The 72089-nt window shown below is 37.5% G+C and overlaps 3 protein-coding genes and 3 pseudogenes across 4 annotated transcripts; 1 reads left to right on the top strand and 5 right to left on the bottom strand.

Annotated features, from left to right (window-relative positions):
* Positions 1-15535: 15535 nt before the first annotated feature.
* Positions 15536-21242, bottom strand: LOC143629953 (zinc finger BED domain-containing protein RICESLEEPER 2-like; annotated as a pseudogene). Its single transcript, XR_013153055.1, has 8 exons — positions 19955-21242; positions 19151-19869; positions 19036-19070; positions 18023-18210; positions 16975-17096; positions 16645-16878; positions 15960-16197; positions 15536-15756 (listed from the first exon to the last, which is right to left on the bottom strand). The product of XR_013153055.1 is annotated as a zinc finger BED domain-containing protein RICESLEEPER 2-like (transcript).
* A 4880-nt stretch (positions 21243-26122) lies between these two features.
* On the top strand, positions 26123-29136 carry LOC143629952 (protein FAR1-RELATED SEQUENCE 5-like; annotated as a pseudogene).
* Positions 29137-37600: 8464 nt separating this feature from the next.
* LOC143629951 (uncharacterized) lies at positions 37601-39485 on the bottom strand. Its single transcript, XM_077099093.1, has 4 exons — positions 38621-39485; positions 38472-38526; positions 38164-38353; positions 37601-38044 (listed from the first exon to the last, which is right to left on the bottom strand). Exons 1-4 carry the CDS (start codon positions 39483-39485, stop codon positions 37601-37603), a joined length of 1554 nt encoding a protein of 517 aa, XP_076955208.1.
* A 2431-nt stretch (positions 39486-41916) lies between these two features.
* Positions 41917-43144, bottom strand: LOC143629950 (uncharacterized). Its single transcript, XM_077099092.1, has 2 exons — positions 42963-43144; positions 41917-42874 (listed from the first exon to the last, which is right to left on the bottom strand). The coding sequence occupies exons 1-2, from the start codon at positions 43142-43144 to the stop codon at positions 41917-41919; spliced, it is 1140 nt and encodes a 379-aa protein (XP_076955207.1).
* A 5655-nt stretch (positions 43145-48799) lies between these two features.
* LOC143629949 (uncharacterized) lies at positions 48800-50162 on the bottom strand. Its single transcript, XM_077099090.1, has 5 exons — positions 50044-50162; positions 49651-49742; positions 49364-49542; positions 49211-49279; positions 48800-49119 (listed from the first exon to the last, which is right to left on the bottom strand). Exons 1-5 carry the CDS (start codon positions 50160-50162, stop codon positions 49090-49092), a joined length of 489 nt encoding a protein of 162 aa, XP_076955205.1. The 3' UTR covers positions 48800-49089.
* A 723-nt stretch (positions 50163-50885) lies between these two features.
* Positions 50886-68468, bottom strand: LOC143629982 (GDSL esterase/lipase At1g29660-like; annotated as a pseudogene).
* Between the last annotated feature and the right edge of the window lie 3621 nt (positions 68469-72089).

Below are 72089 nucleotides of genomic sequence, written 5' to 3'. Positions count from 1 at the left end.
TTATACACCAGAGAGAACACGATTGTAGAAGTGTTGGTCGATTAGGGTTTGGTGCCGGCAGCCATAGCCGTCAAACCCAGCCATCGGTCTAGGCATCTTTTTGTTAAAGTCAGTTCATTTGTTTGTGTTTATCGAGTAGAAGTAGTTGAGAAGAAATTATTCTTTTTTGTCATATGTAAAAGAATATTGCATTGGTTTGTTTTAGAGAGAACTCTTGCAGTTATCCACAATTTTTTTGAGAATTGGTGGCCAAAAGTCAAACTCCACCTTTTTGAAATTGATCAAATATAAAACCATAGCCGTCAAAATCAAGGAGTGGATGATATTTTGTGTGCAATCTTGATTAGTTGAAGTTTGTTGTTTGGGCGAAACATTTTTTTATCAGTTTTGATAAAGCAAAGCACGAGCCCGGAAGAATTAAATCAGATCCTATTTTTTGGAAGAACTATTGTCAATTAGAAGAAGCGTTAAAGAAACAGGAGAACCAGTGTCAACCACGTTTGTCAGGTTTTATCGTTTCAGTTCCACTTTCTGATTATCAGTTCGTTATTCCGCTGCGTTTAAAATAGGTTGATTATTTAACAGAGTCAATAGAACAATTGTTATGTTCAGGCTTGTGCGATTGTTGTGTCTGTCTATGTTTTATCCAGTTTTTCGTTTTAGTCGTTGTCATGGTAGAAGACGAAAATGTTTTGATACAAAAGTTTGATGGACAGAAGTTTGGTTGGTGGAAGATGCAGATTGAAGCCCTACTTTGTCAGAAAGACTTGGATGTAGTGTTTGAGGATGAAAACCAGAAAAGTTGTCAGAAGCAGAGTGGAAGAAGTTAGACAAGAAAGCTAGGGCTTGTATTACATTGTCGTTGTCGGAAGATGTGGCGTTTAACATCATGAAAGAAACCACAGCCCGTGGTATGATAGAGGCACTATCCAACATGTATGAGAAGCCTTCGGCAGCGAATAAAGTCTATCTTATCTGAAAGCTAGTGACAACAAGAATGAAAGATGGTGGATCAGTTACAACGCATATTAATAATCTTAACTCGAATCTCTCCTGCTTAGTGTCAGTCGGCATTAAGTTTGATGATGAAGTTCAAGGTCTTTTATTTTTATCCTCTTTGCCCGACAGTTGGTCGTAAACAGTGACTGCAGTTTGTAGTTCGTCTACAAAAATTATTTTTGATGGGATTCGGGATTTGATTCGTGGAGAAGACTGTAGGTTCCCTGGATGGATCTGCACGGGATATCTCGATCTACACAGGTGCGGAATCCCTGCGTAGGTTGTTACGAGTGTAGAACACGAATCAAACAAACACACGATACGAATAAACGAACACACGTTATATTATAACCGAAACACGTGATATAATCACTGAATACAGACTCAATACTCTCTGGTTCTCACGTCTCTCGACTCACACACGCGTATATCATTTCCTTCAACTAACTAAACAAACCGTAACCTGGTGTATAAATACACGACAACTTCGCCTGATATGTTCAGGCGAAGTTGTTGCTAACTTCGCTTGACTAACAAGTTCGCCTGATAAGCGAACTTGTCAGTAACTTCGCTTAAACATAAACAAAACACAATTAACATTACAGACTGGATTACAGACACTAGACTATGAAATACTGACATTATGCACCAATAGACTCCCCCTTGGCAGTAGCTTCATATCTTTATCTTTAAGCACTTGTCTTGTAATCTTCATGCATGCACTCCCTCTCTTACACAGACCGTGACTACTCGTTGATATTTCCTCGCTTCGTCTTTCCAAGCAGGAATATAGAATATCTTCTTCTCGTTTAACACCTGCAGATCAGCTTTAGATAAATTAACAAGATGCATCGGATCATACACTCTTAGCACTTCTTGTTCGTCTTCGTCTTCCATCACGGCTTCAGCAGTCTAGCAATCCACATACCACCATTTCAGATCTTTCAGCACATCTTGAGGCATAGTCTTCATTGGAACCTCTTTCAAACACCGAATCGGCTTATATTTCATCACCATCCAAGGTTTGCCATCTGCTCTCATTCCTCTTTCAGTATCTTCAACTAATTTCCCTTTCTGTGGTTTTAACAACTCAAACTTTTTCTCTTTAATACTTTCTTTCCATACTATCTTCCCAATAACTCTGGCCATATTATCATCACTTCTATTAATCAACCCCAGTCTGGCCAAATCCTTTACCTCACACTCAGGTAAGGTATTTAGAGATCTCAACGTCCTCTTAAAGTATTGGATCCCATTATATCTTTTCACCACGAACACTTTTAGCTGTTCATCATATAACCAACAGATAATGCCTTTCTTTGACTCAGCGTACCCTTTAATATTATAACTTTTCTTGAACATTGTAGGTACCACTGGCTTCTTCGTTTTGATAAACCAATGAGCATAGCCTTCCTTCCATCTAGGCTGCTCCTCCCATTCTGTATCATCAACTACTGTATCTTCACATACATTCGACTTCTCAACGGTTGGAAGCTCGTGTTCAACATTCTCCTCTACAATTTCACCTTCTTCAACATCATCTTCTATCACTATCTGTGCACCAATCTTCTCAATTTCTTCTAATGGCAGCACATCATCATCACACACATCATCAACATCTAACATCTCATCATCCAACTCCTTCAAGGCATCGATCACATCATCTCCCATCTCCTCGTCATCTACCATCACCACCTCATCACCACCAGAACCGCCAGCTGCACCTGCAGACTCCCCCTGAGCTGTGGTTGTCCCAAGAGCTTGAGTAGTTCTGCAACTCACCACCTGCACCTTTCGATGCATTGGGATCATCGTCTCTGTCATTCTTCTTCTTTGTCCTGAGCTCGTCGCCTTTACAGCTCGTCTCCCCCTGAGATGCCAAGAACTCCTTCATAGCATCTATAATTTTTCCATGTTCAACCAGGAGGGACGACTGTAGTTGATTTTCTGCTACTAGGCGTTGAATAGCCTGGGTCTGGATAAGATTCACCATTGATTGTTCTGCCACGACCCGCTCTAGTGCAGCTATTCTTTCCGAGTCTGATAGGGTTGCATCGAAATCAAACCTCATGTGAGATATGGCTTGAGTATACTGAGGAGGGATTTCGAATGAAACCGGGACATCAGAAGTAGATGTGGACGTAACCGCAGGTGGTATCGTGACCGACAACCCTGCAGTGTGAACCACTGTCGACTCAATAACCTGTGCAACAACCTCCGACGGAGTAAGAGTTGGAGGCGGCAACGATACAATATCTGGAGTCGTCAGCTGGAGTGTGATGGATGGGAGGCCAACAGATGATGATGTAGCCACCACGGGAACGTCCGTGGCGCTTGGCCTTGTGACCTGTAATGGTGTAGGAACAATTGACATACCGGACAGTGCGGGCGGAGCGAAACATATGACTCTAGAGCTCTCACCAGCTCCCCTACCTGCACCTGTCCTGTCCCTTCTTGAACGTCTGATCAACTTATGAATGTCTTCTTCTTCTTCTGACTCACTGTTGTCATCTGTCCTCTTTCTCTTCCCATACGTCCTCTCTTGAGTCACCATCATACGTCTTGCCTCATCCATTACATCATCAAAATCTGAGTCAGCCACCGTTGTAGCTGCCCTAGTAACATACATAGTCGAGGCACGTTCAACAGGAACCTGAACGTTCTCCTCTGGATCCACCCGATCCATATCAAAGAAGCCTTGACCACCAAATTCTGCATCAAGGTCCACTTCCTCCTCCGGTGACACAACAGGAGCAGCAGGTATAGCTTGAGGTGCTCCTGCCTATTGTGGTGCCGGGTCCCTAAACTCATCCCCACGAGCAGGCACATACTCCGGGTTGATTAAGTACCCAAAGAGTGGAGTATGCCTAGGACGCAGTTCAGGCTTGCTTCTAGCACTCGAAGTTCTACATTGAGCAAAGATACGCTTGTTCACACTCTCCACGTATCTGATAGGGCGTCGTTGAGGCAACGTGGGAGCAACATGATTCAAGATCATTTGGAGAAATCTTGGATACATGATGAATCTCTCACGCCCCATTGCCCTTCGCTGTCGATCAATCTCATAGAAGACCATCTGACTCAAGCTGTAACGCTTGTTATAAGTCAGAGCAGTCATCGCCGACTGCAAGGTCGCGCCCATCCCGTCAGTGCCCGCCTTCCTCCCTGACATGCAGACAATCATTACGTGCATGAGGAAGCGCCACTGATCGAGCAAGAAACCTTTCCTTCTTTGTGTATCCCCCAAGGGACCAGAATATCCCATTCGTAGAAATGCTCCATCACGGAACGGAGCAACAAACTCTGCCGGGTCGTCCCTCGTCTCCTCTCCGAATTGCAAAGCCACCCGGATTTGTTCAGACGAGAACTGAACATCCTGACCATTTACCGTTGCACGCATCACCGGGGGGTCGACGCGGCAGTCATATTCCACCGTCTGCCAGAAATCCTCAATGTTGGGCAAGGAAATCGGCAGAGTTGTCGTAATGGCGTGGAATATCCTCGAGCGTAAAAGGAAGGTGATGATTTCGCGGAAATCATCAACTCCGCTCGCTTCCGGGTCTAAGGTGATATACATGTTGTGACCCGGGAAGAACTGTCTTTGTTGATCACCTCCGTCATCACCGCCTGCACCACCTGCTCCAGCAATAGCAGCCATATCTGCAACAAACGAACCAAGTTAGATAAACGTTAAAGCATAACACAAGTTCGCTTGTTACCATGAGCGAAGTTGTGATAAAATCTGTATAGGCGAACTTGAGAAGGTAGGCGAAGTTGGGAACCACTTCGCTTCATCTTTAAGTTCATCTAATAACTAATAAGTAAAAAGGTCCAGGCGAAGTTAATGATAACTTCGCCTCACCACAACATCGCCTCAGGCGAAGTTACGGATAACTTCGCCCAAACTGTAAGTTCGCCTGAATCTGAATCGGCGACAGTAAGGCGATTCGAACGACGTGCAGTTGATGATTTCGGAGATCAAGGACTCCGAAATTCATGATTTTATGAAGTTTTATACGTTCAAGTGGTTTACTATCACGTAAATACAAGTTTGAAATCGGGTGTTTAAGGTTTCGAAAGACGACGTCGATAATCGAGTCGAGACGACCGATGATCAACCTCAAAAACATTGATTATACGATACTAGAAACCTTACACACCTTTAATCACGGAATGGAATCGAAATAAGAACACAGATGATTTTGATTGATAAGTTCGCTAAGCTTTACGGAGAGAATAAGTTCGCTGAAACTAGAAAATTAATAAACTGTTTGACCTTAAAAATTCCTTTATATAGGAGCGGAGTTATACAGGCGAAGTTGTGGATAACTTCGCCTAGGGCGAAGTTATTCACAAGTTCGCCGATATATCAAATTTTACAAAATCAATCCCGATAATTTGAACAATTTACAATTAAGTTTTAAAACTTCCTTAAAGAGTTACATGACACGATCAAGACTAAGTAACCAAGTATAAAATCAACAACTACATAAATAGGAAAAACTTTTAAAAATTAAAGTACAAGGGATCAAATTTCAGTCTAGACAGGGACTACCATGTTTTAGAAAAGATCCGAACAGGAATCATACTAACTACGTGACTATCACATAGATCCGTGTTTAGCTGTTTTATGACATAAAGAAACAGGTTGTAGGCATGTAAATGACTTAAGATGGTTTTCATTGTTTCTGTGATACGAGTTAGGTTCAATTAAGCTCAAAACTTAAGTGGGCAACAACTCAGAGATTATGATGCCTCCTATATATTCTCAAAGCGTATTTGGCTTTCCCCAAGTCACCCCGAATTGACTTCGACCCATAGTGTCTGATTAAGTTTGTAAGTACTCTTCATCTGCTTCCCGTTCTCTTTCTTACTCCATGATTGAGAAGTCTTGACATTGTTAGTTTTAGAATGTTTCAATAACTCAAAAGGTTTTTTTTTTTTTTTTTTTTTTTTTTTACGTTAAACATTTACATAGACTTCAGAATAGTAAACAACTGCAAGTCCCGAATCTGGATCACTGCAGTTTCTTCACACACTATCTTTACGGGAATCAGAACACTTACGGGCTCGTGTATGACTGGGTAATCGCTTTTCTGCCTATCATTCGGAAAGATATATATGAAGACATGCAAAACTCTTAAGGAGTTTCCACGTAAAATCGAGTAGATTTAGTTTGTATCACATCTACTTTTACGCACCATAAAAAGCTACCATGACATACAATGACTGTTCTAAAGCCTTTTAAGCCTAATAACTTCACTAGTTAAGCACACAGAATCAGTAAATCTATCATTTTCCAAGGTTGGATCAATTTTCTGTTAAAACATAGTAACAGAACTTCTTACGAAGTAGTAGACTTGAAAAATAATTTCATTTCCCTAAAAAAAAATTTTTGACTTCAATCGCCCCGATCAGTTCAAAGTCTTCAGGTAAACGGTTATCCTGCGAATCCAATGGATTAGCTGGACCGACCACATACAAGTATGTGTCCTTCTAACTAAGTATGATCGACTAATTTTCAGCGAAAGAATAAAAAACTCATCATAAACCGCCCCGGTCACTTTCAGTCTTCTGGTTAATGGCAACCCTCATACTCTACAAGTAGAAAATGAGGACCAAACATATCCGAGGATATGTCCTTCAAACTGAGGTAACCGACATAATTTTAAGCGATAGTGACATTTTTTTTTATATGCACAAAAAGCATGGTTACTCGGGATTGATCATCCCATTCAACTCAACAAGGTTTTGAAATCTAGTTTTGTCAAACGCTTTCGTGAATAAGTCAGCGAAATTATCTAACGTATCAACCTTTTCGAGCTCAATCAGCTTCTTCTCAGCACAATCCCGTATAAAATGATGACGTATGTCAATATGTTTAGTTTTACTGTGCTTCACGGGATTGTTAGTTACTGAGATAGCAGCTGTGTTATCAATGCAAATAGGAGTAAGTGAGAAATTCAGACCATAGTCGTGCAACTGTTGTTGAATCCAAAGAACCTGGGAGCAGCAGTTGGATGCTGCCATGTATTCTGCTTCACAGGTTGAAATTGCGACTGAAGTCTGCTTCTTGCATTGCCACGACACCAATCTGCCACCAAGAAACTGACATCCACCAGTAGTTGACTTCCAACTCTGATTGCACCCTCCATAATCAGAATCTGTGTATGCTACCAACTCCAAGTCTCCTCCCTTCGCGTACCACAACCCCAGCTTAGGTTTGCCTTTGAGATATCGCAAGATCCTCTTCACACCCTTCATGTGAGATTCCTTTGGGTTTGCCTGAAAACGAGCACAAAGACAAACTGCAAACATAATATCAGGCCTAGAAGCAGTTAAGTACATTAAAGAACCTATAATAGCCCGATACTGAGTTGGGTCCACATCTGCGTCATTGTCTGTCTCAGCACCCAATTTATGGTTGACGCAGATTGGAGTATCGAATGGAGTGCTGTCCTCCATCTTGAAGCGTTTGAGCACATCATGGACATACTTGGTCTGATGAATGAACATCCCATCCTTCTTCTGATCAACCTGCAATCCTAAAAAGAAAGTTAGTTCACCCATAGCACTCATTTCAAACCTTTTCTTCATGACGGCCTCAAACTCCTGACACATGGAGACTTTTGATGCAGCAAAGATAATGTCATCCACGTAGACTTGCACCAGCAGGAAGTCGCTTCCTTCTCTCTTGAAGAACAACGTGCTATCTATCTTCCCTCTTTCAAACCCATTTTCAAGCAAGTAATCTGATAAGGTTGAGTACCAGGCACGAGGTGCCTGATGTAGTCCATACAACGCCTTGCTTAACTTGTACACGTGGTCTGGAAAGTCTGGGTCAGGAAAACCCAGAGGTTGCTCAACGTACACAACCTCATCAACTTTTCCATTTAGGAACGCACTTTTCATGTCTAACTGAAATACCTTCATCTTCTTATAAGCAGCAAATGCCAAAAACAATCTAATGGCTTCCAATCTTGCCACAGGAGCGAACACTTCATTATAATCAATCCACTCTTGTTGATTAAAACCTTTAACGACTAGCCTCGCCTTGTTTCTTATAATAATCCCTTTCTCATCTCTCTTGCACTTAAAAACCCATTTTGGGCCTATCGCATGCACATTCTTTGGTTTTTCAACCAAAGTCCAAACTTCCATTTTCTTGAATTGAGCCAGCTCTTCTTGCATGGCTTCGACCCACGAGCTGTCCTTTAGAGCCATTTGATAATTCTTTGGTTCAATCTGGCTGATAAAGCAGGTGTACAAGCATTCGTTGATTATGCCTGTCTCCTTAATGCTTGTGTAAACACAGGTGTGCTCATTCAAGCTACGTCTTGTTTGTACACCGGAGGACACATCACCAATCACATTCTCCAAAGGGTGATCTTTATGAATTCTCGTGGTCGGAACCGAACCGACATGCAAATTGTCTTCCAAGTTAGAAGAGAGCTCGTCAATGGTTGTTCCTTGCTGAGAGTGAAACGGATTGAAAAATTCTTCTTCAGGAGAGGCAGCAGGGGTATCGATAGCATTTGATGAGGAAGGTTGACATTTATCAAACAGCTGTCTTTGCACTAGATTTTCTTCCTCATCAAGGATCATCTTCGTAGCAACTCTTTCTTCTAGTTCTGCACTATCCAAATAAGGTATGTTAAAAGACTTAAAAATTCTATCATAGTCGAAAAACTCAGCAGGTCCGTTGCTTGGTTTTGGCGGTTTGTAACTTGTGATATCGGTGTTACACACCACCTCAACCTTGCCGGTCGATGTATTAAAGACACGTCTGTTGGGAGTCCCAACAACATAACCGACTAAGATTCCTTCATCGGCTACTTCACCAAATTTAGAATTTGTCTTTAAAATCGAACAAGGGGACCCGAATGGTTCAAGACCACTCAAGTTGGGCTTCCTCCCATGCATAAGCTCATAACACGTTTTATTAAGTCTTTTAACAGTCAAGACTCTATTCAGGATATAACAGGCTGTAGCAACAGCTTCAGCCCAGAACACCACAGGAAGCTTCGAATCAGCCAGCATAGTTCTGGCTCCTTCAATTAACGTTCTATTCTTCCTCTCAGCCACTCCATTCTGTTGCGGAGTATACGGAGCGCTGTACTGGTGCTCAATCCCTTTCTGAAGGCAGAAGATCTCCATTTCAAAATTCTTGAACTCCGTTCCATTGTCACTCCTGATGAACTTAACCCTTTTATCCATAACGTTCTCAACTTTGGTAATCAAATTCTTCACCATCTGAGCCGTTTCATCTTTTGATTTCAGGAAATATACCTACGAATATCGTGAGTAATCATCAGTGATCACCAAGCAATAAGAAGTACCTCCTAGACTTTTTGCATTCACGGGACCGAAGAGATCCATGTGAAGCAATTCTAGAGTACTGACAATAGAATTGACCTTCTTGGTGTGATGGGATTTCTTGTGCTGCTTTCCCTTCTTGCACGCTAGACATTTGTCTTCAAAGTTGAAACTTTTCAAGGGAACGCCCAGCACAAGTCCATTCTTGACAATGTGGTTCATCTTCCGAAGATGAATGTGCCCCATTCTCCTATGCCACAATTCGGACTCCGATTCGCTAGCTTTTGTCATAAGGCATGATTCTTCCGTGGCCATTTCAGTCGACCTCATATCCATAATATATGTATTCCTCTCACGTGGAGCCTTCATCACAATCCACTCCTCTGGTATCTGAAAACCATGATGCAACACAATCGCCTCATTCTTTGTAAAATGTACGGTGTACTCCTTATCACAGATCTGCGACACACTCAGCAGATTGTGCTTCAATTCTTCGACAAAGTTTACTTTCTCTAGAGTCATCTTTCCATTAGACATCGTTCCCATTCCTGTAATCTTGCCTCCACTTTCTCTAGCAAAGCTCACTCTCCCTCCTTGAACAGGTTTCAAATCGTGTAACAAGAATTTGTTACCCGTCATGTGCCGGGAACAGCCACTATCCATAACCCAAAGATTATTGGCAGCCCTGTTCAACTGTTCCTGCACGATTAAAGCAAAAGATTAGAATCTAGGGACCCAAGACCAATTGGTCTTGGATCTATACATCCCGAACTTTGGCTTTCCAAAGTTAGTCTCTGTATAATTCCTGTAAGTCCTATTAGTATACCTTCTTGTAGATTGATTGTGAGGCCTTCCAAACCTTTGTGAATTGAAAGAATTATAACTTACTGTTTGGTTATCAGCAGTGTGAAACTGAGATTGGTTTCTTTGAAAACCTGAATTAGTCTGATTTCTGAATTTTGAATGGTTTTCACTTTTACCAGTATTATAATTACCATTAGGCTTAGTCTCAGTTTTGGTATGCCTCACACCTCTGAATCGCTGCTTCAGAGGGCAATCTGCAACTAGGTGCCCTAATTGATTACACCTAAAACAACACCTATGCTCAACTTTCTTTTCAACAGTTGTTTTGGATGTCGAGGCTGTACTACCGCCCGTTCGTCTCACATATGGTGGGACATAAAGGGTTTAGCGAAGAACTCTTTTTAGTTGTTTTATCTTTCTCTCCACTATTTGGTAATACAACCTCCTCCTTTGTCTTACCCGACTCGAATGACTTATCCGAATCTGATGAGACCGGACTCGGAACAGAAATTTTAACACTTGACACAGGCGGACTTGTTTCGCCTCTACTAACATCTGGTTCTTTACTAGTTACCTTAATTGGAACTGTCTGAACAACCTCAAAGTCAACAGATTTCTGATTACTAGGATTAAAAGTGTAATTGTGATTATAAGGTGGTGGAACCTCATGATAACCAATTCCTCCCCTCTTAACTGAGGAACCTTGATCACTAACAAGATGATCAAGAATAGCAGAGGAATTTCTGAACTGCTCAAGTTTTCTATTCAGTTCCACCACTTTCACCTGGTGATCAGCAATCTGTTTTTCTCTTTCAGCTATTAGTTTGGTTTTTTCTTCCAAAACTTCATAGCTTAGATCAATCACTTGAATTTTTTCAGCAAGTTTTGCTTTTAGACTTTTAATATCTTTTTCACAAGCTTTTATTTTAACTTTATAGCTATTTTCTCTTGCTTTTGTAAAATGATGATCTTCTTTTAGAGTTTTAAACTCAGCATCCAAACTAACATACTGATCAGTTATAGTTGCTAATTGCTCAGACAAGTTTTCACATTTAGAACAAGTAGGTTTAGAACATACCTCGGAGAGCTGGTCTTTAGCATCAGCCATGAAAGCTTTTTCTTCTCCAGTAGCTTTCTCACTTTCTTCATTTTCCACATTCGCCAAATTTTCCTGTTCAAAGATTTCTTCAGAATGCAGGTTCCAGTTATATTCACCATCTTCTCTGGAAATCATGGCACTATAATCTTTACTACCCCCATTATGCTGTGTAGACTTGCCTTGACCACGTTCTACACGCTCATTTCTGCACTCCTTAGCAAAGTGGCCGTTTTGCTGACAGTTGTAGCATCTTACCTTCGTCTTGTCAAACCCTGGCCTTCCACCGACAAACTTTCTTCCGGTCTTTTTCATAAACCGTTTCGCTCTTCTCACGATCATAGCCATCTGCCATTGCAGATCCATTTCTTCCATATCATCAGCATCAATCTGGTCATAGTCTTCATCCAACATAGCTGGATCAACAATCTTCCCCTGAATGTAGTTCTCATAGGAAGCAATAAAAGAAGCATAGAGAGCAAACTGCTCTTCAGCAGATTTGACACTCATAGGCATCTTAGAGTAGTTGTTGCTAGGAATACATGAAGAGCAACTACTCTTGCTTGCTTGCGGTTTAGATGCACTAGATCCACCTGCTACAAAGCAAACATCACCATTCGTGTTGACTGACACATGCCCCTCATGTGATGAGTTGGCGCCCGACTCTCCCTTCGAGTAGTAGGCAGCTGATTCAGTCTTCGAACCTGAACTAGAGTTGACTTTAGCACCATACATACCTGGATCTTGAACCTGATCTGTAGGTGTCTCCTTTCTAACCATGTTAAGCTCAAAGGTTCGGAGCTTGTTAACTGTTGTCTCAAGGTCATAGTCAGCAAAGTCTTTATCTTCTCTTATCAACACAGTATACATCTCCCATTTTGGTGGGAGAGCATCAAGAAGCTTCTCAACAATCTCATCTTCTTTGTATGCAATTGAATAGTTGCTGAGTTCAGTCATCAGATGATAATATCTGGTGATGATATTATCAAGTGATTCGTTTTTCAGATACTTGAAGACCGAGAATTGAGTTTTGAGCAATTTGATCTTCGAAGCACGGATTCCCACATTTCCTTCAAACCGGTTCTCAAGAGCTTCCCAAAGCTCTCTTGCTGTCTTGTACTTTCTAAAAGTATGAAGGATCTCTTGTGGAAGAGCCATAGTGATAGCAGCATGAGCCTTGCTCTCGGCCTCATACATCTTTTTCTCTTCTTCTTCCATTTTGCTGTACTTTTTGATCTGATCACGACCTTCGTACTCCATAGTTGGTGGAATATAACCATCCTGGATGCATACCCACATTTTCGCATCCTGGTACTTGACATATTGTTCGAACCGATCCTTCCAAGCAACGAAGTCGGTTCCCTTAAGAAACTTTGGGGCCTTAGTAGCTGACCCTGCTTCTACTTCCATCTTAACTAACTCTGAGATGTTAATTGACGACATCTTTCTCAAAAACTAAGAAACCCGAAAAACAAAAAAAATTTCTTCTGAAAAGTACTGTAGGCGAAGTTACGGATAACTTCGCTTAAGTCTTAACTTCGCTGAAGAACTTCGCTGATTCTTAACTTCGCTTGAGGTAAGCGAACTTAGGAGGTAGGCGGAGTTGTAGAGAACTTCGCTTGAGTTAGGCGAACTTGAGAAGGTAGGCGAAGTTGTGGATAACTTCGCTTAACCTTATATCTTCGCCGAAACCCTACGAACAGTGACGGCAACTTCGCCTGATGAACACGAAGTTTCTACAGATCTGATTTCTAGGTTTTTCGAGGTTTTTGACGGTGTAAAGGGTTGAATACGATGGTAGGAGGTAAGAATGACACAAAAACACAGAAAACACGTCCCGCGAATAGTCGAAACGGCACGACTTCTACACCCGCGTGAATATCCGAACCACACAATCGAGCAATAGCTCTGATACCAATTGTAGGTTCCCTGGTTGGATCTGCACGGGATATCTCGATCTACACAGGTGCGGAATCCCTGCGTAGGTTGTTACGAGTGTAGAACACGAATCAAACAAACACACGATACGAATAAACGAACACACGTTATATTATAACCGAAACACGTGATATAATCACTGAACACAGACTCAATACTCTCTGGTTCTCACGTCTCACGACTCACACACACTGTATACGATTACCTTCAACTAACTAAACAAACCGTAACCTGGTGTATAAATACACGACAACTTCGCCTGATATGTTCAGGCGAAGTTGTTGCTAACTTCGCTTGACTAACAAGTTCGCCTGATAAGCGAACTTGTCAGTAACTTCGCTTAAACATAAACAAAACACAATTAACATTACAGACTGGATTACAGACACTAGACTATGAAATACTGACATTATGCACCAACAAAGACTCAAGACGCAGAAATTCAGGTGAATCATCAAGTGATATATTAGTCACAGAAGGTAGATGTAGGGGAAAACAACGAGGCAGTGGGAGCAGGAAGAGGAGTCAGTTTAAGACTCGTAAAGATATTGAATGTTGGGGTTGTAAAGAGAAATGACACTTCAGGAATCAGTGTCCGAATGGTAAGAAAGAGGTGAACGTTACAGAAGAGGACATAGATGACGGGATCAGCAGGGATGAGATTTTAGTTCTTAGTGTTGAGAGTAACGTTGATTCTTGGGTGATGGATTTCGGTACATCGTTTCATGCCACTCAATGTAGTGAAACGACCAAGAATCTAAAGTTTGGGGATTTTGGAAAGGTTCGACTAGCGCACGATGATATTTTAGAGGTTACGGGTATGGGAGATATTGATTTGATAACTTCAGCAGGTATTCTTGGACTTTGAAAGACGTGAGGGTTATTCCAAGTTTGAAGAAACGCTTGATTTCTGTTGGGCAGTTGGATGACCAGGGGCACAATGTTAAGTTCGGGAATGGGCTGTGGAAGGTAGTCAAAAGGAATCTTGTGGTTGCTCGTGGCAAGAAAATGGGTTCGTTGTATATGGTCGATATGTCACCGAAAGGAGTGGATCCAGTTTTTGTGAAAGACAAAGTCCGGTTCACAGAATCTCGTGGGCAGAAGAAAGTTCATTTTGCAAGTAACAAACCCAGAGCCAAAGTGAAGATTCAAGATGAACGAGCTAGGAAGGTTAAATCAGTCAAAGGACATCGTGACAGTGGGAGCACAGGTTAGTTCCAGGTCGACAGCGGATTAAGAAAACCAGTATTCCAGCTGTAAAAGTCTCTCTAGTGGATTACTTGCTGAATATGGAGAGTGTGTGTTCTCAGGGTATCTTAGGATCCGGTAGTTTGTTTCAGTGGGAGCCGGTAGGGACAGAGAATGGGTCAGGGGCAGTTTTAGCCGTGACTTACGTGTTGGAGCTCCAGGGAGCTTCAACGGGGCCTTCAGGTTAATTGATTAGAAGGCGATGGCAGCTAGAAGTTTAATCTTAGATTACAGAAGTACGATGAGAAGTGCATACGAGAGTACTCAAGGCCTCTGAGTGGGAGATTGTTGGGTTTCGTAGGCCTTTTGGTGTAGGCCGGTTTATTATATGAAGTCAAAGAGGAGACATGTGCGGGCGGCCAGGCCCAAGCCCAACCCGGGTTTTGATATCTTGTTTAATAAGTTATTAACCCTAGTTCAGTTTCTATACAAACCACATTATGTACTTGTAATCATTGTCACTCAATAAAAGTAATACCTAGTTGCCACACGTGGACGTATGTCAGTTTAGACTGAACCACGTTAAATCCTCGTGTTCGTTATTGCTTTCGTGTTTGTATTCAATCATAATACTTTCTTATGATTGCTCTGAGGCTATAATAAAATCTATTATGGTAAAAGAATGGATGAAGATGGAGCAGAAGGTTTTCAGTATTTATCTATCAAAAAAGGTGATTACAATATTTGGTCTTTATTATACGATGGTCTTTATTATACAGAGTTAAAAAAAGTAAATAGATAATTATAAACATTAGAGGCAAATAACAGGCGACCATCTTTTACTTAATGTGTCGACTGGATATTCAGTCCCGCTATTAATAGGTCGGTCATGGACCCATAGTGAGCTGCTAAGGGTTCCGGTAGCGGCGTGCTAGCACCCGACATTGATTCGTTAGCGTTGGCTAATTAAACAACCGAGTATTTAACTTTTCTAAAGAAATTTATAGAAAGAAATCAAATTACTGATAAATAAATTTGTTAAAAGTGTATATTGTTTACATTATAATAAATGAAAATGAAACATAATAAAAACAACCTATTCACTTGCCTCACCCCCACTTTTTACTTAATACATGTAACAAGACTTCGTCTTTGCAACATTTTTGCACCAAAACTTGTATCACGTATTCATATTCAACGCTTGAGTTCAGCCAAATGCCTTATATCATATGGATACGCGTCCATAGTGGAGGATGCATTGTATGATCTTCTTGCAACGAGCATATTACAAACTTCTGTTTGATGGATACCGTCAAAGAAAATAGACAAATCGCGAATAGGGCAAGGAACTGAACTTGGAATGCATTGCCAATCCTTCCTTACATTGCAACAAGGAGAATTTGGCAACGGCACATCTGAAAATTTCCAAACAAATCATATAACACTAACTAAACTATGGTAGTATCATGTTAATTAACTTCTATAGTATGTTTAAATTTTAGTTATGTTAAATTTCTTTTTTTTTTCTTCGAACCAGATTATTGATAATTGTAACATGCAATGTTACCAGTTCTGTCCACGTACATGGCCTAAGCATCATTTCTTGCAAATATTTTACCTCCTAGTGGTGATAAAATGCTTGCAAGGTTGATGAAAATGAATCTTGCACCCGAGTTGTTTTTGTTGAGCTCAACAATAAGTGACATAAGCCTGTCATTGAACAATCTTACGGCATCGTTGACTGACTCTTCACATGGTTTCCCGTTGGTGCCGAACTTGTATATCATAGATGGAGTACAACCCATCTCAGCCAGACCAAACACAGCAATCTTTCTACCTCCCAAACGGTATAAAGTCTGCATTATCCTTTTTTTTTCAAAATGGGAAAACACTAAGAGAGTAAATGGTCTGGAGAGATTTTTTTTTCTCTTTTATTTCTCTTTTTTGTTTTTTTTTTTTGTAGGTGATCTATCATTTGAAATGACGCAACTTAAAAGTTGTTATGGTGTTGTCAGATCTTGTACGGTGGCATGGAAGTTTTGTCTAGCGGAATTCAGACAAAACTTTTATGTCACCGATCAAGATTTGACAACACCAGAACAAGAACAACTGTAAGGATCTGTCATATCAAATAACAAAGTACCTACAAACACACACACACACAAAAAAAAGACCTCTCTTCAATAAACCATTTACCCCCTTAGTTTTGACCTATTTTGAAAAAAAATAATCACGTTTTAGAAACTTACAGTTTTATATGTTAAAGCAATGAACACAACCCAGATAAGTAACAAGATTTGTACCCTTAGTTGTCTAGAGTATTGTTGTATAAGGACTTTCGCGTATTGATCCTTGCTATACTTGTTGCTTGTATTGTAAATACCATGCAAGTAGAAGTTGTTAATGTAATCGTTGCTTCCAATATTTACAATATAAAGGCATTTTCTTAGATAGGATTTTCTCTTTTTCAACCGAGTAAGTTTAGAAACTATTAATTTGTGATGACTTAATTGCCTATCCATGAATATCCGATCCCCCTTTAATAGAATTAAACACAAAAAAAAAAAAAAAAAAAAAAGAAATCAGTGTATTTATGTTAATAAAGGTGTCTAATATAAAATGTATGTATATACCAAATGTCTTCCAGTTTCTTTTCTAATGCCAGCACAACCGCTACCATAGTTAACACCTATCTTGATGTCCTTGTTCCTTGCAGCATATGATGGAATGAACTTGTTGAAACCTAGGAGTTGCCCTGACAAGTATTTAGTCACAATCAATATTGTTCTTCAACATTTACAGTAAAAAAAACTTTGGTCATTTATAAAAGAAGGAAATGGATCGGTCAAATTCCCCTTTTATCAGATATCACCTTCCATGGCTCCATGCATCCTCACAAATGTTCCTTTTTACAAACCCCAATTACATGTGCTGGTTATAGTAATGTCGAAGAACCCCATTTCATCAAAACTTAGTTTCAATAGGCTTAAATTTTGGGCAAAAACGGGTAAATTTCAAACTAAGTATACAAATCTTTGGGCGAAAAAGGTCAATTTACACTACTGCGCGAAAAAACAGGGGGGGGGGGACCCCGGCCCTGAAGAAGCTTCGCCCATGCCTCCACAACATATGGTATTATGGTACTAAGTTTTTGATTTTTAGTTCATCACCTACATGCATTTCTCATTTCAACAAATCCTTAGGTATTTTTCGTAAAGCAAGTATGAACAACGTAGGCCCTATTGATTGTACGTGTGTAGAATACTAGAATTTACTATTGCGTTGTGTTAATTGCAATGTACTAATTTTGTTTATTATGTCATGTTAAACCTAATTTGTTATATATTATATACAGACTTTTTGTTTGTACTATTAATCCGTCTTATGTACCGATTGTTAATTATATACCTAAGTGTAGAATGTTGTGTGTGTATATAGATACACACAATAAGTGTAGTACGCATTTGTCAGTATGTATTGATTATGTGTAGCATTACCTGATTAATGTTATATCTATATGTAAGGACTGCGTAATGTTATGTGATCATAAAGCGTATTTTTCGCTTCGAGCTATCCACTAATTACGTATAATTCAAATAATAGTGAAGAAACGAGTACTTTATTTACAAACTTTTAGCAAAGCAATCTGTAAAAGTAAATGAGAGAGAGAGAGAGATTAACCGATGATGTCGGCTGCAGTCCGACCATTGCTAAACCTGCCAGTGTCGCCTTCTGGAAAATCAATCCCATAAGGCGGGTAATTGACTTTACACTTCGTCTTGAGTTTATTGTTGTTGCCATTATCAAACCACGAGTCTCTAAATATGAAGTAACATGGAACTCGTGGTCTAGATGAGACTGCCAGTGGTCTACAGTGCAATAACACTATAAAGATACGGACCACCAAAAGTAATTGACGAGAGTCACAAGCCATATATATGTTCTTTCAGGTTTAAGGACATAGACTTGGTAGCATTGAATGCAAAATGAAAGCCACATAAAAGAATGAGAAAGAAGCTAGGTGGGCAGTAGAGTTACTGAGAACTAACAATGTGGTAGTTTATGTTTAAAATCAATTCCTTCTAAAAGCAAAACCATTTTGTAACATCACATTAATACTTTAACAGAAAACTAATTTTGGTGCATTTGAAAGCACAATAATGTTAAGCAAAACCAACAAGATGCACTTGATCGTTTTATCTTTCTTGATTTATTGACTTATTGGAAACGGTTCAAGATTCCTTTCTATACCATTACTATAAATATCAACTAACGGGTTAAAAAATACAAATTACACACACTGTTAGCATAAATACAAATTAACGGGTGAAATTCCATTATGAATATCATAATATATATTCAACATATATAACACACTAAACTAAAACTAAAAAGATTATATCCACCTATATAATAAACATCATAATATTCAACATAACACACGACTACACTTATTTCATTCTTAATAAGAAGTAGATAATATTACAAATAATCCAATCTAGTAAATTAATAAAACAAAATGATAATTGAAAGAAAATAAAACAAATATAGTGAAAAATGAACAATATATATTATTTAAAGGCTTGTATCACTTAATCAAATCAAATAACAAAAACATGGCAAATATATTTGACAAAACATATCAAAATATACCTTTTTTTTCAATTGCCAGTACATCCGTCTGGAATCAACACTTCAATATCCAATTTTTCTTCTTCTTTGCAGATTGCTACACATTATAAGCAACCAATAATGTTAGTGCACAATGTATAAGAATAAATATGGACAAATAATGTAATTTAAACTTACTTCTAATGTTTTTATAGTTGCTTTTAAGGCGGCCTTTAACCAATCACTTCCACAAACAAGAAGTTCCACCATATCTTTTGAAAGAGAGCTTCGATAATCATCCAATATCCGTCCACCGACACTAATGGCTAATTCTGAAGCAACAGTTGTGATCGGAATGCAAAAAATCTCTTTAGCCATCTTGCTTAAAACTGGATACTTGCTACAATGTTGACTCCACCATTTTAGCACATCGTATTGTGACTCCACACATTTTTCATTTGGCTCTTCCAAATACACCTCAAGTTCCGATTTTTGTCCGGTTTCAACGGGTCTTGATTTGAGAAAAGCATGAAAATCGTCTTCATCTGGAGTATGCTCGCTAGATGTTGAGGTTTTTGAGCAACCCGTGGCAGCCTTGGTTGCGATATATGCATGAAAGTACTTTTCAAAAAGAGATTTTAACTTAGTCATCACATTTTCAACTTGACTCTCACATTCATTTTTTGGATACAACTTTTTAAAAGTCCATTTGACTGACAACATCTTATAACGAGGATCTAAAATAGAAGCAATTGACATAAGCACCCCAATTTCTCCCCAATACTTCTCAAACTTTTCATACATGGGTATACTCATTTTCTCCAAGAAAGCATAACCTGATATAAAAGCATCACATATCTCTATTTTCACTTTATAAATTTCTATAAGAAACAGGTTTGAAGTTGGATATGTTGAACCTGAAAAAAAATTACTAGTTTTATACAAACATGTAGTAACATTAAAATCTCCACATTAAACAAGTTTAAAGTTGGATATTTGTACCTGAAAATAAATTAGTAGCTCTCAAAAAAACTTCTACTAACTTGCAAACTTTTTCGGCCCAAGTCCATTCACCACTTGTGGGGCACCATATAAAGTTGGAATCTCTCAATGCATAACCTTCAAAAGCTCGTTTGTAGTGAACAACCGGATCAAGCATCCGATGCGTTGAATTCCACCTAGTTTTTACATCGGTGCTAAGAGAACGTCGCGTGTTGATACCAAGAGACATAGCTATTTCACCAAACTTCAATAAACGACCAGGAGTCTTTTTCAAGTACTTCACACCTTCTTTAATATTTGAAATACACGAGTCAATAGTACCTAAACCATCTCGTACAACTAAGTTTAGAATGTGTGCACAACATCTAACATGAAAAAACAATCCTTCAAAATGTAATTTGCCTTTAACTTGTAAATTGTTCATCAAAATCGCCGCGGCCCTATCATTGTTAGAAGCATTGTCTAAAGTAATGGTACCTATCTTATCTTGAATACCCCACTTCAAAAGACATTCCATAATAGCATCGGATATAACCTCGCCACTATGGGGTGGTGAAAGTTCATTGAAACCAATAATGCATTTCTTCAATTTCCAATCACAATCAACAAAGTGAGTCGTTAAACACATATAACCAACCGTTTGGTTTGATGTCCAACAATCGCTTGTAAGTGATATCATACTCACCTTTTTCAACATCTTTTTTATCTTCTCTTTTTTTTTCCACCACCCTTATACAATCTCTTGTGATTGTTGACCTGCTAACTTTTTGAAACCGAGGATTGATATACTTTAATAACTGATTGAACCAATGATAGTCTACAATAGAAAAAGGTAAATCATGCATAATAATCATTTTTTCTATCATTTCTCGACATTTCATTTGATCATAATCCTCATTTAACTCAATTTCCGAGGAACCCATTAGACTATCACCACCGGTTGACGGAAAATTAATGAAACCCTTCTTTTTTACCTTGATTTTCAAGTATAATGCACAATCTCGGAGGTGCCGCTTCATACTTGAGGTGGTGCTTGAAGGGCTTTTCACAAAAGTATGCCTACAATGAATGCACGGATTTTTTTTAACCTTTTGTCCTCTGTACATACCGTCAACGTCTTTAAAGTGTAGACGCACAATAATTTGATTCTTTCGCTTTCGCGTTGAACCTACATCTTCGGATGCTTCATTGTCCATATCCTCATCTGACTCTGACTCGAGGCGAATGCTCTCTCCATCACTTAAATCAACATGATTTGACTCTTTCCGAGAAACCATTCTACAAAAATAACACATAAAGTTAGGTTCAAAGTAAAAACAAAATGAAATTGAAAAACTTGGCAACATAAAAAAAAGACAATATATATTATGAATTACAATTCCATAAATCAAATGAATTTTTAGGGGTCTTTCAAACAAAAGTAAACTTAAATTGAACTTAATAAAGACATAATTCTTATCAGTTAACATATATTATTGCTAAAATCGAAACCAAAACCCGAAAAAATGAAGGAGACGAGATGTACAGAGGCACGGAGGCTCGGAGTCCATGAGCAGTGGCGCGGCCGCGGTGGTCGGAGGCCGGAGGCCGGAGGGTTGTGCGTGAGATTGACGTGAGCGTGAATTGAGTTTTGGTAAAGTTTTGGTATTGTGTGGAAGAGATAAGGTTTGTATGGTGTAAAAGAGATAAGATGTAATATCTACTATATTTTTTAATTTAATTTAATATTTTTTGTAATGTATAATGGATTTTGGAATTCAAATAAAAAGGTATTAATAAAACTAATTATATAAATTTACATATATATATATATATATAAACTACAAAAAATCCGAGCTGAACCGAACCGAACGGACCTTTGCTCGTTGCTTGGCTCGTTTACAAACCGAACCGAGCAGAGCGGCTCGTTTACAATCGAGCAGAAAAACGAGCGAGCAATTTCCGAGCAATTTTCGAGCGAGCGGAGAGCGAGTTCGAGCGGCGAGCAGTTTGGACGGCCCTAATTATGATATGGGTCTTGGGCCTTGATCGAAATGCTAGAGCTAGAGATGAAAAATAAAAAAAACGGAACCGGTTATTTTATACCTGTATTTTTAATACCCAAACCCGTACCGACCCTATATGCATATCAGTACTAAAACTCGTACCTGGAACCGGGCCCGATTTGTAGCCAGTAATACCCGAAAACCGCAACCACATACCCGAAACCGAGTTATTCCATTACCCGAAACCGGGTTTATCAAATACTCGATCTATATCCGAAATTACCCGAAAAATACCTGAAAAAGACCAAAAATATACCCCTAAAAAGTGCAACATCTTAAAGAACTCTATTTATACAAAAAAAAGCCCGAAAATAGTTTTTTTTTTCAAAACCCGAAAATAGGGTATTCAAATACTCGGTTTAAAATACTCGGTTCAATACTCGTCCCGAACTCGATGCATAAGGTATAGTTTTAGAGACAATATCCGGAACTGAACCAGACCCGGGTATTGGCAATACCCGAAACCGGGTATTTGAAAAACCCTATTTGTGCACCTCTAGCTAGAGCATCACAAAAAAAAAGTCAAAAGTAGAATGGCCATTTGGAGTTCACGCACTGGATATGGGTCTTGGGCTTACACCAATGTTCGGGGTTAGGGTTGTCATTTTTACCCGAAACCCAACCGAAAAAACCCATACCTGAACTAACCCGACCTGAATAACCCAAACCCGAGAAAAGACTAACCTGAACCCGAAGCGAAGTAATTCGGGTTGGTTCCCGGGTTTTATAATTTTCTTGTCAACCCTAAAAACCCCGAATAAACTTTTAGTTTAAAATTAAATATATTTTTAGGTATAACATGCTAAGCCTTAGCCATTAAAGTTATCAGAACCTGGCTCTAATCGCCTGTTGTCTAACTAACTATTGTGGATCGATTGTGTATTCTTAATTTATGTTTTTCATTTAATACATATAGCAACCGAAATCGAACAAACAAATCACGTACGACTGAATATTGTTATGGTTCGAGTTAGTTTTATTCTTATTTTGAATTGTTTTATCAAGTTATGTTGGTTTGTTATTAGAATATGTTGTTTTAATTTTAGCATTGTAGTTTTTTATTTTATTTTTTTTGTTTTTGTGTTTGTTTTATAGATACCCAAACCCCGATTAACCCAACCCGAAAAAACCCAAACCCAAAAAACCTGTGAGAGATTTGGGTTGGGTTTCGGGTCAAAATTTAAAACTTTGAAACCGAAGAACTTGACTCGAAAAACCCGAAACCTGAAGAACACCCCTATTTGGGGTGATCAAGAATCATCAGTTCATTATTCGAAACCCGATTTCAATCATGAATTCACCAAGAATCAAGATCCACTATCCTGACGCAAGGCTAGAACCACCCGTGATCATTTCCTGGACATAGGGTTAGTGTTAGCAGCTGAATTAAACATGTTTTTACTCACTTTTGGATTTGGATTTTGGCTTAATCATTCGGTTAAGTCTTTAAGTTTACTTTTTTTTGGTTAAACCGTTTATTTAAGTGCATCTGATTCTGTTAGTTATCTGATTTGTAATAATCAATGATTTGGAGTAAGTTCTTGTTCGCCATTAATTTTTTTTATCTTCGACCATTGATTTGATTGTATTTTTAAAATCTGAAACTTGTAAATAGTCGGGTTCGTATTCATATGTGCCAATTATTCGATTTCACATAGTTAATCATCACAATCAAATAAATTATCTTATTGTCTATCAAAAGAAGTAGTTCAACGAATCATGTATGTGTTTCCAATTGTTAACAGACTAGGTTAATCAGTTCGCTTCACAAATGAATCGGATTGATCACCTTTTTATTATACGTTACAAATCAAGTCAATTTAAGTTTATGTTTTTTTAATCAATCAGTTCTCAAAGTTTAGTTTAGTTAAGTTATTTTAGTTTGTATAAAAAATAAAACAAATCGTATATTAACTATATGCTTCTCATGGATACGATACCCGACTAACTCTATCTATCTAGTTTTACTGGGTTTTTGCATAACTTGAACGTACGGCAATCAGCATACACCATAACTCATTCATCCATGTGTTAACTTCAACATTCAATACTTGAAGACCTGTTATAGATCCTGTCTAAAGTTTCACAATTACTAGGCTTTACTTAAAATATATCTAATTTAGATGTTTTTTCACCCATTTAACAATTTATAATTTAAATATATATAGTGTATAACACATGCTAAAAGAAAAAAAACCCCAAATCCTGATATTTAGGTCTTAATTGGTATTCATATCAGATACATGATTAATTTTTTTAACTACAACATTTATAACACATTTGACATATAAACACCAAGTTTGCTGTTTACTTCCAATAATTTAACTTTAAACAAAATCAAATTAAGTTGAACACTCGAAATCCCAACATAGTCCCATTGTTCAAACTTCAACAATGTGGTTAGTATAACATGCAAATCGATTTATAATAGCAAATCATTTCTAACTCAAAACACTAAAGCTTTGCAGCTTTTACACATGTAGCACAAATAGCTCACACAAGAACTTAGAACACTGAATTTACTCATCTAAACAGCATCCATTAGGATATCAACTAATCGCAGCCTCGCAGGTTTGAACCAGAAAGATGATTAGATAACTCATTGAAATCACTCATGCAAGAATCACATACCACAACCTTCGAAACTCCCATTTTTTTCAGGTTTAACAATCAGGGGTGGCTCATGAGACAACGAAAACAAGTTATTAGGGCTTTAGGCCTACACTTAATTAAGACATTCAAGTCTAAAAAAACATTATATATATATATATAGGCTTAGGTTCATTACGGAAGTATTCTTGCTGCGAGAAGTGCGAGAAATAATTATAACCAATCATATATTTTCTTTTTGTTTTCTTTTAAATTATATAGAAGGGTATATTAGTAATCTATGAGATAAACTATATTAGGTAACTATTAATTATATTACCTTTTCATATATTATTTTTATTTGTAATCAGCCGTTCACGAACAATGCTTCTACCCAGTATTCATAATCCCAGATTTTTGGCCACACCATCTGTAATTCGATTTCCATTGCAGATTTTCTGATAATCGGACATGTCTAATTCGAGAACAATATTCATCAATCAACTATTCAGCCTAATTTTTTGCTGCCCTAATTCGTCAATTTGTCATGAATTCAGTATGCAAAGGTATTTACAATTGGATAATACATCGAATCTGCATCAGCAAACCCAGGTTTGATTGAATATTTGTATATTGTCTTCAATTGTTCTTTTTTGCGCCTCAATAGCGTTACTTCATAAACCGTATATCTGCTTCGTGTCGTTTTATCGATTATTTTTTTGCTGTATCAAATTCAATAAAGCACCACCTAATGATGATTTCTATATGGAATTATCAATTTCAAGACATTTAATGTTTATTCTAGTATAATAGTCTGGTTGATTTCTATTAAATTCACAAATATTAAGTATATTAGTGTGTCATTGAGTTATATTTTTTAATGAAAGATCAAATTCATTAATTGTGAGATACTTAACTGAAAATATAGTCAAACTTCGTTTTAGATCATTATAAAACTCTTGATTTTCCTACATTCATCAACATCACATCTTAGTTTTTCACTTTATCTTCCACATTACTGTTAAAATACTCTGCTTTTATATGTATTCAAATTAGGTTTATGAATTGTTGATCTTCTTTGTTCATATTGTTATCTAAACAGGATCAATGAAAAATGAACCAAGTATACATCATGCTAACTCAAACATCACCCTGACTAATGATTGTGACAGTAAGTTCCACATCTTGATCAAATTGTCATTTAATGAATTTGATACATCTATCATGATAACATAACCTATATTTGTTCATACACATTCTTGTTACTGCATTAGGATATTATTTTTATTTTTAAATTGTTTGTTTATCTTTTGTATTCACCTATATTTAACTCATTTGTAACAGTAACTAGGGAGGTTCCCGAAATACAAACCATTTTGATTGACACTAATCAGTCATTAACTGGCCAGTCAAGTGTTCAACACGATTTAAATCATGAACGTAAGAATGAAACATGTGTCGTCTTGTTTTTTTAATGTTGATTACAAATTTGTTCTTATTATCCGGCTATTGCTTATAAATATCCTTTCTGTAAATGTTTTTATATGCAGAAGTTGTGCACCCAAACTGTATCTACTCACCTAACGGGACTAAGTATTGGATTCCAAAGGTGCCATCTGATGAACAACCTTCAATTGGCCTACATTTTAAAACCTGGGAAGATGCGCTTGTTATGTACAAGGCATACGCCAATAAAGCTGGTTTTGATGTACGGGTTTCTTACTAGAACATGGACGAAAGGTGTCATCTCACATAGGTATATAGTTTGTAGCAAAGCCGGCAGCCCACGTGTAAAAAACATTGATACCATGGACACGACATCGTCCTCTACCAAGCGGCGCAACACAAATATAAAGGTTTCGGGTTGCAACGCGTGTATTAGACTTAAGGTTCCATCAACCTCAGAAGGATTCGAGATATATCATTTCGAAGAGGCCCATAATCGTTAATGAGCTTAATATGGACCTAACAAGAGGACAAAGACAGTTACAATTCTCAGAAAAGGAATTCATTCAAGGTTTCCAATGTATGGGTTTTGGTCCTACAATTGCTCACCGTGTTCAGGCGTCTCTGATGGGTGGTCAACACTTAGTTAGAGGATCAAAGAATGATTGGAAAAACCAAACGCGGGATGTTAGGTGTCTTATTGCTGATGCGGATGCTCAAATGGTTGTAGACAAGTTCAATGACAATATGCATCATTTGGACAATTATTTTTCCGAACACAAAGTTGTCGACGGTGAGTTACAGGGATTCTTCTGGGCTGATGATATATCCAGACAAAACTACAATTTTTTTGGCAAGGTGTTAGCTTTCGATGCTACCTACGGCACAAACAGGTATATAATGATGTCATTATGTTTTTAAATAGGTTGTTTAAAAATTTATTTTTAATTCTTTTTCTTACTATAGGTATTCCATAATTTTCGTGCCTTTCACGGGAGTCGACTGCCACAAGAAATGTGTATGCTTTGGGGTTGGCTTGATCCATAATGAGACAATTGATTCTTACCAGTAGTTATTAAAAGCATTACTCAAAGCTCACGGAACGCAACCACGGTTGGTTTTAACTGATCAGGACCCAACAATGAAGAAAGCGGTTGCAATCGTTCTGACTGAATCGAAACATAGACTCTGCATGTGGCATGTCACCAACAAAATTCCTGTCAAGGTATGTATCTGACTTTCATTTTAATACCCACTAAAATATGTATGGGTTTGATAATTTAATTTTGTCATTGTATTGTGTATATTGGTATGAACTGTGTTTGTACATATTGGTAGTTAGATATGTTAATAATCATTGAAACCGTATGCTTCATTGTACCACCATTTGGTACACACTAAAATAAAAACAAAAGTAAATGCAACATGTAATCTGTATGGTATAATACATTAACTTGCTCAGTCATAGCACATTCATATCATTACATTACCTGTAGGCTATTTTTTTTTATCACACTTGTTTGTGTGAAATCCTCTATTTTAAAATAATAAATGTTTTTTACAATTTTTTTAGCAAACATGTTGTTTTTTCTTATATTATTGTGTCTACCAAATGCAACATCAAATTGATTTCTATTTGTATGTCTTTTCTTATAGATAAAGGGCGATTCAAAGCGTAATGAAAAGATTAAGGCTCGTGTTCATAAACTAGTTTGGAACGTTTTCATCAAACCGGAGACTTTTGAATCAAGATGGCATGATTTGATTGAGGGATTCAACTTAGGTGACAACAGCTGGTTAACTGACATGTTTTCTATCAAGCAACACTGGGTTCCTACTTACTTTAGAGAGTTACCTATGTGTTGCTTGATGAAAACTACATCCGGATGTGAGAGTTCGAATTCTCAGTTCAAAGTTTATTCTAGCGTGGGCAACACTCTGGTTGAATTTATGAATTGCTTTGAAAAGGCGTTGAATGCTCAACGTCATGCTCAACGACAATTGCAACATAAAACTACAACCGAAACACCACCGTTGAAGACCCACTTGCCAATTGAACGCCATGCTTCCTATATATATACAATAAAAAAATTTCAAGAGGTCCAGAAAGAGATTTATAATGGTCTTTATAACTGTGCCTGTGATCGAATCGAGTCAGCTAACGGATTAAACATCCACCTTATCAGTCACAGAGATAAAAGGAAGGGTCTTGTTGGCGTGTTTAAGGTTAATTGTTTACCACTTAACAACATAAACTCGTAAATTATTTTTTTTATATGCATCCATGTCATAAGGTAATCACCAATTCATATATTACTGGTTACTCACAATCCCACTGATAATACATTTGCATGCTCATGTAAGGGGTTCACTCGCATTGGCTACCTATGTAGACACATCTTTTGCGCATTCCAAATCGATCAAATTGATGAAAACCCCGAAAAATACATCCCAGCGCGGTGGAGGAGTGACGTCTTACCATCATCAATTTTCAAAATTGAAGCTAGATATGGTGTTCCTCTCGATGTAAGATCTAAATTAAGGCAACAGTTTTTATCTTTAACCGGTCAATGTGCAGACCATGCACGAGGCAACACAGATCTACTTCAATCCTTGGTTGACCAAATGCAACAGTTGAGGGATAAAATATGGGAGACAATCCCCAAAGAACCTTCCTATAACAGCAAGTCTGCCATAGTACAAGATTTAATTGGATACAAGATACCAGAAACTATCACAATAACTGCACCCAAAGGCATAAGAAACAAGGGTTCTGGTTCTCGCAAGCGCAAGACTGGTCCTGGGGAGGAAGCGAAGAAGAAAAGCAAGAAACCAAAGAGGTTCTGTAAAAAATGTAACAAACATGTTCGTGGTTATGACTCCCGTAACCATCACAAAGTTATGCAAGCAAAGGAGCGAAGACGTAAAGAACGGGAGCAACGGCGAAAAGAAAGGGACAAAATGCGCAACGAAAAAGCAACGTCGATGGGTAAACAATCTGTCGAATATGATGAAAGCGACGAGACCAAAGATTCTTATGAAAGTGATGAAACCACAGACTCTGATGAAAGCCGTGAAACTGATTCGAGTTCCGATGAATGAGACTGTTTTCTTTTTCTTTTATTTTATGTTAGCAAAAACTTATGTGTTATTCACACTTTTGTTTTCTTTTTCTAAGGCGGTTTTCATTATCTTATCAAACACATCATGCTTTATTACTTGCGCGTTTCACAAACATACAATTTATGATTATCTATTACATGTTTACTTCTGTGTAGCAAATTGTGATTGAAAGTTCGAATGTATGCATGTATCTATGCATGTACATACTTATGTATGTATGTATGTACATACTTTCATACGTACGTATGTAAACGTATGTATGTATGGTTGTATGCACGTATGTTCATACGTACGTACGTCTATAGGTGTGTATGTGTGTGTATGTATGTATGTATGTATGTATGTATGCATGCAGGTATGCATGTACACGTATGTTTGTATGTAGGCACGTACGTTGGTGTGTACGTGCGTATGTATGTATTTACGTATCTACGTACATATTTGCGTATGTATGCACACACGTATGTGTGTATGTATGTACGTATGTATGTATGTATTTGCGTATGTTTGCACGCACGTATGTATCTATGTCGTACGTATGTATGTATTTACGTATCTACGTATGTATTTGCGTATGTATGCATGCATGTATGTATGTATGTATTTATGTATGTATGTATGTATGTATTTACATATCTATGTATGTATGTGCGTATGTATGTACGTATGTACGTATGTAGGTGTCTACGTTTCTAGGTACATACGTACCTACGTACGTGTGTATGCATGTATGTACGTACGTACGTACGTAAGTATGTATGTATGTATGTATGTATGTATGTATGTATGTACGTATTTACGTATGTATGTATGTATGAACGATTGTATGCATGTGTGCATCCACTTGCGTAATTATGTAGGACTGTATGCACATACGTACGCTTGCATGTGTGTATACATTTGTCTACGCATTTATGCACACACCAAACATACGTATGTAGGTCACAATGTATGCCTATGTACGTAATGACGTTTCGTCTGTAGGTAGGTTCGCATCTAATCCACTACACTAGGCCATACATTTGAAATTTGTTTTGGTACCTTCATGCACGTCTAACCAAACGTATCACCATACGTTCGTTAGTATACTTTTATGTTTGTATGTACCCATTTCTCTATTAAGGTCCACATTTTACAAATACACATGGGTGGGCAACATAAAACTCCCACGAGTAACGATGAACAATATCTTTGTGTTTATACATTTACGTGAAAGCATGTTCACGTTTACATTTACTAAACCATATTTTTTTTGTTTCAACATTGAGGCCTAAACATACGTGTATTTGTATACAAGCGTAGTTACATAAGCATATGTGTCCAACTATTACATTACTTCTCCACGATGTGTAGTGTTATTCATACATGGATGCCTTTTTATACAGTTTCCCAATCAGACATCTTACTAACCTTTTGGTATGTATCCATGTTATTGCAAATTATGAATTTTAGAGCATACACCTAAACCAATTCCATCAACGTTCCATTAACATGATAAGGTACATCTTTTTAATATGATAGGGTACATCAAGTAACATCTGTAACATATAAAAATTAACATGTCAACAAACAAAACTTTATTCCACTGACTTCACACCATAACCAAACACAAGACCCTACACATCACATAAATATTGTCTCACGTTACCAATTACATCATTAGATCATAAAAAGCCAACAAACATTAGATCGATGTATAACAACGTTTCTACTAGAACAAACTAAAGTTTAGATAATACCAAAACATAAAGACATTCACTTAAAACAAAAGACATAAAGGCCCAAATCCATCATCCTTGTTCCACTTCGCGTCGGATTTTAATTTTTAGAGTGTTTATGCCGCAACCAGAATTTTTGTTGTGTACTTGGTCCTTAAGCTGATTAACACCTTCTTCTTTTTTACCGACTCATCACCGAGGCCACATCCACAGTTGACCCCACCCTTGAATGTCTCCATATGCCTCATTGTAAACAAGCCAGACTCTTCATAACCTTTTGTGGAACATTTTAGTTTCAGCCACTTTGGTTCTACCGCCTCCATTGCAGTCGCGTTTCTATGATCAACCAATGTTAGATAACTAACAAAAAACTCCTTCTGCATCCATCATAAACCACAAATATTAGAATTTCAAATCTTACCATCCTAACTCAACCCAATACACTAGTTCAAAGACACTAATTTCAAAACATTAACCGCATAATTCCAAAAACTATACATTAGAATGAACTTACCAGTTTCGCGACTGTACTCTTGCAAATACCAGAATATTCCTCATCCTTCTTCTTCTCGGCTCTCGACCTACGCTTCTTTTTTGATTTATCAACACTATCTAACACATCAATTGACAGATTCCTCACTTCAAAGAAAACCAAATAGTAGTGATCACCAGACAGAAAGAATGGGTAAGAAAACCATGTCATATGGTGTTAACTTCATCTTAGTCGCGTCCTTATTCAGAGCCCGATTAATATTCTGCTTCAACATGCCCACGCCGGCTGTAAACGTGAAATCTTGCAACGCTATCTGACTTTTATTCTGTATTTAAAAAACACAACCACCATCATCTGTCAATAAATGAAAAACGCTACCCAAACATATTAAAAAAATAGCTTCCACCCACACTTCATTAACCTCACAACCACCCCTAACATGTTCATACACATTGTTTTTCCTACACACGGCTACTAACATAAAAAAAATCCTAAACCAAAGTACACATCAACAACATTCTGCTTGTACCATGCCTATACAGGTTTTGCATCAATGACCTCGCTACTTAACATACGCAAAACTAACATTTCTTACAGTCACTACAACATTAGTTTAAACATACATTGGTCTATTGACTACTTGTTTCATATTTTAATCCCTACACAACTACTACCACACATGCTTACATGAAAACGAACTCATATTCCCAAAATACTTACAAGATCAGTGGGCCCGAGATACAACCGATTAAGTGATCGACCACTCTTTTTGGACTCCGCATCATTCAACACCACCGTAAAACATGACATTACGTTACTACTAATCGCTATGCATGGTTGCAGGCTCTCCAAATCACCTCGTGTACCAGCCACACCTTTATCTGACATAAAAATATTTTCCTTACAATCATTTAAAGTACACATTTGTTTAGTTAATACATATTAACACAATAACACAATACACACTAACAAAAAACCACTTACATTAACGGTCCCCAGTCCTATGAATATACTTCCACACGTCTTTTCAACTTCCTTTTCTTTCTTTCTAAGGTCCACTGGCCAGTACGTATATGGCGATCTAAAATGGTATCCTACACGTCTTTCTATTTTACCCCTTTGCACAACTTTATCCTTTATGTTCATCGTTCTTGCCAACATATTCAACGGTGCGTCATCTGTATCAGTATCTATCCCTTGGTTCACTGCGTTTAGTGTTGTCTTGAATTCGATACCACCCACTCGTTTATCAACATGCCCGGTTGTCGTGATTGGTGTTTTAAAACCAGTTGCTTCTAGTTCTTGTGTTAGCCCCAAACTAAATGAAGGCTCATCGCAAACCTGTCTCCCTTCCCGTCTGATTCCTTCACACCCACTACCCTTTTTACTTCGTCTTCCAGACAACATGTCAGCACTATCGCATAACTGTTTAACAACCTCTGGATCATTCCAAAACTGTGAGCAATCACCTTCTAGGTTTCCTACATCACGTTGTTGTGTGGCTCTAATATTACTAACTTCTTTGACAATAGGTCCTTTAAAACTTAGTTTCTTACATGGAACACCCTCTCCTATACACTTTTCTCCAACTTCACTTCTTGGCCTACACTTAAGCTGTTGCATTTTTATAGGATGTACCTCCTTCTCTACACAACCTCTATTTTTTCCATTTTCTTTACCCCTTATCACCACCAAATCTCCTCCTCTTGTTAACGTAACTGGTGATTCTACATGTGATTCCCCTTCACACTGTTGTTGAATAAGTTGTTGAACTTGTCAGCAACTTCTTTTAACCCACCATTATCGGGATAGTAAGCTAAAGATTCCTTAAGTAACTGTTCAAATGCTTCCTTATACGGGTATATCAACATCAGCATATCCTCCAAACGTTTCAACTTGTCCTACATCAGCAATTAAATGTGCAATTCACATTATATACATATACACATAATCGTAATATGTTGAGTCATAATAGATACGCATCTATGTATGCATGTACATACGTACGTATGTATGTCTGTACATACGTTCATACGTACGTATGTAAACTTATGTATGTATGTATGGTTGTACGTACGTACGTTCATACGTACGTACGTATGTAGGTGTGTATGTGTGTGAGTGTACGTACGTACGTATGTATGTATGTATGTATGTATGTATGTATGTACACATACACGGTTAAGTGTACAATTCACATTATATACATATACACATACACAAGGGCTAATATAACAACCTATCCTACAACAACAAATAATTGTATGTCGAACATTATTTTCATATACATACGCTACCTTCAAATCCGCTGGTTCGCTTGATTGTTTCTTACTATTGTTAACCGTGTTTTCAGCATTCCCTTCGGCTCCTTCCACACCCACATCTATGATTTCAACTTTGCCAAACCCGCCACCAACAATTTCAACATGTTGCCTTTCCTTCAACTTCTCATACGTCCAGCCCGCGAAGCCAACTCTTGATAATGTGCGTGGTATGTTGTCGCTTGTTACCGACTCCACATAGTACAACTGCAAACAGAAAATGATTACTACATTTATCATTCAGCTACTTTATAATCCTCACACCCTATCATTACATCCCTAAGTGTTGGAAAACATTTTCATGAAATTCATATACTTTCCCACAGCCAACGAGTTGGGTTGTTCGTTTAACTACTATCACACAAAAAATTAAAAGAAATACTAACATATCGTGTGTGATTTTGGTGTAACTACATCAGCATTCAGTACACACCCTACTACCATCCTAACCTAGTAGTCACTTCTCTAACTTGATTAATAGTTTAAGTACCTACACCAGCTTTCTATATACTAAAACCGCTCTCATTCAGACAAATACACAAACATCAGACCCTGACCCTATTTCACCACTCATTCTTTTTACTTTATATGTAACTTACCATGAGTATTGTTAGCGGGCCCAAGAAGTTACTCTTTCGATCGTCACGCTTCCATTTCTCCGTAGAATCTCTTAAACTACGGTACACAACCTCACACCAATCTATACAGTTGAAATCTAGATCCTCCTTAAAGAATGGCAGTTATGATTTCAGACATCTCCCGTTTCCAGAGCATTCTACCATCATGGTGAGGAACATCACAAAATCCACCTTGAACATCCAATCAACCTGATCATATGTTTGTAGTGTCTATATCCAGGGGGGCTCCCCTCACCTTTACCATGAACTGCTTTCCATGCTTTACCTACGATTAGGTTTGATTTGGCATCCTCACATTTCTCAACGACAATCCCTACGTTTGGCAACCCCGTCAGCTGATGTATGCCTTCCTTCGTTATCCTTAATCCACCTTCCTTCAAGTTCAGTGTCATCGTCTTCGTATCAATATTATCAACAACAAAATATCCTAAGTGAACATGGAGTTCATCTATTGCCAACGACAGTAACATAACGAACCCCATCTCCTTTACGCACGCAATCTGCGCAGCCGACAGTTTCTTAATTGCGCTACACAACGAATGCGGTGATGACCTTGTCCTCACACTTGGGACCTCACACGCATCGTACTTTGGCTTTCTCTTGAACTTATCTTTCTTTTGTCTCACTAACACAACATCACCCACCATTACCTCAGGCTACTCAGTGACGAAGTCATCATCAATGTCCAACAATTTTGATGACGACCCAGCATGTACATTTGACCCCCCTTCACCATGTTGTGAGTCCCCTGCCTTTTGGTTTCAATATATATCAACAAACATACACCTGTTTATTACTACTCAAAAAGATTTACTAGAATAAACTACTAAGAAACACTATTACCTATGGGTTTCTTCTTAACGGGTGACTTTATACCTTTGTTCAACGTTTTCTTGACAAACTTGCTCTGAACATCTGTTAAATACACCACTACCATTAGAAAATATAACCACAAAAACCTTATGAGAAAAACGTAATGGGCGAAAACGACTGTCCAATTACCCCAACAATATTGTTTACTAAACGTAACGAACAAAAAATTGACTACGTATGCCCGTAAACTATGTCTTACAACACACGCACCAATTTTCATATGCGTACTCTCGTCTTCAGCTTCCACATCAACTGGATTAGACCTATCATTAACAAACCTAGAAAAACTTGTTTTCTTAGCGATCCTTTCACTTTTTCTCTCTATTCAACACAAGCAACAAACAAATATAAACATGTTACGACGCTTCATGTTAACAAGAAAAGAAACCCAAAAAAACAAACAAACTAATTAAAATAACTTACCCCTGAACATTATCAACGACTGCATTTTGAGATTTTCACCTGCAATTTCATATCAAGTGCACTATTTAATCCTTTATGTAAAACTCATTTGCTACATAGCCTAACGGCAGCTACATTAACGGCATGTAGCATGTTACACAGATGGTGTACCTTGTTTACATCCATAAAACACCAAAGGAATGCCAAATCTTAGGATACTGGTAACTATAAAAACTAGTACAGCAAATATACAAAGTAAACTACACAAACAGAACTAAACATTACACCCACAGTACACGACACCGCGCTATTCATCCAAGAATCAAGTATTAACAGGAAAACGAAACTCAACCTCCCAAAACCTACTATATTTGCAAAAATTTAAATTACACATGTATCTTCTTCAGTAACAAAAACTCCACATATTAATGAAACCTAATTGTTCCTACACAAATTCGACATATACCATTCACAACCTAACAAAATTCGACCTTTTCACTCTTTTTTTAACAACACAACAAAAACTCATGAGTGTGTTAACCAAATAATAATGAAACCTAACTGTTCCTACAACCTACACAAACTAATCACACCCCTTATACCATGTACGAAAACTAAATGAAAAAAACATCAATTAAATCAATTGGCATGCAGATTGCAACTTCTAATACACTATAATACACAAGGCACAACTCAAATTAGGCAACATACCTTCAATTTCTTGTCCACGATTATAGTTTCTGACGCACCTCGTATAACACCACCTAAACCCTAAAAACCCAATTCATACAGAACAAGGACTTTTGATTGCTTCTTATAGTTACACAAACAGAATCAAACGCCTTAAAATTTATCGATTGTGTGTATCACATCTACATCTCTAAGAGGATTTTGTGGCACATGTATCCAGGAGCCGTTTACGATTGAAACCAGGGAGAGTTAATGCACAACTTATTTTATGCCACAGATAAAAGACCATCGTGCCCTTTTCTTCCGGAAAATTTGTGTTACTAGTTCAAAGAATTTACAAAACTACCATTGTGTACCATTGATCACTGTTTTTTATAATAAACGGTTGAGATTCACTTCTAGCACTTCTCACTCTAACTATACTTCTCGCATGAACCACCCCTATAAATATATATATATATATATATATATATACTAGGCTATATGCCCGTGTGACACACGGGCCCGATAAAAATAAATGTGAATACATCAATTTTGAAATTGTAGTATAGTTAATGATATATATGACATAAAATATAACAATAATATTAAAAAAGTTATTACAAATTTCTAAACACTTCTTTGTATACAACATTTGATGTTGTATTTGAAAGATTGCCCTCATTATCTAAAGCAACAACTTTGATGCCATCTCGTCTTGTAACTCTTGATAATGCGACATACAATTGGCCATAAGTAAAAACAGGTTTTTTCAAAAATAAACCAACTCTTGATAGTGACTGTCCTTGACTTTTGTTTATGGTCATTGCAAAACATACGGCAAGGGGGAATTGTCTTCTTTGTAGTTTAATGTGCAGTTTTTTGTCAGTAGGTATCAAACTAATTCTTGGAATATAATGACGATCTCCTATGTGACTTCCGGATATAATTTCTACATGTATAACACGATTGCCCAATGACACCACTTTTAATATAGTTCCGTTACACATGCCACTTTTTTGTTCAATATTTCTTAGAAGCATTTCAGGAACTCCCACTTTTAATATTAAGTTATGGATTGGCAATCCTGAAGCTTTGACTCCATTAAGAATATCGGGTGAGTACAAAGTTTCATCTAAATTCTGATTGATCATCTCTGTTGGACATATACTATCCGAACTTAGATATTCTCTTTGATCACCAGAAAATATTGATAGCAATCTATCATTAATTTCTTGAACAACATCATTTTTTGGAGCCAGTATTGCTCTTTCATGAAAGAAATTTTGCTTGTTGAAATTATCGAGAATAAATGGATATACAAGTCTATTAGGTCCGATTCTGAATCCTTGATGAGAAGGTCTTCCGGTTATCTATAATTGCTTCACCAGTATTGTGACCACCAATATTACCCTCCCCTATATCCAAAAGCCAGTTTGCAAACTCCGTTGTCTTTTCGATATCAAATGAGTTGTTTGAAGAGAACAATCTCAAATTCTTTGTTAGTTTAAGGACCTTGCAATGTCTCCAAATGTATGACGAACTTAAAGAGGCATTTACAATCTGTTGTCTACTTCCACCAGGGACAACAGGTAATATTTGCCGAAAATCTCCTCCAAAAACTATAACCTTTCCACCAAATGGTAATTCAGATTGAAATATGTCCTTTAATGATCTATCCACAGCTTCAAACCCATGTTTATGTACCATTGGTGCTTCATCCCAAATAATGAGCGATGTTTCATGTAATAAACGTGCAAGATCACTATCTGGCTTTATGTAACAAATTGAATCCTCAACTAAATTTATTGGAATGTGAAAGAGATAGTGTGTTGTTCTTCCTCCCGATAGTAACAGAGATGCAAGTCAACTTGAAGCAACACTTAAACAACCTTGCCTTCAGATCTTAAAGATGCAGACAACGTCTTCCAAAGAAAAGTTTTTCCGGTCCCACCGTAACCATAAACAAAAAATACTCCTCTTTTTTTCTTACAAACCGATGTGATGATTTCTTCATATATAAGTCTTTGTTCGCCGGTTAGTAAAGAAAAAATCTCACCAAACTCTTCGTTTAACACTTGCCTATCGTATGCCAACTCCTCACTTAGTAGAACATTTTTTTGCAGAAGATATAGAATCGTCATCGGGAAAAAGCATAGTTGAAAACCTTTTTAGACTTGAGTTATTTTTAAGGAGAAACTTTTCAAGTTCAAACAATGTAAGGTTCTTAATTTGTTCTTCAGTTAGAAGTAAATCTGAAAGTGTTGGTCAATTTTCATACATTAGATAGATATATTATTTTCTAACAGTAACAACAATTTGTATATATAAAAATATAATTGTTGATACCTGGTCGCTTTAAAAGAAGACGTTGATCGTAGAGAATGTCATCTGATAGGTAAGTCCACGTTCTTTCCCATACAACTTCAGGTCTAGACATACTTTCTGACATAAACATTGTAGCAAATAAACTTCGTAAATAATAACCAGTGCCTGAGAAACTTTCTTCTGAGATTGCTTCAACGTATTCATTGTCATCGTCCAAAAGGCCATATGCATAACATGCATCTCTAAATGTAGGATATACTACATTATTGAATGTTTTAATTTCATCAAATTTTCTTGGACCTTTTACTTTGTTTAGCAAAATTCTTATATAATACGCTTCACCAAGAGAGGGGGAAACAACATGAATTCTACCAATTGAAAACCCTCTTTTCCTTCTTTCCCACTTGCGTTCATCGATCTTCCAAACAAACTTTGTAGGAAATAGTGTGCGTGCTTCTGGGTAAGATTGATTAGATTTCATCCATTCTAAAAACATTGAAGCAGTCACTGAAGGTTTATCCAAGACATCTTCTATATCATCAGAGTCTTCGTATATAACCTGTTGTTGTCCCGGTAGATGAAAAGGAAGCCTGATGACCGAAGTCTTCCTGTAATGAATGTCATACGATAAAATTCTCCATGATGCTTCGTATGCAGATATGTATCTACAACTGTAGTAGTCTTTTATTTCATCTACCGATTCCTGACTGTCATATTGTTGATTGCTTTGTACAAAACAAATAGAAGCCCTATCTTGGCCTTTGTTTATATATTTAAACAAATATTTTATTGAACCAGCTTGATTGCACCACTCCACATTGATGTGAGCTTGATATCTTTTTAAAAGTGTTTTGTTATACGGAATAACGCTTTTGTTATCTAACATGACATTTAACTTGTCAACAAAACGTCCATCATTGCGTCTTCTGTATACTGGATAACCTTCACCATCTATGCTTGTAAATTCACGGAATTTTTTTGGAAGTTTTTTGAACACTTTTTATCAACCATGCATGCATGGACAGCTGATATTTTTAATGCCACAAGGACCATGAATCATAAACTCCTTCACAAGATAATATAATTCTGGATCTTCATTTTTATCTGGTATTTCAGCAGAAATGAATGGATCAACATGATTGACTGTTGGAAGCCTGTGATCGACATTCATAATAAGCACAAATGAGCATGAGGCAAGCCACATTTTTGAAACTCCACGGTATACACAACTAAGATTATAAAAAATAAAACCAAAATTAGGTGTAACAAAAGTTGTTTACATCAAAGTTGTGAGAATAAAGTAACTTAAGTTAGTAAATAAAGTTGCTTATTAAAAGAAATTGTTTTGTACATATATATATGTAAACACAACACATGGTTCAAAATCTTACCTATAAAAATTTCTTTTGAATAACCTAAGGATAAAAAAATGATTCTAACAAATCTCATTATGAACCATTAGATACTATTAGTTGTAAACATGTTTTGTATATTAATAATTTAAACATTACAAAGACTTACTGAAAAGTAGTCCATAAACAAGTGGATAAGTTAAAAGAAATGGCAATTGAATAACATAAGGATATAACAAAGTGTCTATAATATCTCATTATAAACTACAAACTACTGTACTTGATTATATCCTATTGATGGTAAAGATCTTTTGTGTACATAAATGACCTTATTTATTAGAGCCATCATATAGGTTATCATAACCTACTCTGGAAAACCACCTGACAGGTTTACAATTTCATTATTACTTGCCTTAAACCATTCTTTTATATTTATACTAATACATATGTTTACTTATCACCACACATCCTCTAATACAATTCTCATACAAACTTTAAAAAAATGTCGATCTTAATTTCTTGGAGATTCAGTCACTGCCAAAACTCGTTTCGGTTGAAGATGAGTGATCATCGAAAAATAAGGATGTCAAAGGTCAGAGGTGTCATGAGGTTAGATTCTGATGTGCTAAGGAAGATGTATGATCTGGGTTATCCGTTGGGAGAAGATTACAAGAAACCTAAACTTCTTATGAAGAAGTTGGCTGCAAGATTTGATGAAAATGTTGAAGAAGAAGATCGTTTGTTATCAAAAGTGAATCACTGGAAGCTTTTCGATGTTTTGGACAAGATAGAGGTTCAATTTGAGAATGGAATAACTAAGAATTTCAATCGATACCAAGTTCTCACAGGTAACAATATTGAATTTCTTGAAGATTTGCCAACGATCCAGCCTTCTGTCGAAGAAGATACAACTATGAGTGTTCAAAAATTTCTATGCATGATGAGGTTCAGAGTTATGGATCTAAAAAATATTGCTGAAGAGTTTGGTGGTCCGGTTGTTTCAGAGGATGAAGAATCTGATGGATCTGATGGCTATTTCTCGGAGGAGATCAAGGAAGAAGATTGGGACTGATGATGATTGCTTTATTTGAGGTTAGTGATATATCAAAACTTAAGTTTTAAATGTTACTATAGTTTGTATAGTTAAAATTTAAATTTGGTTACTATTATAGTTAAGTGTTATATATTTAATTAGGATGGTGTTAGTATTATAGATAGGGGGTATTAATAAACTGTTTTGGATATCTTGCCTAAAACCCGTGGAGCGTAAAATAGTGACATAAAACTTTAAAAAAGCTTTAGTTAGTAACTGATTTGTTGAATGTTTTATACAGATAAAACACAAAAACAATACTTTAACAACCCCTTATATGTTTTGTAAGTATCAAGTAGGTAGCATTTGTAAGTGACTATCTGTATTTTTGTTTTGCAGATGATGTTGAATGTGGTGGCATGGGTTGAATATTGAATGGAAAAGTATGGTGTCGTTGTTGAATTAATATGTTTATGTTATGTGTTATGTTTAAGTGTGTTAGTGTTTTATTTTGTGGGTTGTTTAATGTGTTTAGGAATGTTTATGTTGGTTAACTATTTGGCTTATGATTATAAGCCATAATTTTCAAATGTTGATGTTATATATGCAGTTATGTTTTATATGAATATGGTTATCAGTTTAGATATGTTTATAAGTTAAGGTAAATAGAAATAATGATAGATAAATAGAGTATGTTGTTTTTTACTTAATACTTATGAGTATTAAAGTTGGTTAAATAAGTAAACCATATTTCTAATTTTTTTTCAATCATTTATATATACAAACTTATTTATATGTTAATTATATTTTCTAATAATTTTGTAAACAGTACGTAGCCACTTTTCTTATCAAGTAAAAAAAATTAAAAACAACTACATAATAATCTACTTTGTTAAAAGGTAATATGAATGTAAAAACTTGTGAATAATAAATTATTGATGTAACATACCTCCTTGAACCTTTCCAAGTATTACATTATCCTTCAAGTCTTTAATCATGGCATCCAACTTTATTTTAAATAATCTACATAAAATATCAGGTCTGTCTTCTGGCTTAAGCATAGTATCTTGAAAATACCTCTTCACTTCTGGCCACTTTGGGTTACATGTGATTGTGATGAAAAAATCTGGATATCCGTACCACTTACAAAGAGACATGGCATCTAAATAGTTTTGCAACATGTATCGTGCACTACCAGTAAAAGAGGAAGCCAATACAATACGCTGACCGAGTTTTGAAACATAATTGGTTCCCTGATTTTGAGCAGAGCGTAGATTTTCGTAAGTCTCGCATCTTAGTTTCTTTTGTTGACTACGTATGTAAAATAATCTTTTTCTATCAACCATAGTATACGCATCAACCGTCAATTGTTGACAAAACCTCCCCCCATTTAGATGCAAAGAATAAGTATTGACTCTATCTTGGAATCTATACGCAAAGAACTCTCTCATTGTACATGTATGTCTTTTAGAGCTGTTTGAATTTGAAACATCCCGATGAAGGATGTCTATTCTATAACCATCGTCACCATAAGGAAAAAATAGAGGATATTGAAGCGGTACATACGAAGGATGTAGTTCGCTGATCCTTTCTATTTTACCTATTTTAGTCTTCACAATAATATCTCTAGGTTCATATGAGGTGTCAATGTCTCCAACTATTAAAGCTGCAACTTCAGAAGAAGTTGGCAAGTTATATGTTCTTCCATCTTGCTTCCTTTTCGCAATAAGGCGTAATTTTAGATTAGCATGAGGGTTGTTTTGAAACAAATCTCTTGCCATTCTATAAGATTTAACCAACACATTATGTGAATCTAACATGACCTTCAGTTCTTGTATAATCTCAAGATCTACAATATCTGAACTTGATGTGGAGACATTGTTGGTTTCACTAAATAAAAGATTTAAAATACCAAGTAAGTACCGATTAAAAATATAATGTTGAAATAAGTTTATTATACAAAAGTAAGATAACTTACCCTAAAGCGCCTTGCCTATTTGCAACCTCATTTTCAGTGTCATGTATATAAAACTGAGAGAATTTAGGCTTTGATCCATCAGTTGGTAGGAGACTTCCAATAGCATGGTAATTTTCACCACCAAGTCTAAATACAAACTGACCATTGCCTCTGTTAATGGATGAATCGACTTTTCCACCCATTGACGTAAAGGAAAACATTGAATTGTAACGACGAATGTTCTTCATAAAGTGTTTGCTTTTTGAATCAAGACCATTAAAAAGATTTTTATAATCTGATGGAGGGTCCTTTAAATCTGGAAGTTTAACTTTACCATAACCACAACATAGAGAGAAGCTTGATTTATAATTTCGATTGTTGCTTCGTAACACCTCATCCTTCCACAATTTTGCCTCACAAGATTGACATATATGAGTTTGATCACCATGATCCAAGTAATATTTTAATGGTGTTTATTGAGCTTTATTACTATCTTATTATAGAGTATTGTATAACTTATTTATATGATAGGTAAACACATATTGAATATTGAAAAGTACCTTTCGTTTGGCCAGAAAATATGTATTCAATGAGTAGGTTATCATCATCTTCTTGTATAGTAACAAATGAATTTTCTTTTGCTATATTTTCTTTATTTGAATTGTATTTTCTCTTCGGTAGTGAATTATTGGATGAAGATGCTTGAGTGCATTTCATGTTTGACTTTTTAGTATCTCTAATTTGTTTTCTGATGGACCGACTCAATTGATGGCTAGTATAACTTTCATTGATAATTGAAATTGTAATTCATTAATTTAAAATCAAGAATAATTATAAAAGTTTGTATTAAAAAATATGAACATGAATGCAAAGTATATTATGTTATACCGTTTGTAATGTTTGAGAGAGGAAGTATAACATGGGATTCTGAAGATGTAAGATTGATTTCACGACATGGAATTGATTTAAGAGGATTAACAACTTCATTCAAATAGGTTGGAGTTCCATTACTTGTGAAGTTGTTTGACATGACTTCCATTTTTGGTGAATCTATATTTGAAAAAAGAATAAAGTATATAATTAATAATTGTGATATTAGTAACAATTAAATATAACTTTAAAATATGTTGTTTTAATATGAATTTCAGATTTACAAACTTTATACCTTTAAAATTGTTTGTATCCAATTTTCTTTTCCTGATTACTCTTTTTTCTTTTGAATCTTTAAAAAAGCAAAACATTGACGTTATTAATTAAAAACACAAAAAAGAAATTCATAATAGATATACCATTTGTAATGTTAGACAATGGACTTCTGGTATGTAGGGATGAAGAACCAATATTGATATGTTGATATGGATTTGAGGTATAAGGAGTAACAAATGATGTGTGAGAACCAAAACTTCCATAATCTAATGATGGGTTTAAAGAGCATTTTATGTTGTTTATACCTGTCATTATATAAAAGAGTTAAGTTTTTCAAAGTTTGAACAATTTATTATAATTGAGAATTGTATACATTGACCAAAATATATTATCAAGGTGTATTGGAAATGACCTTTTAGGCTGCTATGCGAACGAAGTAGTTTTGATCTTTTTCATCCAATTTTTGTTTCCTCTTCTTTCGCATGAGCTTTGCATAAATATATCGATCATTCGAATCTGAAAAAATGTACAAAATAAGTTGGTAAAAAACATTAAGTTGTAAAAATTTAGAGTTCAAAATGTAGTTAAAAATGTTTATGTTGACAAAAAACCTTCCTAAAATGATGCAGATTTAAGGATTAGGTTATGAAGTTTCAAATTGTTTTGTACAAATAAAATACAATAACATCTTTACATACTATTAAAGCAATACAATTTGTACACATGTCATTCAACTAGCCTTTCCACATCAATTGTCCATACAATTCAACTAGCCTATCCACATCAATGCCAGATCATTGCCAAGTCATCTATTTCCTTTCATATCTTGTATATAACTAAATAAAAAATGATGTTAATGATGGGAATCGAACCCTGGCACAATCCCGAGATGAAAACTTAACAAATGCAACAATGGCCAACCAACCAAGGACTACTGATGTTCAATTAGTTAAAATACAAATCCTAAATATTGAAAGAACCATTGTAAATGAAAGGTTTTTGTAATTATGACAATGGCTGAATTTCTCAACTATGATATAAGTAAATTGTCCATAAAAGACTCCTTGTCTAAATAGAATATAACAATCAATACATGATCAATAATCATTTGAAATTTGAACTGTTAACCGACATTAGTTAATATATATATATATATATATATATATATATACTAGTAGAGTTCCCGCACGATGAGCGTCGAACAATAGTTAAAGGTTGTTAACGAGCTAATATAATCCAAACCAGGGCTAGCTTGAACTGGACTCGAACTTCATTCCGAGCTGAATTGGCTAGGCTTCAAATTAAACTTGAGATGGTATGCTTGACAGTCAGTGTATGATTTGTTGTCCACAGCTGATCGAATAAGTTAAGGGTAGTTTAGTCTTTATGTTTAATGTAATATGGCTCATTCGCTAGGCATGTTTAGCGAATGAGGTCCATTCATTATAGATTAAGCTCATTCGCTAAGGGATTTAGCAAATTAAGGATCATTCGTTAATGTAATGTCCATTCGTTGAGGATGTTTAACGAATGGGAGGTCATTCTCTATGGGAAATCTAATTCGTTAGGTGTGTCTAACGAATGAGAGACCTCATTCATTAGTGATGATTAACGAATGAGGGTAGCTTATAAATAGGCATTTCCTAATGAATAAACGTAGATATCTATGCCATATTTATTCTCCGTGTAACGTTACCATGCCGAATACTCTATAGGCTTAACTTATGTAATGTATGAACAACAACGTATATCAATAAAGTATTGAAAACGTAATTGTCTCGTGTACGTATCATGTTATGCGATTAAATCTTGGCTCAACTTTACAATTTATTATCATAAATATCACACATATAACTTAATCATGTCGATGGATTAATTCTAAGACTTTACTTAACCAAAAAGTTGAGTAAGTCAGTTGCTTGTTATAAGGACTGAACTTGTGTTTATAGAATATATAGTCTCTCCCGTATTGTTTCTCCATTCATATGGACAGAGAAACAATAATAAATGTTTAACGTTAAACAAAAAGATAAATTATTTATAAGATTTCTAATGTGTTTTAACACTTGTATTTACTTAAACTATTGAACTTTATATGCATTTATATTTTCTCCTCCTTATACGAGAACCTAAATTAAGCATAATTCTTCAACTTTTAAATCATTGATAACTTTTCTCCACGACATTATTATATAAAAAACAACACCATAAAATCAAGCATTTAAAAAAAATTACATAAGTATTTTCTTTCCTAAAAAACAAACTACTTTTTTTTTGCTATACTATTTTTTTAAAGAAAAAAATGATTTTCTTTATACCTAGGTGTATTGTGCGTATAATAAGTGTGATTATAGTCATGCGTAATTATGAAAATATGTTGTGTAATTATCATAGAAGGTGTGTAATTATCTTTCTTTATGCGTAATTATGTGCATGCAAAACTGCAACATATATTGTGCGTGTCAAAATGGGTTGGTGTTATTTTCAAACATGTTAGAATTAGGTGGTGTTATTTTCCAACTGATCAGAATAGGTTGATATGGCACGCACAACCCGACGTTAGTAGGCGCGTCAGGCTTGCTATGCACGTCAACCAACAATGAAACGAACACAAACCCACATCTGTCGCATAAATCAATATCAAACTTGTAATCAATGTCGATACACAGGTAAAGAAGGCACATCGACCACATAGTTGTTACCGGTACGAGCGTAACTTGACGACCATAAACGCATAATGCATCATCGGATGCGTAACCAGATTCGGTACCTGGGTAACCCGCGCTTGAACGCATGAAATCTAACGTCGCCACGTGTGTAACGTGGCATCTGGCTCGTAACCGATGTCGGTACACATGTAACCCGACATCAAACGCTTAACCAGTGTCGGTGTAACCCGACGAAGCTAAACGCCTTGCCAGAACCCGGTTGTCGGTCGTAAATCGTATTCGTGTAACATGCGAATTTTTTAAAATTACAAAGTATAGCATTACTATACTCAAATTAAAGAGAACAAAATTTTCGTTTTTATGGTGTAGTTTCTTTTTTTAAGTATTAACGTATGAAATAGTTATGATCTTTTAAAAATCGTGAGAGGTAGTTGGTTTTACTTGAGGGGCCAAAAATATAATTATTGTTTATATAGTAAAAGATGATAAAAATTGAGGGGCCAAGATGTTAGTATTGATTGAAAGACATCTTTACCCTTAAAAAGAAGTTAAAATATTCATTAAGACTTGTAAACTTAGCAATATTTGTTGGACCTCTTAACTTTTAAGAGGTCAATCACTCGCTCTTTATATATAGTAGAGATATATTATGACGTCATCGGGTTAATGTCCGATCCAACCTCTCGCGTCGGTCCGACCTATGACCCGGTAAGGCGTCCGGGTCAATGTCCGGTCCAGGTCTGAAAACATTGATTTAAGCCTTAAAACATGGGATAATTAGGTTATTATTGTGGTAGAACCTAATTCAAGCACACGTTTATATTTTGTGTAATAATACTTATTTTGTCAAATTATTGTGGTATAACCGAAATACTTATTTTTATGCGGGTTTTTCGTTGGAGAATATTAAAAATATTTGATAATTTATTTCTTATACGTTTATATTTTGTTTTCATTGATTTTGTATCATATTTTTTCAGCTTTAATTATTTTCAAAGTCAACATAAAATTTTTTAATCTTTCCAAAGTTATTTGAGAATTCATCTATTGTAAAACGTTTTTAAGTTTTGCAAATTTAACAAAATATTAATGTCAGTGATTTAAAAGTTTGTTTCAAGAAAAATAAAAAAAAAATCATAATTTTTTGAAGTTGACTAATTCCAATTTTTTTTTATATTTTGTAACTATTTAGAAAATATTTCAATACGAGTTGTTTTGAAATAGTATCAAATTTGTTAGTTATAAAATGACAGCCAAAAAAAGGTTTTTATTGATATATCTTTTTGGTTTAATGGTTTAAGTTAGAAAGATGTTTTATGTTGTCATTTTACTTTGTTTGTTGTTATATGTTATTTTGTTTTAATAAAAACAACTTTATTAATGTTCAAATGTTACTCATTATTAAATATGTTATTATGGTATATTTAATTTGGATGTTATTGTTTTATAATATTTTCAGGTGGTGAAGCAAAATGAGTTTCTTTTGATAGAATGTTTGAAGAAGTTGATGTTGGTTTAATATGAAAGTACATGTTTATATCTTTTGTTGATGTTTTTTTGGTTGTTCGATGTACATTAACTTATTGTAACTTTTAATTTTTAATATCTAGACAATGTAAATGGTTAACGTTTTCGTCCGAAAATTTGAAGAAGTTTTGTGTTGCTTGAATTTGTTGTTTGAATTTATTTATGTTTGTTAACATGTTTTTTCACCTGTGTGTAACACGGGCTATACCCTAGTAATGTAAGATACAAAAACCAACACGTAACCAATACATAATAATAATTCAACCAAACTGTCTTACATCAAATACTTAAACAAAAGGATAATAAAGTGCATAACATGTCATCGTAAGATAGACTACAACAAAATGACATAGAAGTTCTTAACAGACAAACATAATAGGAAAGACATTTAAATAAAAATATAACAACCCAACATAAAACATTCAGACTTTAAGGAAATCATTTTTCAATCTTGAGAATATCTTGGGAATAAGGAGAACTGACTTGCCATCAGATGGAGGCTTAGTGGTAGACATTTCTTTGGTGATCTCAACATCATAGCTATCAAGCAAGTTTTTCTTAAAAGTTGGAGCCTTGGATTTGCGTTTAAACGTTATCGTTTCAACCACATGAGATTTTCCAACACTTTTGTCATTCACATCTGTTGCAATTGGAGTAACATTGTCGTTCATACTTTCAGCACCACCCTAGACATTTTTAAAAAGATATGGTTACAGATAAGTTATACATCATTACATGTAAATAAAAAATATAATATGGTTTTCAAATACCTTTTTAGTAGTTTCATTGGTCTCCACAGTATCCAATCACATGATAACCTCTTCAGAATTAACCGACTACAATATAGTTCAAATAAGTATTATTATTGATGAGGGTAATAAATATTTACGGTTGTATTAAACTGAAAACAGTTTTGAAAGGTAATACCATAAATTCAACAGTTCCTTGTGACTGGGTATCATTGAATCCAATGCTAAGAGAAGCAGATTTGTCAACCTAAATATTAAAAATAGTATTCCTTTAAAGAGTCAAGTATGATGATTAAAAAAATATTAAATTAAAAACAAATAATTGTGTAACCTCAAAATTGTTGGCCTTTTTCTCTAGTTCAAAGATGATATCAACATTATCAGTGAGTTTTGAAATGCCAAAAACTGAAGAACCGTTGTCGATGTTGTACTGTGTTATTTCAATCTTGAAAGCAAACATTTTCCCCACAAGAGCATCAAATTTAGCAGGAGTGTCACCGTTATCACCCCCTATAATATGTATGTATATTTTAATGTTAGGTAATCTTCAAATTAAAGAATATAATATTGCATAGTGAAGTAAGCAAATCTATACATATTTCTCAACTAGAGCTGAACCGGTTGTTTTCAGAAGTCTACAAGCCTCACAATCAAACAATGTTAAAGATATTGTTCCGGTTGAGTCTTGAACAGCCAACGGGACTCTAAGCCTATATAATAGAATTTAGAGGAATCATTTAGCATAAATATAAATTATAACTTAAATTATTTAATTAACATAAACTATAGATAGTTACCTTTGCAGATAGTGAACAACATTGTTATTGCAAGTCTCAGTTTTGCACTTATAAATGTCCTCTTCATCAACCAACACATCAACTGCTTGATTATTTTGGGTAAAAAGCCATACGACAACTATGAGGAAGGTTTTTAACAGTCGTAATAGGAAGAGTGAAGACACGCTCAAGGAGAGCTACATCCACCTCCACCCTACCCACCGCGACAACTTACCTCCCAACATGTGGCTTCGCAGTCCCCACTATAAACTCCTCCACATCTCCCATGACACACTTGTACCAGACTGACCCGTCATCATGATGGCAACCCTGACTGAGAGCATGTGACTCCATACACGCCCCACACAACCACTTGCGCGAGAACTTTAAAGCCTCACCAACCGAAATAAACAAATCCAAATTTGTTGAGATCGCCTCCCATAAGGTCTCTTTCTTGTCATCCGATGACAAATGAAGCCGCTTAATATGTGTAGCCAATCGAACCCCCTTGGACCCCGGTAATCCATCCGGGCAACAATGGAAGCCTCTAAACGGACACGGCCAAACACCCTAATCAATAACCCCGATCATACCACCCCCGCCCAACAAAATACCCCAGTAGCCACGAACCACACCAAAAAAAATAAACAAAACTCGAGTTGAGTTTGAGGAATGAACACCCGAATGTAAGTGGAAAGAGGAGAGCAACCACCCATTGCCCTCTCCTCTTCAAACACAAAAAACTATGATTATTTCGTTAAGGCATTTTGTCAAACACCTGGTAGGCAAATCATTTTCTTCAAAAAATTTAGTTGATGATGATGTATCAAGTGAAAATGGGATATGAGTTGTAATGAAAAGAAGGATGAGATTAATTATTGATGATGGATGTACGGATTTAAACGGTCTCCTCCATGCTAAGGTACGGCAAGTGGGTGTATTTTAATTCATTATCATGAAGACAAATTTAATTCATTATCATGATGGATGTCGTTACTATTTTTTTTATTTATCTTTCACATGAAGAATCATAAAACACATACCAAATATCATCATATTTCCTATTCTCTTCAAATGTTAAAGTTGAGCCAGATGACTAATATCATAAGGAGACGCGTCCATGGGAGAGAGGGCTGTATATGATCTTGATGCGACAAAATTGTTGGCAATTTCTGAGGGATGAAAACCGTCATACCAAGAAGACGAGTCCCGAACAGGGCAAGGCATTGAATTTGGAATGCATAATCCATCTTGTCCTACTTGACAACAAGGAACATTTGGCATGGCTAGTAAATTATAAAAAAAATAATTTTAGTCACTAGTATCATGAATAATCTTTAACGTGTGTAACCAAAATAAGACATTATGCATAAAATTTGTTACACTTTGGCTTCTTGAGATGCAACAATAGCGGAAAAGTTGATGAAAGTGAACCTTGAATCAGATAAACCATTGTTAAGATCATCAACAAGAGGCTTAAGCCTGTCATTAAACATCTTAGTCACATTATTAATCGACCCAACTGTTGGCTCAGTTGTTGTTTGGCCCGAGTGTAAGGCCCAACCCAAGAATTAGGGTTTTATTATATTTAGTAATGTCTTGGCTAACAAGTTAAGTTAGTCTATATAAACCGAGTTATGGTTAGACATTAGGTGTGTGAGTTTGGTCTAACCGAGTTAGGGTTCATCAAGAGTCAAACGGAGTTAGGGTTTGTAATTAATTTTAAGAGTTAGATTTTCTGATTAATTTTGTGTGTTGATTATCGATACGGGACTTGAATTGCTATCAGAGCCAAGTTCAAGAAATCGATAATCGGTCGGCGGTGAGCGGTGGCTTGAGTAGGAGCTATCATCGACGCATATCGGAACCAAGTTGGGTTTCCAAATCGAAGAGTGGTTTGTTAACGCGGGTTAGTCTAACCTATGTTGGTGGTTCTTTTTTAAGAACAAGTTGAGTTTACTTTCTGTTTCTTCTGGTCTTTGTTTTGCGATTAAACAAAGAAAGAAAATAAAGGTGTTTTTGGAATTCTTTGCAATTATTACTCACCAAGCTTTTTGGTGTTAGACTTTATATTTGGTGTTGAATGGTCTGAGGACCTCGAAGAATTCAAAAGAGAAGAAAACAATAGTTTTGATTTCTTTATCAGAACAAAAGGTCAATAAAAATTTGTTTTACACAGGTCTTGTGTATGAAGGAAAAAGTAGAATATTCTTTTTATAGCACAAAAAAAGTGTTTCTTTTGTTTCAACATTTCGGTTTTTCAAGAGATATTTGTAATCGGGTTTTTGTGAGCCAACGAGTTAAACGTGTGTAATTGTGATCTTGTATTATTGAATAGATAATAATATGTACAAGAGTGTTTATATACTAGACTATATTACAATTAGATCCCTCTAATATAATTATTGTAATATCTAATCTAATATGTCTAATATTCCCCCGCAAGTTGAGGCCGGGAAACGACCTGCAGCTTGGATCTTAAAAACAAAAATCGATCTGTCGGCAACGGCTTAGTGAAGATGTCAGCAATCTGATCACGAGTTGAGATGAATTGTACACGTAACCCCCCCTCGAGCAACTTTTTCCCGGACAAAATGAAAGTCTACTTCATGTTTCGTTCCGGCATGAAAAACCGGGTTAGCCAAGAGATAAATAGCACCAAGATTTTCGCACCAAAGTGTAGGAGCAGACTTAGCAGAAAATACCAAGCTCACGTAATAAGGCTTCAAGCCATGTAAGTTCAGCGACAGTGTCAGCTATAGCTTTGTATTCCGATTCGGTAGATGACCGAGAAACGGTACGCTGTTTGCGAGCTGTCCAAGAAATCAGATTAGACCCTAGGTAATCAGAAAAACTCCCGGTGGAGCGTCGATCAACTGGACACCCTGCCCAGTCAGCATCAGAGTAAGCCTGAAGATTATTCCAATGGGCATCAGCAAATGCATGAAGAGTAGACCCAGAAGCATGCCGAATAAGGAGACCATAAGCACAAGTACCGAGAAGATATCTGAGAATACGTTTAACCGCTAACCAATGGTTCTCAGTAGGAGCATGCATGAACTGACATACGTGATTAACAGCGAATGTGATATCTGGCCTAGACAAAGTAACATATTGCAGTGCTCCAACTAACTGTCTGTATTTGACCGGATTAGAAAACAAGGAGCTGTCGTCTAAAGATAACGGAACAGATGTGCTCATCGGGGAAGAAGCCGGTTTAGCTGTGGATAGACCAGCTCGTTGTAAAAGTTCCAGAATGTATTTCTTTTGTGAAAGAATGATATCTGAACCTTGTTTAACAAATTCCACTCCCAAAAAATAATCGAGGTCACCTAGGTCTTTAAGAGCAAATTCGGCACTGAGTTTAGCAACAATCTTGTTAATGGCATCCGAGTTGTTCCCAGTCACAATTATGTCATCCACATAAACTAGAAAATAGATAGGTGTACCACGATAGTTGTATATAAAAAGAGAAGGATCTGTTTTAGACCCCATGAATCCTAGTCGTTGTAAGGCAGTCAAGAGACGAGTAAACCAAGCCGGGGAGCTTGTTTTAAGCCATAAAGAGACTTGTGAAGCTTGCAAACATGAGTAGCTCTTGTCTTATCAATGAAGCCTTGTGGTTGCCGAATGTAAATTGTTTCTTCAAGGTTCCCATGAAGGAACGCATTTTGAACGTCCAGTTGTCGGAAGGACCACTTGCGGGTAACATCTAAGGATAACACAACTCGGATAGTAGCAGATTTTATTACCGGACTGAAAGTTTCATGAAAATAAACACCTGGTTGCTGAGTGAATCCTTTTGCAACGAGCCTGGCTTTATATCGAGAAAGAGCCCCATGTTTGTCTCGCTTTAACCTGTAAACCCACTTGCAATCAATAACGTTAGCACCAGAAACAGGTGGAACAAGAGACCTTGTTCTGTTCTTAACAAGGGCTAAGTACTCTTCAGCCATGGCGTGACGCCATTCAGCGTATTCGTTGGCAGCGGTAAAGGTGGAAAGTTCGGTGTCGGGTGGTGAGCTGATGGTGTGAAAGGCATATGGATCGAATCGGACACGTTGTTTCGGATTTGGCCAAAGATTAGGTGGACGAGTACGAGAAGGTGGAGGCGGAGGCGGTGGTGTTGGAATTGAATTAGAGTTTAGTGTTGGCAGTGGATTTTGTAACAGTGTTTGGTGGGTGGGTATAGGGTTGTTGGAAAAGGTAGAGGAAGACGAGTGATCGGATGATTGTTCAATAGGTGAGGTCGGTGGGCTAGAGTTTGTTGGTTGGTCGGTAGCAATAGAGGTGGTCGGCGGCTATATGGGTGATAGATGGATTGGATTGTGATGTTGGTTCGGTTGTCGGGGGTGGTGGAGATGGGACAAAGGCGGTATATGGAGTAGAGTCGGTAACCAAAGGTATAGGTGATGGTTGTGGCTGGAAGGGAAAGTAGTTTTCATTGAACCGCACATGGCGAGCGATATAGAGGCAATCGGTTGTAGGATCTAAACAACGATACCCATGGTGAACAAGGCTGTAACCGAGAAAAATGCATGGCATCGACCGAAAATCCATTTTATGGGGATTATACGGTCGAAGATACGGGAAACATTGACACCCAAAAACCCGTAAAAAAGAATAATATGGTGGACGGTCATGGACCGTTTCAAATGGTGACCTGCTAGAATTGGAACGAGATGGCATGCAGTTAATGAGATAGACGGCTGTGTCAAATGCAAAATGCCAAAAACGTTGTGGGACAAACGATTGAGCAAGAAGGGAAAGACCCGTCTCAACCACATGACGATTTCGGCGTTCGACTATGCCATTTTGCTCACTCGTGTGGGGGCAAGACCGACGACGAATGATACCAAGCGAGGTAAAAAAGGTGGAAAGATTGCGAAACTCGCCACCCCAATCGGTTTGAACATTTTAAGTTTTGTATTAAATTGTCGTTCGACCATCGAAATAAATTGTTTGAAAACCGAATCCACATCAGACTTTTGTTTCAAATGAAAAATCCACATGTATTTTGAATGATGATCAACACATAACATAAAATACCGATTACTATCATATGATAAAACGGGTGCGGGGCCCCAAACATCACAATATACCAAATCCAAAATATGATTACTACGAAACGAAGAATTATGCTAAGAAAGTTTTGTAGATTTTCCCAATTGACAAGAAGTGCAAACATTATTATAAATTTTATCAGAAACAGGAAGTAAATATTTGGATAACATAGTTCTTAAAAGCTCATGATGCCGATGTCCCAAACGTTGATGCCATACAGCTGAAGAAGCATGATTGGCAGAAAAGGCGAACTTGCGAATAGACTGAAGTTGTGGAAGGACAAGAGAGTAGAGACCATCTTTACTTGAACCCGTGAGTAGTGTGGTGCGTGTAGTTATATCCTTCACACAAAAGAAAAAAGGATGAAATTCAAAGAAGACATGATTATCAAGACAAAATTTTTGAACAGATAACAAGTTACGTTGAATTTGTGGAACATGAAGAATGTTAGATGACGAAAGAGTTTTGTGAGTTGAGGATATATGAGTGGAACCGATGTGAAAAATAGGTAAACCCATACCATTTCCAACATGAAGAGAATCATCACCATGATATGCTTCTGATGTGCCTAAGCTTGCAAGATCTGGTGTGACATGGCTATTGGCGCCAGTGTCTGGGAGCCAAGTTGTGGATGTAGTAGACCGATGGTCAGCAAAGTTTGCAGAGGGTCGTGTATGAACTGTTGATGGATCCCTGTTTGGACAAAGAGATGGGATGTGACCAATACCACATCGGTTGCATGAACCATAAACAGTGTTTGTGTTAGAGGCCCATTCAAACTGACTTCGGTTGCCACCAGTTTGTCGATTGTTGGAATTGCTTCCACGTCCACGATTATTATTGTAACCACGTCCCCTATTGGTTTTAGTAGATCGAGGGCTATAGAAAGCTTGTGAGGGAGCCGATGGTATGAGGTGATATCCGAGTTGTGAGGCTAATTGTTGGACAGCAAGAAGATGAGTCTGTTAGCTGTTGTGTGGCTCTCGAAACTGGTAGTAGGGGTGTTAAGATGGGTGCTGGTTGCTGCCATGAATGCTTGGGATAATGGTGGTGTGGGCTGATTTTTTTGAATCATAAAATCAAGGTCAGCAAGTAAACCTGGTAGTTCATTAAAAGTGATGGTTTTTCACGGCCCAGAAGGTTTGACTTCAGTCCATTATATTCTTCACGAAGACCAGAGGTAGCTAACATGGCCAAATCTTTATCTTTGATTGGTTCACCGATGTTGAAAAGGGCTTTGGCATATTCTTGAGCCCTAGATAGATAGGCTGTAGGTGTTTCATCGCCTTTCATCTCAATCCTTAGGACTTGTTGTTTTAAGGTAAACTCGCTAGACGAAGTACGTGGTGCGTAAGCACGTTCAAGGGAGAGCTAGAGATCCCTAGACGTGTCCCCATGAACATGATGAAAAGATGCTTAAGATACTGTAGAGATAAGCAACATACGGACATGGGCATCATTGGCAACCCACGTAGCATGATTAGGGTTATTATGGGTCACGGTTGGGGTTGCATCTTTGTCTGAACCAGAACCCTCAATTGTGATTGTAGGGGAGGGGCATGGAATAGTTCCATCGATATAGCCAAACATGTTGTTTGTAACAAGAAACGGATGAATCATTGTTTTCCAATACATGTAGTTTGTAGGGGATAGGGTAAAAGCAAACTTGTGGGAATTGTGGGATGTTTTCTCTTGGGTAGTAAAGGCAGCAAGAAGAGCCATGGATTGATGATGATGATGATGATGATGATGATGATGAAGAGAGGGGGGGAAAAAACCTTGTTGTATGGCGGCTGTTTAGGGTTAACAAACCTTGCTGTGATACCAAGTTAAACGTGTGTAACTGTGATCTTGTATTATTGAATAGATAATAATCTGTACAAGAGTGTTTATATACTAGACTATATTACAATTAGATCCCTCTAATATAATTATTGTAATATCTAATCTAATATGTCTAATACAACGTAGTTTAGTTGTGAAAAGTTGTTTAGGGCTAGTGGATCGGTTTGTATTTGTTCCAACGAAGTGGAGCAAGGGTGTTCAACGACGTCAATGGCAAGTGACAAAGAAGAGTCGATAATCCAACCCAAAGCGAGTGGGGGGATATCGTTGCAGGTTCCAAAGCTGAACGGAACTAATTACATCACATGGGTGATTGTGGTGGAAGCGATCTTAGATGATCAAGAGTTATGGGAAGTTGTTCAACCGAATGAGGGTGCGGTTATTGATGCGAAGAAGAATAAAACGGCAAGGTCGTTTTTGTTCCAAGTTATGGAAGGTAATATTCTTCTTCAGGTTTCTCAATACAATAATGCTCGAGAAATATGGGCGGCCTTGAAGACACAGTTTGTTGGGGCCGAGCGAGTTCAAAGGGCTCGACTGCTAACGTTGAAAAGTGAATTTGAGAAACACAAGATGGAAGAAGACGAGACCGTTGATCAGTTTGCGGGAAAAATAACCGGTATGGTTTCAACGGCAACGAGTCTTGGTCACGTATTCGAGAAAGATGTATTGGTGAAAAAGTTACTTGATGCGGTTCCAGACAAATACTCCAACTTGGTAGCCTCAATCGAGCAAACTGTTGATCTTGATAGTATGAGGTTTGAAGATGCTGTTGGAAGACTTAAGGCGTTTGAGGAACGTCTACGAGGGAGAGAACGCGCTTCAAATTCATAAGGTCAGTTACTTTTTAATAGGACATAAAGTAATTATAAAGGGAAGTCGTATGATCAGTCTGGTAGCCGAGGTAAGGGTTGGCCGAGTTCACAGGGACGTGGAAGAGGCCGGGAAACCGGAGGTCAAGATCGAGAGGATGAGGATCAAAATGGTTGTGAAAACCGAGATGGTCAACATCGTGGGTCAAGGTATACGGGTCAAAGAAAGGATCGTCAATGGAGAAGGAAGAATATGTCACATGTTCAGTCTTACCGTTGTGATGAGTTCGGTCACTTTGCATCTTCGTGTCCGAAACATATGAAGAAAAAGGAAGAGTCTAATTTGAACAAAATTGATGATTTTGATCCAAGTTTATTTATGATAAAAGGTGATCTAGAAAACGGTTTTTCTTAATGAAGATGGTGTGATTCCAAAGCGTTTCGAACCGAACCGATGGAGAAAGATGTTTGGTATCTCGACAACGGAGCATCGAATCACATGACGGGTAATAAATCGTATTTTTATGAATTGAATGAACAAATCACGGGAACGGTGAAGTTCGGAGATGAATCTTGTATTGATATTCGGGGAAAATGGTCGGTCTTAATTGAAGGAAAAATGGGGGAGCAACGTTTGTTGACCGATGTCTACTACATCCCGAGCTTACAGTGCAATATCATAAGTCTTGGTCAAGCAACGGAAGGTAGATGCGAGATTCACACGAAACATGATTTGCTAACCATTAAAGATGATATAGGTAAGCTTTTGATGAAGGTGACAAGGACCAAGAATCGATTGTAGAAGATTAGTCTCAAGATAACAAGTCCCGGTAAACGAGGTATCATTGGAATGAAGAATTTTGCAGGTAGGGATCTTCAAAGAATTGGACTGAAAGAAGACAAGCCGGTTACGAGTCAGATTCCAATTAAAGATCCAAGTTCCAAAATTCAAAGTCCAACGAAGAGAGTTCAAGAAACTAACGCGTGGTCAAGGAAGTGATTCAAGCCCAAGGGAAGGCGTCTAATGATCAAACGAAGCAAGTGTGTCTTCTAGCCAAGTGGAGCCGAAAGAACATTGCAATGAAAACCCTCGGGAGAATCATGAGAAGAATGACAAACGTGAAGTTGAATACCCGCCAATTTCGAGTAGGAAATTAGGGGGTGAGTCGGGTGACTCGGGTGCAACCATTGCGGGGGTGATTGTTGCTCAATTGTTATTTGGCCCGAGTGTAAGGCCCAACCCAAGAATTAGGTTTTTATTATATTTAGTAATGTCTTGGCTAACAAGTTAGGTTAGTCTATATAAACCGAGTTATGGTTAGACATTAGGTGTGTGAGTTTGGTGTAACCGAGTTAGGGTTCATCAAGAGTCAAACGGAGTCAGATTTGATAGGGTTTGTAATCAGTTTTTAGAGTTAGATTTTCTGATTAATATGAACCAGAGTAATTCGTTTAGTTTGTGTGTTGATTATCGATACGGGACTTGATCAACACATGGTTTCCCATCAAGTCCCAAACATTGCTATCTCAGCAGGCGTGCACCCTATTAGACCCAAACCGTAAACAACAATTTTCCTAGCTCCCAATTTGTATAAAGCCTGTCGTACGTAAAAAAAAGTAAAAGAAAATGAAAAATAGAAATTAATTTTTTGGGGCTTTTAGATGAAAAAAAAGTTAACTATAAGCCGCAAAAGAATAAATATTACAAACGCATGCATGACAATACAAAAATAAAAAATAAAAATAAAATTTGCATGTGTAAACAAACTGTTTACCACACCAAACACAAAAACAGGAAATTAAAACAGAATAATTACACTCAGTTTTTCCGAGTATTGCCGAATGAGGATTGCTGCATATTGATCAGGCGTGTATATGCGGCTTGTGGGGAAATCGTTTGTCCTAAAGTACTATGTAAATGCACCTTCTTATATATTCATTTGTAAATGTTTTGTTGCACAAGAGAAAGTTGTGAAACTATTGCGGCATGATTGGCTAGCTGCTTACTCAAGCTGTTTCGATCACCCTGAGATAATTTAAGATAATCAAAACCAAAGAGTTTAAATGTATTCATATTATATTGTAAGTTGTAACTAAAACATCATTACAAAAATTGATGCGCTAAGGATGGTTTTGATGCGCTTATTTTATCCCTTTTGCCACACCAATAGGGGTGAACTCGAGTCATGAGGAGCCTCTCGCTAAGCACGATGATGTTGCGGTATGCGCCAGTGTGAAACAATGTTTATGAAAAGTGGCGGACGGGCATTTCACTGCCGCCATTAAAGTATTATGCTCGTCAGGGGTTGCACATTTCGGCAATGACACTTTGAAAGCGTTAGTGGCTAAGCATCCCAATTTGCCCCTGCCGGTTATGCCTGCTTCATTGCTTTCTGAGCCTCCTCTTGTTGTTGATGAGGATTGTGTGCTTGGATGCATTATATCCTTCCCTAAAGGGACGTCATGCAGACGAGATGGATTGAGGGCACAATATATTTTGGATGCATTTTGTGGAGAGGGGTTGCCGATAGTTGTTGGGTTACTAAAGGCTACTACTGTGATGGTTAATTTATGTTTGGGGGGAGATGCCCAAGGGTTTTGGCAGAGTTCATTGCGTCGGCTCCTCTCACATCGTTGCTCAAACCGGACAATGGGATTAGACCCATTGCCGTAGGTGCCATTTGGAGAAGATTGATCTCTAAGATGGCTATGAGGGGTGTTGGGAAAGACATTACTAAATACTTGTGCGACTTTCAGTTTGGGGTGGGAGTCCTTAGTGGTGCAGAGGCCGTTCTTTATAGCGCGAACAGGTTTTTAAGTAAGTTCCATTCTGATGGGTCATTGGCTATGCTTACTATTGATTTTTGTAATGCCTTCAACTTGGTGGATAGGACTGCCCTTCTGAATGAGGTTCGGGCCCGATGCCCATCTATTTCCTTACGAGTGAACATTTCATATAGGCAACCGGCCAGGCTATATGTCGGAGATGGCCACATTTGGTCCACCACTGGGGTTCAGCAGGGGGATCCTTTGGGACCTCTTCTTTTCGCCTTAGTTCTGCACCCACTTATCCATCTAGTCCAGAGTTCCTGTAAGCTTCTCTTTCATGCCTGGTACCTAGATGATGGTACAATTATTGGGGACTCTAAAGAGGTTGCTAAAGCTTTAGATATTATCAAGTCGGAGGGTCCCCGCCTGAGCCTTGAACTTAATATTAAGAAAACCGAAGTATTTTGGCCGTCGTACAATGGGGTTAAGGTGCAGAAGGGGGTGTTTCCCTGTGAGATTGGAAGACCGGTGCTAGGTGTGAAACTCCTCGGGGGAGTCGTTAGCCGGGATGTCGGGTTCATCAGTGAACTTGCTATGAAAAGGGCTTCGCGAGCTGTGGAGTTGATGGGCTATCTCCCGCATTTGCGGGACCCTCAATGTGAGCTCCTTTTTCTCCGTTCATGTATGGGAGTTGGAAAGTTGTTGTTTGGTCGCAGAACATGCCAACCTGTGTATGTAGGGGAAGCAATTTCTGTGTTTTACAATGGCCTTCGGGGGGCGATTGAGGACATCGTGGTTTGTGGTGGTGCCTTCTTTAGAGATTTTCAATGGAGGTTGGCATCACTTCCGACTCGTTTTCAAGGTTTGGGTTTATGTTCAGCTTCAGACGTTTCTACTTATGCGTTTGTGGCCTCGAGGGCGCAATATTGGGAATTGCAGGACCACATTCTTCGGGGTTGTGGTATTGATGGGTTTGACTCCCGATTTTGACATTAGCGATTTTGACATTAGCGATAGATCGGTTGCACATTTCACTTCCCGATTTTGACATTAGCGGTTTCTCTAATAAAGACACCCCCCCTAAAGCCCAACATGCTTTGGCGAGTGCCCTTTATAGTGACATCATCAAGAGTTTGGAAATGAAGTTTGATTTATCCCCTCGTCAGAAAGCGGTGTTTGAGTGTCTTCGGGCTCCTCGGGCTCAAGATTTCTTAAGTGTTCTCCCTATTGAAGGATTGGGCCAACATATGTCGGCTTTGGAGTACCGGGCCATCCTGAAGTATCGGTTAATGATCCCTTTTTTCCGGTAGATGAGCTGTGCCCGGTTTGCCGTAAGGTTTGTTTGGATTCTTTTGGCGAGCATGCGGTTCACTGTAAAGAGTTTCCTGGGTTTAAGTACAGGCATGATTTGGTGAAGGATGTTCTATGCGATATTCTTAAACGAGCCGGAATTTCGGCTAAAAAGGAAGCCCCCGCAAACTTTCTTACGGATTCTCAAGAAGGAAGATCTACATTACGACCGGCCGATATTCTTGTTTTTGGGTGGGTAGGGGGAAAACACGCTTGTGTCGACCTCACAGGAGTGTCCCCTCTTGTTGGGATTAGGGACAATGGGTTTGTAGCAGGCCATGCAGCATTGAAGGAGGCATCGGGCAAGGTTGCTAAACACGAGAGAGCTTGTTTGGAGAATCAACACGTGTTTATCCCTTTGCCTCTGACACTTTTGGTTTCTTAGCTCCGGATGTCGTGGACCTTTTGAATAGAGTTCAGAAAGTTGTGTATAGTAACGTATCAGCCCATAAGAATCGAAACTTTGTTTTTAGTCGGATTGGGTTTGCTATCCAAAAGGGGTTTGCGGCGCAGCTTGTTGCCCGTTTACCTGCCACTTCATTGTAAATCGTTTGGATGTTTCTATGATATTAAATCCATAAAAAAATATTCAATCAAAAAAAATACCAAATTCCTTCCTGCTTCATCCCTAATACCACCACCAGCACTACCGTAGTTTACACCCTTGGTGATCTCTTCGCGAGTCGCGGTGGCATACGGTGGAATGAAATTCGAAAAACCTAGAAGTTTACCTGAAATCAAATAAATGATCTATTTTTCACCATATTTAACTAAACTAAAAAGTTGAAGCTTATGGTCCCAAATATATATTTAAGAGGCATTCAATTCAATTTTTTATTTTGGGGTTTTCAGAATTTGATCAGTAGATCGAGCAAAGAAAAAAACAATAAACTTAAGGATTCTTTTAACCAAAAATAATTCCATTTGTGATATTTTTGATTACTTTGTCTCTTTTCAAAATCGCATACAAATATATGTGCTATCATTGTACCACGTAGCAAAAATATATTTTTTGTATAGAAATACCTGGACTTTTCTTTTTTTTAACGACCAACTAAGTAACACCGGTTACTTTGTACGTGGCTCCCATTGGCTAAAGGTAGCCCGAGCCGACCGCTAGTCCGGACGGACGGAACCCCTAACGGTCCACCTATTGAGGGATTCACCGGATAAAACTTGACCCCCACACCCACGAAATGGCACGACAACGAGGAGCTGGTAAAACCGGATGAGATCAGGCCTCGAACCCTGGCTAGGCAGGGTCATCCCTCATATCTCCCATATAAATTGGTGATAGTGAGGTTTGAACCCCCTACCTCTCACTTATAAAGTGAGTGCTCTACCATTAAGATACATCCAATTTATGAAATATCTGGACTTTAGAATCTAATTTGTACCAAAAAAAGGGTGAGCCGGTCTGTTAAAGTTTATCTTTTTCCTTTTTGAAGTATAAACATGTTCAAATGTAAGATTTAACCGCAAAATGCATATGTAATAAGTTTATCAAAAATGCATTGCATTACAGGAGTTTGAACATGGCCGAATGACAACATGTTCTTGGTGACGACAATTATCTCAAGAACATATTCGGTATGCATCGGCGAAACAAAGGAGGCGAACAGGCGGTGGCAAAACACGAGACATCATTTTTCGTCACAAATTTGCCAGATGGGGTGACAAAAAATGAGCTATGGGAAGAATTTAAAAGCTTGGGGATGATGTCGGATGCTTACGTTGCTCAGAAACGGGACTTCTTCGGGAATTTCTTTGGTTTCATTAGGTATAAAAGGGTGATAAACGTTCAGGAAATGTTGAAAGAGTTGAACTCGGTTAAGATTCATGGTGCAGTTGTTGATGTTTCGGTTGCCAAATACGACAAAAATAACAATAAGCAAGTGTTTGAAACAGTGGGGAAGAAGGTAGACCATGCTCATAAATCAGAAAGGAAGACCACTAGTGCTATACCGACAAAAACTAATACAATCCCGGCGGGGTCCTCGTATAAAGATGTGGCACTGTCAGGTATGAGGGATAAGAATTCCGATGTGGGAAAGAAGATGGTGGAGCTGAAGGATAGTACAAAGTGGTCACCGTTGGAGTGGATTGGAAGTTAGGTTATTGCGGTGGCAAAAATAACCAGGAGAATGTGAATCTGGTGGGGGATGGTAGTCCAATGGTGGTGGAAGACAACGTGGGTGCCGAAATCAAGGACCGTGAAAATAGTTTGAATACGGCGAATCGGAGTAACACGGAGACTCCGGCCTTCTTGGAAGACGGAGGGTCGGTGAATAATGATTTTGGGACCTCGGGAAAGGAATGTGCATGGGAAAGACCCATTGGTTTGCATGGGGAACAGTGCGCAAAGGTGGCGGCTCCTCTCACACCTTCCAAAGTGCGAGTGGGTGAAGCGAACATAGAGATGGAGTGTACAGGTGGGATTGATAATACTGGTGGGCCTGATAATTTAGTGGGCCAAAATAGATTAACACTCTCCAGGAAGAGGCCAAGAAGGATTAGGACCCCTGGGTCCACTAGTCCAACTACGGACTTAGATCATTATGAAGTGGGTAATGGGCATGGGTCGGATGACCTAAATATGGTGGGATTAGAGAAAATAATATTCTTTTCTCTGATGCATGTGAGATTTGCGAAGACGAGGTCGGAAATCAAAAGGAAGTGGGTGAAAATGGAGAAGTGGGGTTTTTAAGCACAGGAGATACCTGATTGTTAAAGGTTTTATTAAGGCCACTGGGGTTAAGTTGAATATTTTTAATATTTACGCACCAAATGATCCGATAGAAAGGAGGGCACTATGGGGGGAATTATTACAAACGAGAAGGGTTGCGGATGGGTTATGCGTTTTGGCAGGTGACTTTAATGAGGTACGGGAGGCCTCGGAGAGATTAAATTCTGAGTTTGTTGCCTCATACGCAGATGTGTTTAATAGTTTTATAAATGAGGCTGAGTTGTGCGAGTATAGTATGGGCGGTGGAACGTTCACTTATGTGTCGGATAGGGGTGATAAATTTAGTAAAATTGACCAGATTTTGGTGTGTAAAGATTTTATGGCGCTATGGCCGACGACTTCTTTAAACGTATTGACTAAAGGTTGTTCGGATCATCGACCGCTATTGCTCGGGATGGTACCTGTCGACTTTGGGCATATTCCGTTTCGATTTTTTAATAGTTGGTTAGAGATGCCGGGGTTTATTGAGTTTGTGGAAGAAAAAAGTTCTAGATTCCTGTTTCACGGGCCGGCAGATCTGGCACATGCAACGAAACTTCGGTGGTTGAATAACCAAATTAAGAGGTGGCTGGATGTGAAAAAGAGATTGGTAGTAGGTGAGTATGAACAAAAAAAACGCTTGATCTCTGAACTGGAGTGTGTTGCGGAGCAGAGACCATTATCACAACAGGAATTTGAGAAGCGGGCGGAATGTTTAGCTGTTATTGAAGTGGCAGATTTGGAGAAACAGAAAGACCTCCGTCAGAAGGCGCGGGTTAGATGGGCTGTGGATGGGGACGATAATACAGCTTATTTCCATGGTATCCTTAACGCAAATTTATCCTCTAATAGGATGCATGGGTTGATGGTGCAAGGGGGCTGGGTCGCCGATCCGGTGGTGGTTAAGGGGGAAGTTTTTGGGTTTTTTGCGTCTAGGTTCGCTGAACCAGTAAACGATCGTCCTCGGCTTCAATGTTTTGAGTTAAGGAGGTTAAATGAGATTGAGGCGGAGGGGCTGATTTCACCTTTTTCTTTGTTAGAAATTAAAAATGCGGTTTGGGAATGTGAAGGGGACCGGTCTCCCGGACCATACGGTTTTAACTTTAAATTTCTTAAAAGGTGTTGGTCTTGTTTTCAGTCAGATTTCACTAATATTTTTAACGAGATGCACTTGACTGGGCGATTTAGTGATGGTGTGCTTGCTTCGTTCATTGGCTTAATTCCGAAATCGAAAGACCCGGTCAACCTATCGAATTTTAGGCCGATTAGCTTAATCGGGTGCATAAATAAAGTAATTTCGAAGGTGCTAGTAAACCGTTTAAAGAAGGTGATTGGGAAATTAGTGTATGTCGAGCAATCAGCTTTTCTTGCTAATTGAAGTATTCTCGATGGGCCTCTTATGTTAAACGAGATAGTGGCATGGTTGAGAAAGGCGAAGAAGCGGGGTATGAAATTTAAAGTGGACATTGAAAAGGCATACGACTCATTAAGTTGGAAGTTTTTAGACTCGGTGCTTGCCCAGATGAATTTTCCAACTAAATGGAGGGTATGGGTATGCAAAATATTTGCAGGAGGTACGGTGTCGGTTCTTGTTAATGGTTCGCCTACACCAGAGTTCTCGTGCTCGCGGGGAATAAGACAAGGGGATCCACTTTCACCGTTCCTTTTTGTTTTGGCAATGGAGACGTTAACAGGTATTATGAAACGAGCTAGTCATGTAGGAATTTTTAAGGGCTTGAAATGTGGGTTGGGAGGTCCAGAGGTAACTCGTTTCTTATATGCTGATGACGTATTTGTCGGAGAATGGGACGTGGAAAATGTGAAGGTTCTTCGTCGGATATTACGTTGTTTCTATTTAGTTTCCGGCTTAAAAATTAATCTAAATAAAAGTTGGTTATTTGCGATAAATGTGGAGGAGCCGGAAAGGGTGATCGTGGCGAATATGCTCGGGTGTAAGACGAGAACCTTCCCGTTTAAATACCTTGGGCTACAAGTCGGAGCAAATATGAATTTGGTGAAGTCGTGGGATCCAGTGGTGGACTTGTTTAGAAAAGGATTATCGTTGTGGAAAGCCAAGAAATTATCTTTCGGTGGTCGACTTACGGTAATTAAGTCGGTTCTTAAATCGGTACCCACTTATTACTTCTCGTTATACAAAGCTTCGGTTGGGGCGTTGGAGAAACTTGATAGAATCCGAAGAGTTTTCTTTTGGGGAGGGTCGGAAGAAGAAATGAAAATAAATTGGGTGGCATGGAATAAAGTGGTTGCTCTGGTTAATAAAGGGGGGCTCGGTGTGGGTTCGTTGCGTGAAACAAATCTTGCTATGCTTGCAAAGTGGTGGTGGAGGTTTAAAAATGAAAAGGATAGGTTATGGAGGAGGGTTGTATGGGCTGTCCATCACTCGGATAGATCATGGTCATTTATTCCGGCTAAGGTTTCGTTACCGGGCCCTTGGAAACATATAGTGAAGATCTCAAGTGAAGTGGCTGAGTTGGGGATTGATTTGGCTACTGTGATGCGGTGTGAGGTGAAAGTGGCACTAATGCATTGTTTTGGATTGACAGATGGTGCGGGGACGTGACATTCCATGCCCGTTTTCCGTTGTTCGAATTGGAAGCTAATAAGTGGTGTAAAGTTTCCGATCGGTTACTAATGTATGAAGGGGAAATATGTGGACAATGGGGTTGAGTTAGAGCACCGAACGGGCAAGCGGAGGTGGCTGAACTACGCGAACTACTTACTACATGTAACAATTATGTCTTCTGGAAGGAGAAGATAGTTGGGTTTGGGACTTGGATTATGGTGAAGGTTTTTCGGTTAAGAGTTTGAAAGAAATTTTTGCTATTAATTTGGGATTAGAAGAAAGCCACTTGTTTGAATGGAATAATTTTGTACCGAAGAAAGTGGGGATCCTAGCATGGAGGGCGGAAATGGAACGTATACCTGTTTTGTTTTCTTTGGCAAAACGAGGAGTTGCGGTAGAGTCGATTATTTGTCCGGTTTGTGAAGAAGATTTGGAGACGGCGGAACACATGCTTGTGTCTTGTGAATTTGCTCAATCAATTTGGAGTATTATTTCTGTTTAGTGTAAGGTACCGACAATCTTTGCTTTTTCGACTCGGGATTTGTTGGAATTACATAAACATGTGTTATTGTCGAGTAGAAAGGCAAAGACGTTCCACGCGGTTTGCTTAACAACAATTTGGTGCCTTTGGTGTGCAATAAATCGTTGGGTGTTCGAGAGAAAACCGCCTAGATTAAGGAGTGTGATCGCAGAGATCAAGGCCTTTAGCTATTTGTGGGTAAAAAATCGGTCTAAGTGGCCGGATTTAACGTGGGAAAGGTGGTGTCGTTTAATGTGTAATCACATTTACGAGTCTAATCGGGTGGAACTTGGGGGGTATGTAGTTGTATTTTACTTGTTGTTCGGGTGGTTTTGGTGTTCGCTAGTATCTTGCTAGTGTTTTGAATAAAATTTTGTTGGTCGTTCAAAAAAAAATAAGTTTATCAAACCAAATTAATTTTGTTATTAATATTAGCATAGCAAGGTATAAATACAAGAAAATGAAATTGGTTACAAGCTACAAATGTGGAATATTAAATATATAATAAAAACTAATCAAACATATTCAAACTATCTTAATATAAACAAGAGTTACATATTTTAAATTAAATATTGAATTTTGTATGAACTATTTGGAGAAAAATCGTTAATGGTTATGCTCTCTAATAATATGTTCCAAGGTGAATCTTGTGGCTTTAGTATATAAGATGATCGAATGAAATTTCATAAATATATACTATAAAGAATAAACAGCGTAGTTATCAAATTAAGAGAGACAAACCGATGACGTCTGGGACCGTAAGACCATTAGTGAATCTACCGGTGGTACCTTGTGGAAAATCAATCCCATAAGGCGGGTAATTAGCTTTTTTGGCTCTTAGAAATCCATTGTTATTTTCGCTATCAACCGAAGAGTCCCCAAAGATAAAGTAGCATGGGACTTGTGGTTCACCGATGACAATACGTATTTGAAAATGCATTAAAGCTGAAATCATGAGGACACCAAAGAATAGGCCGACCTTAAAAGCCATATTTATTGTTGACTACAAATAGAGGAATATGAATTTTGAAATTTGAATGCAACATGCATACTACTTATAGAAAATGAGAAGGGTTGTACTAGGGACACCCCATACACCTCTTAATATGGGGCTTATAGTGTAATACGCCTCATATTAAGGGTGTTTGTCGTTTATGTTGTATTTTATATGAGGCGTATTGTGCAATACCCCTCATATTAACGCATAATACGTCCCGTATTGTACAATACGGGCCATATAGGATACGATATGACAACCTAGGACTGTTTGACAGTCCTAGGTTGTCATATCGTATCCTATATGGCCCGTATTGTACAATACGGGGCATATTGGTTCAGTACCTATATGCCACGTATTGTACAATACGGGGCATATAGGTTCAATTTGAATAATGGAGCCATCTAGCTCCCCCTTTCTTCTCTTTATTATATATATATATATATATATATATATATATATATATATATATATATATATATATATATATATAAAGAGAGAGAGAGGTGTGTGTGTGTGTGTTATCATACACACACAATTCACTATCCCATTTTGAGAATCAAAACCAAAAAAATAAAATGTGGTGGTTCGACAATATGTTTTCTGACAACGAGGAGAAGCTGGGATACGCGCCTAACGATCAGCCTAGCGGATTATGGAGGTCATTCGCCTTCTTCCTATCACGTACAAGTGGGTGTTTGTTTGTATGATAATAATAAATAATAGTAATAATAAGAATATGAATAAATAATAATAATAATATTACGTAATAATAATAATAATAACAATAAATAATATTACGTAGTAATAATAATAATAAATAATTACAATAATAATATATAATAAATAATAATAACAACAATAATAATAAACACATTCATACATGGTCCATTTTAACAGAAGATGGGTTAAAAGAGGACATATATGCAGCGTATAGTGCTATACGCCGCATATTGAACCCCTTTTAACCCCTCTTTTTTTAAAAGGGACCATGTATAGATGTGTTGGGGGTTAAAAGGGGACATATATGCGACGTATAGCACTAGACGCCGCATATATTTCCCCTTGTAACCCTCTATATGCTAAAATGGGCCATGTATAGATAGATGTGTTTATTGTTATTTATTATTATTATTGTTTGTATTGTAATAATGCTGTTAAAAAAAGTATTGTAATTATTTATTATTATCACGTAATATTATTATTATCATTTATTCATTATTATTAGTATTAGTGTTATATCTTATTATTTAATAATTATAATTTATATTATTATTGTTATTTAACTGTTATAATAATAATTATTATACTTTAATTTACTTATTATTATAATAATAATTATATTATTATCGGCTTATATACATCGGCGGAGGTATGGCTTCCGCTTTACACGAATAGCATCCACCAGTTATCAAACGACGAATTGTGGGTCTGATGTCGTTAGTTACCTCGGCGCCGCTCAACATGATGAGAGGTACGAGGTACCACCTCCACCTACTTTTGACCACAAGGCGAGCACGTCGGGCGTTAGAAGCGGACAGGGCGACGACGGTCAGGTATCGGGCGTCAGGCGCAGGGCCGACGACCACGTTGATGTTCACGATGCGACGTTTACGTCCTACGGCATCGACGACACGCCGTTTTTATAGTTTGTATATATTTTGTTTTATTTTGTTCAAACTCGATGTTTTGTATATAATAATGTTTTGGTTTGGTGTATATACGTGTTTATTGTTTTGTTAAAAAAATTTTGCTATAAAACACATATTTTTAAACAATATTATTATATAAAAACAATAAAAAAAGGAAACAAAAAAACAAAATTAAAACGTAAAACTAAAACATAAAACATAAAAACAAAAGGATAAAAAAACATAAAAAACATAATAAGACAAAGTTGTTGGGGTTTTACTAAAAAACCTCTCAATATGTCCGGTATATACGGGGCATATTGAGGGGTTTTTTAGTAAAACCCCATGATGTCTCTAGTAAATGACAAATGAGAAGCATGGGAATACAATTTGAAAAAAAAAAAGAAACAAAATAGATTATTTCACTGCCTAAGATAATTGCCTACTATCTATGCCATGTACATGTTAGGTGCACACTTCAATTTTATATGACGTGCACTTTCCCTTAAAAGTGCGAAAATCACTAAAATAAACATTAGCTTGACTAATGGCTCGGTTCAATTATCTGGCTTAACCATGACCATAACTGAGCTCCGGTCATGGAAAATGCTTAACCATAACTATAATCATTACCGAATTGTTGGTTAGCTGCTGGTTATGGGGTGATTTCTGTTAATTGTCAAATATATGATTCTTCCTTTGTTCCGGTTTAAACGGTCTGACTATATTTTCCAAGCTTAACTATGAAGTCTCGAAGTTGATGTCTATCAGTCCCAAGCTCGGGTATAGTGTTCAAAGCTCGGTTTTAGACAATTACAATATGAATGAATGTTCAAATCTGGAGATATTAAAGATGGAAAGAGGTATAAAATTTGGCAACACACAAGTATACAAGGTTCAGTTCGGTTAAAGTCGACTAACAGATGCACATTAACTGTAATCACAAACGAATGGTCATTAACCTGACTCACTTAACCATAACTACTCAATTGGTTTATTGGTTATGGTTAATTTCGATTAACGGTATGCTTTTGATTATGGTTTGGTATTTACTGACCTGCACTATAAATAAAACACAATAATTATTGGGTTCGCTTGAAACCAATGCCAACAGTGTAGCTCCCCCCTGATTTATCCTTCAAGTTTTTTTTGCCAAATATTATGATTGATGGTCATTAACCTGTACGTTCTCCATTCCTTTGATATATAGTGGTGAACGGTATAATTTTTAGGGTCCTTGGTATCTCTCAAAGTTAATTCATTAACACACTAATCCATAAAGATCGGTTTCATTTTTTAACCGCCAAAATTTTATTATTATAAGCTCGGCTAGTGAAAAATTAGACAAGACATCACCATAGTCACATGACAACTAACCACGCAAAACAAAACTGATCCGGAAAAATGACCCCTAATTATGCAATATAATACGGAAAAAATGGTCACCTGATAAGTGATAACAAACTACATGAGACCATCCGTAATGGCACTTTATAGCCGGCGTTTTGGAGCATAACGCCGGGGGCACACCCCCCTCCCCCCCGGTGTTTAGGGGGTTTTTTTCCGAGCGTTTTGTATATAACGCGAGATCTGGCTCAAATATAAAAAAAACTATCCGTTGGGGGTGGGGGGTTACCGTTGGGAGCCGTGGAAGTGTTTCTAGAGATGGGTTACCGTTCACCGCCGGTGAGTAACTCCGGCAGCGGCTGCGGCGGCGGAGGAGGTGTTGGAAGGAGACCTTGTTTTCTGATTTGGCTTCGAGCTTGCGGCGGCGGAGGAGGCAGCCGAGGAGGAGGAGGAGGAGGAGGTGTCTTAGGTGTTGGGTTGGTGTCTTGGTGGATAACGAGCCGGCGAAGTTGTGATAACGATGAGGTGTCTTGGCCATTTGGTTTCTGATTTGGTTTTGGAATGAAATGGAATAGGTGATGTTAACAAAAAGAAATATTGAGTTGGTGTCTTGGTGGGTGTTGGGTTGGTGTCTTGG

Source organism: Bidens hawaiensis, unplaced genomic scaffold, assembly GCF_021521415.1.
Source record: "Bidens hawaiensis isolate Kalapana, Puna unplaced genomic scaffold, B.hawaiensis_p1.1 tig00005498_1, whole genome shotgun sequence".
NCBI lineage: Eukaryota > Viridiplantae > Streptophyta > Magnoliopsida > Asterales > Asteraceae > Bidens > Bidens hawaiensis.
The sequence above is the reverse complement of the archived record's forward strand: the minus strand, read 5'-3'. Positions and strand labels throughout refer to the sequence as shown.

Bases quoted from the DNA above. Each gene is read 5' to 3' on its own strand.
- LOC143629950 (XM_077099092.1), bottom strand. From the start codon at position 43,144: ATGGGTGGAAAAGTCGATTCATCCATTAACAGAGGCAATGGTCAGTTT. The intron at 42,875-42,962 runs GTAAGTTATCTT...TCTTTTATTTAG, and splicing joins AATAGGCAAGGCGCTTTAGG to TGAAACCAACAATGTCTCCA.
- LOC143629951 (XM_077099093.1), bottom strand. From the start codon at position 39,485: ATGTTAGATAACAAAAGCGTTATTCCGTATAACAAAACACTTTTAAAA. The intron at 38,354-38,471 runs GTTTCTCCTTAA...GGCATACGATAG, and splicing joins ACATTGTTTGAACTTGAAAA to GCAAGTGTTAAACGAAGAGT. The intron at 38,045-38,163 runs GTTGTTTAAGTG...TGTTACATAAAG, and splicing joins CTTTAAGATCTGAAGGCAAG to CCAGATAGTGATCTTGCACG.
- LOC143629949 (XM_077099090.1), bottom strand. From the start codon at position 50,162: ATGGAGTCACATGCTCTCAGTCAGGGTTGCCATCATGATGACGGGTCA. The intron at 49,280-49,363 runs GTTACACAATTA...TTTAATATTTAG, and splicing joins AAAAGGCCAACAATTTTGAG to GTTGACAAATCTGCTTCTCT. The intron at 49,120-49,210 runs GTATTACCTTTC...ACTATATTGTAG, and splicing joins AAGGAACTGTTGAATTTATG to TCGGTTAATTCTGAAGAGGT.